Here is a 70,523-nt window from a genome sequence, read left to right as displayed (position 1 = left end):
GCGTTTAGAAAATCTTGGTAGCTCTGCCGTGCCATATGATTTTCAACGGTTTTATTTCGGTCTGATAACAAAGATAACTACAAATTAATCAAGGCAGATGGCGGAATGATGCCCCCAATCATGGTGTGTGATGAACAAGCTAGTCATCGAATTCTTCATGTCACGAAACATGGCACCGCAGTAGCCTGGCCATCAGTCAGATTGGTGCAATTTGGCCATTAGCCTCCGGTGACGTCAAATACAATTCAAGGGTAATGGCAAGGCTTTCCGAGCACAATTGAAGAGACAAAGCCGCTCAAATGAGCATCTTTCAATAAAAGAGGCCTGAAACAATTGAAATTGAATTGTATGTGTCGCAGCCTCTTCCGCACTAGCCGTGCCGACCGGCTTGAGGCCGTATCACGTCTGCCTGAGGCGCATATACAGACCGTGGTTCGGTGACCCTACAACAATGGTACCGAAAGAGGACGACGTAAATTAACATAAGTTTTGTGCGTCGTGTCATAATGGTTAGTGCTTTCGTCCAGGTGTTAGGTTTTAGGGCTTCCTTTCCTTCGTTTTATGATCTGGAGAATGTTTAAGACGCATTCTTGTACATCAACTACACGCCGCGACGCCGTGCTTTGTTTAGCTCTCACACGGAAGTAGCCGGAGAGGTGACTACGGCACAAGCCAGTGTCACGGGTTTAAGAACACAGCTCACCTGACATCGTCTCCAACTATGAGTGATTGACTGTTTAAGGAAAGAATAACATGTAGTGTTTGGTCGCCCATCGACTGTACCACCACCACCACTGGGGTGCTGGTCTTTATCACATTCTCAGCATGCCGAAACAACTTCCATGGCAAACTTTGTTCAGAAACAAAGTTTTTATGTGCCACCGGCAGGCAGACTTAGCATTCTGCCCACAGCTGTTCACGGTAACAGCTGACTGAGTTCACAGACGAATGATGTGGCTTTGTTGGACAAGTCGCCGCGCGTGTAACATAATATCAGCCGACTTTGAACAGTCCACTGCCCGGTGCGCGCCGTCTCTGTCGCCTGAGTAGGTCATCTTTGTCACGGAGCCGTCCTCGGCGTCGTGTGACCCCGTGACCTTTGTTGACCTTCGGAAGACCTCACGAGCTACGGCAGCTGTTAGTTAACGGTGACCTGGCGGGGATCTGATCCCTGCTGCGTTTCCCAGAATGGATCTCACGTGCCCAATTGTGCGTTAGCAGGCCGTCGACGAATGAACGATTGATGTTAACTGGAAACCGACGAGGCGTTATCCATAGCGTTAGACAAGAAATCCATAGTGTTAGCTCGCGTTTGTGTTTAAAATAATAAGTGCACACCAAGGTTTTAGCTCAAAATAAAAATTTTAGACTTGGATAAGCGCGTTTAATCCCCCTCCCCGGCCGCGGTCAGTATGAGACATGGCTACACTTGTGGCCACACGGCGGCTCCATGCGCCGCATAGACAAACAAACGTTCGGAGAAGGACCAGCTAACCCTACAGAAGGCGTTGACATTGCAGCCACTTCGCCGGTCGTGATTCAGCGCCATCCCTCCAGGAGTCTTTCCAAGTCCCGCCTGTCGGCGTGTCATCAGCGAACACCACCTCTCTTCCATCTCACCGCAGGAAACTCCGACCGCAGAGCAGTGCATCTCATCAGGTCGGCCCACCGACATTGCATCACCCTACGGAGCGGACTAACCCGGGGCCTCGCAGGCCGGGCCGGGGTGCGCCGCGACCTCGGGGTCATGACCTGTCGCTGGCGCCCCCTGCCCCGCGGGCACCGCGCCCCGGAGCACCGGACGTGCCTCTGGAAGAGCCGTCGGACGTGTGGGGTTTCCTCTCCCGCACGGCACCCATCCCTTACGCGTCAAGCCGGCTCGAGCACTGTCGGAGGTCCTCGAACGGTTCTGGCGGTGGCAGACAGGCCGCTTCTGCGGCGAGTATTGGAAGTCGGTGGTGCCAAACAACGCGGACGGTGGTAACAATGACATGGCGGCCACAATCAGAGCTGGCAGGATGCGAATCTGGAAAACAATGTTGCATTGAACAACGGGAGCTTTTCCTGGCTTCCAGTCAACAACGCGAAGTTTGCGTTGCTTCCAGTCGTTTTGGGTGAAGTTGTTTCGTATGCAAATGTGCTACATAAAACACAGGACGTGAGCGACGGTCGCACGACAGCAGCGACCCCTCCGGTCGGTAGCCAGGGTCACACCAGGGACGACACCCCCGGGCGGTAGTTCATCGCGCAGTGTCTAAATAACTCACGAGAGTGTCATCGTACGACCATTACAACGGACATCGGGCGTGAGACACACCCAGTCAATCATAATAGAAGCCCGGCAGTTTGGAATGTTAGTGTTGATGACCCGCCTCTCGATGGGCAGGACGAAATAACCGCGTTTAATATTTCATTCGGGCTCAGTCTGACTTCGCATTTGTTATGGAAAGCAGCGCGAGGCACGGCTGCTGTCGATTAGGCCGGCCTATTCTAGCGAATAGGCCGGCCACTGTACGGCTGCGAGCATGGATGCCGCTTCCCGTGCGGTACGCAGCGGGATGCCGCTTGCAATTCAGAGCTGCCGCCGGCGGTGGAGCGCTGGAGCGTCATCTGGCCTGAGGTCGAGCACCAATCACCACGCCGCACCACTGAGACGCGTTCCTTATGGAGCGATATCCATCTGGCGGTCGAGCAGGGCAGCACCTGTTGAGCAGCGTGTGACGTCTGCTTTCCTGCTCGGATATGTCGTCTGTAAGGTTGTCACAGAGCTGTCAGAGGATGCTTGCGATCTTGGCTGGTGTGTGATGTTATGCATGTAAGATTGTACGGTGGACAAATTTATTTCTTCGCATTGCACTAAACAAAAATGTGGGTCTGCTAACGTGCAACTTCTTTGTAGCTTCGAGACCGCATTCTGGCCTGGTCTCTGGTTTCTCTTCAACTGCTTTCGTGTACCACGTTTTCGTGCGAAAATGGATGCAGTAAAAGGACAATAATTTGTAACTTTATATCAGTCAATATTGTTTCCAGGCAGTGTCATATTCACGCCCAATTCACCTTCTTGACAGTATTCGCTCGCCGAGAGTGACATTTAGCGTTGACTCCACATTATGATAAAGCGAAAATAATTGATTGCTGACAAAACAAAAAGAGGACAAGAAAACTTCAACACTCTCCATGCCGATTTTTTCGTTGAAGGTATCTCAGAAGGGCCGCGCAGTCTCAAAAATATACTTTTACTTCACGCGTAATCATTGATAGCAGGATGGGTCATGAAGCCAAACGCTCAGCATCGTCCTCTCTCGTGTTGTTTTAAATCAACTGGCCACATACAAAAAGGCGCAACGCCCATTTACTGATCATTGTGATATGAAGTCACTATTGTTGCTCAAAATAAAAACGAGGAAGAACAAAAATGCTCTCGGCACGGACAATCGCGGCTCACGCTCGCTCAATTTACGAATTACGCGCAGCGCAGATAGCACGCAACGTTGTAAAGCAAAGCCTCAAACCTCAAAGCGGCCTTAACGAATGCACAACACATGTCGCAGTCAAGTGTTTTGTCGACGATAAAGGTGTTCGGAAGATGCACTTGAGGTACTCATGGCGGTGCGATCATACTTTCCACACATCACGTGACCTCCGGGACCATCACGTGACCTTCGTCTGCTCCGAAGCGGGCGGCCGTCACTAGCACCTCCAATCCACACATGATCACCTCACTGACGCGTTGCGTCCTGTTTCTGCATGCAGAGACATCTTCCGTGGTCCGGTGCCTACGCTCGGGCACATTTTGTTCCATTCACCCGACCAGTTCCATCTCCCGGCCAGTCAGCAGCCTCCTGCTACGAATGCGTGAATGAAGCGCCGCATCCTTCGCGTCCGATACTCACGCGGGCTGGCGCTTCCAACCGCGCCAGCCGGCAGGACGCGCGCGCTGCGCGGCGATAATGCGCAGGCGGGACGCACCTCGGCGCCCGCGCGTGACCCTGGTGACGTCACGGGCCGGCTGGCGGACCTCGAAGGGGACAGACGTGGAAGTGCAGGCTCCTGGCTGCTTTACGTGTGGGGGTGGGGCGGTGGGCCGGATCAGAGGTGAAGGGGCAGCGCGAGATGCCGGGTCCCAGCGACGGCTCGCAGACCTACAGCCACCACCGACAGCGGATTCATGAACTAAATCACTGGGGAGGAAATGCATCCAAATACTGGACATGCTTAAGACAGAAAGGTAAAGAAAGCGTTTGCTCTCGTGGTGGTTCTTAGGTCCTATTTGGTGCAGTGGAGGAGCGGTAGGTAATTACGTCACAGTGGAGTGGTGGAGGAGTAGGTTAAAAATTGCCAGCACCAGTGAGGCGTGATGGAGGCGCTTCTTGGACCTCCAGAGCCGATATAAAAAGCATTCTAACGTTCGGAAACGGTACCCCGTCTGGTTTTTCGAAGGCGGCTTCTTATACCAACTGACTGCATTGGTTGTGACTGGCCATGAAGGCCATGAACAATTAACTCACCCGACCGTACAGCAGAAACAGTTTCTTTGAAAATAGCATGCATTGTAACGGAGCCGATGTCATATCTGAGGCGCCGCTGCCCGTTATGACGAGTTCACAGGCCATTAGCTGGGGAACGTCTGACTCTGGACGCGTCGCAGGCGAATCCGTCCGAAGCACGCATGCACGGAGCCGGGCTATGTCTTCGCCTAGCGATGCGGCGCTTTTTCCGCGACCGTACAGGGTCGCCGCATTGGTAATCAAACTGACGTCCATTGCTTTGCATTTATCGGCATAGAGGTTGAGTGGCGATAAGTGGTGCCTTAGTGCACAGAGTCACGAGATTGCTACCACTTTTCGATGGCGGGGAGTCAGACAGCATCACGTTTGTGAATTCGGACGATGGCTTTGTTCTGATATTTACCGTATAACTGCTGAATGTGGTTCAGGTATGCGAATGCACAGCAAATAACTCCTTGTATGGCTAAATGGTGTTGAGTACGTTACAGTGGACTCTTATGAATGGAGTTTGTTTACATTGTGATGCATGCGCTTAAGGACTTAAACGTCCTTCAACATAAGAGTATGTAATACATGCAGCTTCATAACTTAAGAACTAAAGACGTGATTCAAACAAAGTTAACACCCCGTGCCCGTGAGCCTACCGTCAATAAAGCCACATTACCTGCTCACACCCCTTCATAAGCCAAAGAAGTCTTTGGCCTCTCGTTTAAAGCAGCCCGCGTCGCGTCGCGTAAACCTAATGGAAGATGGCTGTACAGATGTACAACACGATGTAAAAAGTGCCACCCAACAGCTTCGGTCGTTGTGCGCAGCAGGGCTGACCCGGTGTTCTGACCAGCGTCCCAACAGCGGGGCTCGGAGTAAGCCTGCAGATGACACGCGAGAGCCAGTGATTTTCCAAATGCTGGATGTTGGGGAAGGGGTTGGGCGAGTGTGGATAATATGACTGGCGAGTCATGGATCAGCCAAGGTCAGCCCGCGAATCTGCTGTAGGATCAAATTTGCGTCTTCTGGAAATGATGCGTGGAGCAAAGCTTAAACATTTCGGGAGACGCCGCATGTTGTTCTCAGACCGATTGCCAGGAGACTCAAAGGGCGGTGAACGGGCGAGTCGACCGAGGCGGTCAGGGGTGGCAAGAGCGTGTGCGGGGAGTCTGACGTCCGTGGAGGCTTCTGAAGCCTTTTCCTCGCGAGATCGAATTCATAACGGGCTGTGAAAGACACTTTCGGTGGAAGAAACAAAGTAACCAATCCATTTTGTTCGTGTTCACTGAAGAATTCGAGGAATTTGAAATCGAGCCAGATGTGCAATGGTACAAATATGTTCCTAGCCAGCAATGAAGTATGGTGGAACCTTTTTACCAGAGACCAGAACTGAATCGTTAGCGACAGTGCCTGATAACACTCAAGCTTCGAGAGAGAGGAGGTTGTGGTTGTATTGTCGCCCCTAAAGTAAGAGGAAAACCAGATTGGTTGCATAGACGTTGTATACATTGAGTTCGGAAAGGAGTTCTGCTCGGCCAATCATATTGAAGCATGGGTATGGAACAAAGGCAGAAAAATTAGGCGCCCGCCAGTGAAAGAGAGCGTGTAATGCAACGTAGTTCTCAGGTTGAATAACAAGACCGCAACGCATAACAGGCGTTATACGTGTGACGAAGCGGTAACAAGTGTAATACAAATGATATGCTGTGTAGTTATAATAAATGTAAGTATGACACCCTTGAAATAGAGTGCAAAACATTTTCCAGAAATCCCCATATTTAAGTAATGTTTTTATATTTGCGATCATTGACCAGCGTTATCGCACATCGAGAGCGAAACCTTGTGGTGCCGTGGTGCCTGTGCAAACAAAGTCCCGATACTTACCAGTTCGCACTAAATACCACTATGCACGGACCACTGGTTTTCAGACTACATTAGGTCTGCAACGTCCCTTTCAGTCCAATTCAACATATACTACCTCAATGTCACCATACGTCCATGTCTGCATACAATTGAGAGGGCATCCCAGTTTGTCGGACTAAAAGCTTCCCCTTACATGCACAGCAGACGTTTTAAGTGCTACATTGTCATGCAGCTCTGACTGCACCTCCCCTGCCTTCCAGAGGTCAGCAGGTGGTAGCGGTCCGATCTATATCTTGTACATCAGCATCCTGCACAGGCGGAGGTGCTGACCGCTCCGCGGTCACGTGCCTCCTCGCCTGAACCCCATGCCCCGCGCCGGTCAGTCACGTGACCTCACCCGGCTGGGCCAGGGCCAAGGTCAGGTCAAGGTATAGTTGGATGCTATGCGGATGCTGTTGTCTTTTGGCGTCTGCAGGACGGCGTGGGAGACGGGGAGTGGGCTGTTGACGCCACCGTGTGAGGCCAGAGCCACCTCAGAGGGAACCTGGAACAGGGGCGTTGTTTCGCAGAGCGAGTTGGGGGGAGGGGGGGGGCTGAACAGTTAAAAATAACGATACCTACCCATAAAATACCTTAAAAAGGATTTTTTCACGGATTCGGCTCAATTTCTCCGCAGTGTGGGAACTGAAACCCATCCCTCACCCACCACGGCTCAGAGCTGTGTAGGAAACTGCATTCCTGGTCCGGAATATAACCAGGCGGAATATACAACAAGTCGTAATTGTCAGCGAGTGAGGAGTCGCATTAAGTGTGCAAACACACTGACAACGGAGCTAGGATAACTGGCTCATTGGAAGCTAAACCAGAACAACTGGCCCAGTGAAATCCGTTTTTACTAGTTCAGTTTGAGCCAGTAAAAAAGTTTTTACCGATTCAGTTTGAACCAGTAAACACTGAGCCAGCGATAAATGAATCAGGGACAACCGAACGAGGATCAACTGAACAAGGAGCAACTGAACCAGGGGCAACTGAACCAGTGGCTACTGAATCAGTGGCAACTGCAACCGGGACAGCTGAACCGGGGTCAACTGAATCGTTGGCAACTGAACGGTGGTTAATTGAACGAAAGACAACTGAACCTTATCCTCATGACATCAGTATCATCTTCATAACACCACCATAGCGTCATCTGCAAAGTGCCATTTGCAGATCGCATCATGCAACATCTCTCTAGCTCCGCCATCGTCACTCCAATTATGGCGTTCATATGAGCATGTTCAAACGTTGCTACCGTGCGTATAATTATCTTGCATTAAGACGCCCACCAGTCCTGGGGTAAGCATTCTTCCAGTAGGCACCTAACCGTGTAGCAATCTGATGCGGAGGCTCGGACATTAGAATATTAATAAATTACGTATCTTTAGATGCCTACGAACTGTTGTATTTCTATGTTAATTACAGTTAGTTAATCTTGCAGCGGTGTGAAACCATCATTTGAACATTCGTAAGCTTATTTTGCTTCGTATTATTGCAAATTTCTTGGCAAATTGCGTGATGAGTTCTTTTGAGCGGTGTTTTCAAGTGTCGTAGTCCCGTGTCGATGATCCAAGAAATTGGTCGTAATTAGCGGGCGATGGAGCAAACTTTGACGCACCACGCATAGAAACGCTATCTGCAGCAGTTCTGAGATCAATAGCATCTGGCATAGCCTCGTCATTTGTTACCATGACATTTGTAATGGGCTGTTCAGCTCAGTCGCAGAGACACGGGTGGCACTTCAGGGGCGTAAACACCTCACCCCTCCCCGTTGGGCCGAATACTACGACTTCAGTCGTGTTAGGTGCTCGCCGATACAGAGCGACACCCGTGAAAACATTAGCCGTCACAGCACGGAACTCGTGCCTAGCCTTGTTTGCCGACGCTTGCGATGCGGTGCCTATGGATAGCAAAAAGCCTAAATGGAGTCTCTGGTTCAGCTAACTCTGCCTTGGAGTCATTAGTTTAGCTGGCTCTGGTTCACTTTGCTCGCGCCGGTTATCCGCTCAGCTGCCCCTGCTTACATGTATTTAAATCGGTTGTCCTGGCTGGCTGGCTCACTTGTAACCGGCTGAGTTTGTCCCAAGCTCGGCTTTTATCAGAACAATCGCCGCCGGCTCAGTTATCATCCGCTCAGTTGTCACTGATTAGCTATCACTGGCTCAGTTGCCATTGGTTCATATGTCACACTGCTTTAGCTGTCACGACCCCGTTGGCGCCAGGTTGATCAACCCACAACAGTTGCGATCTTTACTGGGTGGTGTCGTTGAGTTTGCGGTGAATTATTGATGAATTTGTAAAAGACTTGCTCAGAGAGCTGTGGATAGCATTCCCTTCTACTGATTCGGTGTGACGTCACGTATAAATTCCTTAATATTTTGATCCTTCGTTAGATTCTTCAATTATCACAAGCGCATGTTTCACTCGACGAGAAAGGTATCAGAGCGACGCTTGTTGGTATGTGGTGCTGAGCCATTCGTCTACTCAACTTGACCTTCCCTGTCTCTGAGCTGCATGACGAAGCTCGTTTATCGTTGCGCGGCAGAGAGTTCGTCCATAGCCGCATGGCAGAGTTCGTTCATCACTACATGGCAGAGAGTTCGTTCATCGCCGCGTGGCAGAGAGTTCGCTCATCGCTGCATGGCAGAGAGTTCGTTCATCGCTGCGTGGCACTTCGGCCATCGCTGCGTGTCAGAGTTCGTTCATCGTTACATGGCAGAAAGCTCGTTCATCGCTGCGTGGCAGAGAGTTCGTTCGTCGCTGCATGGCTTAACAGTTCGGTTATCGACCCGCAAGCGCATTGACGAGACAGTGCCTGGGCAAAAAGGAGCCCACGCGACCAGAGGTATTAATGGAGCTACTTAGCGGGCTCATGAGTGGATGCCCCCGGGGCTTCGCGACATCTGGGGTGCATGACCGGGCTGGGTTCAGCTGACAGACCGATGACAGACCGGTGACAGATCGGTGACAGACCGGTGACAGGCCGGTGACATGACAGACCGGTGACAGACCGGTGATAGACCGGTGACAGGCCGGTGACAGACCGGGTGGGTTCAGCTGACAGACCGATGACAGACCGGTGACAGACCGGTGACATGACAGACCGGTGACAGAGGGGTGATAGACCGGTGACAGACCGGTGACAGATCGGTGACATGATAGACCGGTGACAGAGCGGTGATAGACCGGTGACAGACCGGTGACAGACCGGCAACAGACCGGTGAGAGACCGCTCACAGTCCGTCAGAGGACACCGACGGTCAGAGACGCCTCAGAAAACCCCGGCGTCGCCGCAGGCCTCCCCACGTCACAGCACCGGATCCTGACCGCGTTGTAACGGACCGCATGACCGCACGCGAGCTGAACATTGCGGTCCTGCCACCAGAGCAATGTATATAACGTGCCCGCCCAGAGACGCCTCAAGGAACAACCCGACAGGCAACGCCAGCCGCATTTACATAACGCCTCGATGCCTTGGCATCACCGCCGAAGCTGAGGTTATTTAGTGACCAATGAACCCGTGCACAGTCAGGTATGCATGATGTTGTTCCCCCATGAGTTATCTGTTTGGGGCACCTTTATGTCTAGATTTAAATTTGCATGAAGAGCTCGTTGTAAATTGCCGGATAAAAGCCGACAAAGCTACTTCTATGGCGGTGTAGTCATTGTGTACAGGTGGCATGATGCAAACGCTAATGCTAACAACAGAGCAAAGAACAACATATGTGCGGAATAACGTGAAGTTGTAAACAAGGCGGTTGATTGTTTGCACACATGCACAGCTCAAGACACAAATGCATGAATTCGGTTGGGTAGACGAAGGCTCGTGAATACTACTAAGACCACTGGTTTCATATAAGGTGCCTTAAAATACAAAAAAAAAAACACCGTGCGGTGTCATTTGAGATAAGTACATCGCTTCGCAGATGCGCCAACCTAGCCATGGTTTATTTCTGTTATGTGTGTCCTTAACACGTTTTTATTGCTCAATATGATTTGAATGTCTATCCACACAGGCCACATTCCCTTGATGCGCACGCTCCAGGGTCATACATACAGGCATGCGCGGTAAAGGAGTGCTACCATTACCAAATTATAGTGTTGCCATTATCACATCGAGATAAACGATGAACGGCAGCCGCGGAATAGCTGATTACCGCGGCAAATACCGCCAAACATGACTGGTATTAAATTACTAACTTATGGTCATGGTTGATGCGTGTTCTATCCAACCACCTGAAGGCAGAGCGGTCCGTGGTAAGTACCGTGCGCTCTTACCAACGTGCTCGTCTACCCGCATACCGGTTTTTTGATCGAGTATTGAAGGTCCTGGGTGACAGCAGGGTTTATGGTGAGTGTTCGATCAATCTCGTTCAATGCATATGCATGTGCCCTCGTGTTACGCAGAGCATCACTGGGATGTCAAGGGCATAAATCACTGACGAGCGGTATGAAACCTGACGCGATAAGTTTACGCGATTATCAAACCGATCAGTAAGCCTAAATCATTATCGGTCTCAAGCTGACTGGTTCAAAACACGTCTGATTTCTTTGACATTGTGAGATGTTTCTCAAAGATGATTACAGCAACAATCACATCATATTATGCGATATATATATATACATATATATATATATACATATATATATATATATATATACATATATATATATATATATATACATATATATATACATATATATATATATATATATATATACATATATACGTACTTCGCACGCTGGCACACCCACAGGTAATCATACGTGTTAATGCGCTCGCAGCCATGGCTGGAATTCAGATGAAGCTTACACTTGCACAAATGTTCCGCATTATTCTCGAAGCTGTGCATCGCCTGACCGAAATGCTAAATCCTGGCAATGCCCACCTGCTCCCATACACGCCGGTCATGCTTTTGGTGAGAGCTCACTTCATGGTTTAGGTTTTGAGGATAAAGCCAAATCCAAACCACTAATCTCAATTTGCACTCTTCCGGTAATGTTTGCTTTCTGGAAGCTGCAAATCCAGTCAAATGCAATACACATTCTTGACATGATCTGTATGCATTTTCATGCAAACTGACTGCAGGTTGGGCAAGGAAAACCGTGGATTAATCAAAAATATCAAATGCGAATACAAACTGAAACTCAGCCTCACTTCTAGCTTGTTGCACCTCCTGCACTTGTAAGCTTGTTGTGCTCGTTCATGAGCACATCAGCGTTTAAATAAGCCATCTTGAGCGCCATCTATAATCAGCTTGACCCGTGTCCATCTGTCATATTGCAGGTCAACACAGCGGTAAAAAAGCGCTCGTGGAAATATCTGCTTCTTTTTTCATTAATACTCAAGCCTGCCATCATAAGTAAGCCACTACCTTTACTTTCTACTTTCTTTACTTTCTTTCAGTGTTGTTTTTTGTTACTTTCAGATCCGACCGAACCCGAGTGCAAGTATTTTCGCGACGGTCAGGTCCAGTCCAGTCCAGCAGTGAACCAAATCATAAGTTTCAAACTGGTCCAATATGTGAATGTTGAAATAAACGAACTTCAGGTACACATCACTAGTGACGCATCCGTTTTGCGATATACATTATTTAGTAGCCTAGATAGGACAGTTGTAATAGCCTCATTCCTAGGAGAAAAACCAGGAGAATGGAGACATAGATGCGTTATCTCCTGGTTGTTCTCCGAGGAATGAGGCTATTGCAACTGCCTTACCTACGTGGATAGTGTTCCCCGCAAATGCATTTAACAACTTACGTTATTTAGTTACCATGACAGGGCCAGACATGCCGAACACCCTGTTTCTTTAGTCATAACAGGCATGCGAGTCCATGCAGCCTCGTGATAAACTCAGTGCACGACTTGAAGCACCATCAGACGTCGAAGTTGATACAGAACACTTAAACCCACCTTTCCAGCAGGCCGCCTGGTGAAGCAGAATTTCTGGCAGAGGTTCGTACTACTGCGTAACTATTTACGGCTTGGCATCCTGTGGGTCACATTTGCTTTTTGATATTTCCGTTCTAACTTGAGGTCATCTTTTTTACTTCTCATGAGGCTGATATGTTTCATTTTGCTATATATGAGCTGTTCTCCGGGAGATTGTATGCAAAATATCTGTGCCTAAGGCTGCTTAATGTGTTCAGAGGTTGTGGCATACCACTTCCATCACAGATGATCCTCGATACTGCAGATGCAACTGCCCAGGCCATTAAAAATTAATAATAAAATTTGCATATCAGGCCTTCCATGGGCTCCGCTTCATGCAGGTCAAATACAGCCAAGCAGCCTAACACAAATAGGCCAGAGAACGCCAACATGCGATTTCTGCTAGCGGAAACCAAATGGTGACAATGGACAACTCCTGACGCAAGCGTCAGACCGTCTTAAGATCACAGCTTACAGCGCGTCATGCCCATCAGCACGTAAACTGCATGCCGAGTACCGCGGTGAACCCCACCTGACTGTAACACGCGCATTCTGCTCGGCTGAAGACGAAAGCCTCTCGACCACGCGTCAGGTCGACGCATCACCACCTGAGCTGACGCACATCTACGTCCCAGTACGCGGTTCATCCACCGTGCCTGTCCCCGCCCCCCCTCCCCCCCCCCCCCCCCCGCTCCGTCTGTCCTCTCCCGGGCCGCGTCAGACCGTCGCCGTCTCTTCTTCCGGGCCGTCTCGAGCGGCAGGCGCGGTCTGGTCCCTACACGCCCGCGCGGCGAGCGTGTCCTGGCGCTCGACCCGCCCCAGCCGGGCTAACGACATGCCTCGGCATTAGCATGATCCCACGGAGAAAAAACAGCGGGCTGCTGATGGCTTGTTTTATTTCGTGACCTCAGAGGAGCGAACGCGGTAGGTGTCAGCGTGGCAGGCTGAGCGATCGAAGCAGAGGTGCATAAGGTATGCCTCAAATGCATAAGTTAGCAGGCATGGAAGCCATGGAGAAAGCAGGGCAAGCATGGCGCCTTCCTATGAACCGAGATTATTTTAGTTTTATTTAGAGAGGCCTTTTGCATGCACTTCGGTAAAAAGGGCATTACGCTTCTGTGGATGTTGAGTTTCCGGAGGCCCTTCGATACGGACGCGGCCAGCGCGTCCGTATCGTATCCAGTATCCGTATTCGTATCCGTATATCCGTACCCAGGACAGCGCGGAGAATGGCGCACGAGAGCCTGGTGATGCCACACCATAGCGATCCCTGCCGGCGCGGACGACACCGCGATGTTCACCCAACCTGTAGCCCTGCTTTCCCACCGCGTGGCGTCGCCGTGTGCTGCCACCGCTCAGGCAGAGCGGCCTGTGCACCGGCAGCCCGCCTCGGCGGCACCGGCGCGCTCACGTCGGAGTGCCCTGGAGTGATCAGAATGCTCTGGAGTAATCGGAGTGCCCTGGAGTGCGATTGTGACCGTCCCAGCTCCACCCTGAGTTGATTTATGCCCACTTGGCGGCTTGCTTACCTGATGTGACAGAGGTCCCACCTGACGGGTCAAAGGTCCCACCTGACGTGACAGAGGTTCTAACTGACGTGACAGAGGTTCTAACTGACGTAACAGAGGTTCTAACTGACGCGACGTAGGTTCTGATATGACAGAGGTCCCACCTGACGTGACAGAGGTCCACCTGACATGAAAGAGGTCCCACCTGACGTGACAGAGGTTCTAACTGACGTGACAGAGGTTCTAACTGACGTAACAGAGGTTCTAACTGACGTGACGGAGGTTCTGATATGACAGAGGTCCCACCTGACGTGACAGAGGTCCACCTGACATGAAAGAGGTCCCACCTGACGTGACAGAGGTTCTTACTGACGTGACGGGGGTTCTGACATGACAGAGGTCCCACCTGACGTGACAGAGGTCCAAGGCCTCCTCCGCCGCTCCAGCGGGCCCGTCCCGTGGCGGCGGCCCGCCGATGAAGCGTGGACTGGCCGTCTGGCGGACTCACGTGAGAGACGCCGTCGCTCCTGGCGGAACTGATGCCCGCCTGTTATTGATGCCTGTCGGTAATGATGGCTGATCGTTAGTGTGGCGCCTCTGGTGTGGGCAGCCTACCGCGCTGTAGCGGGGAGTCGTGGGTTCTCGGTGTGTAGGGCACATCGAGGTGCTGACGAGGAACTGTGGGCGAGAGCTGTCGACTGAAACAAATGTGGAGAGCCCACACGCACACATATGGTAACATCAATGCTGAATTTGGCTATGCGCGCTTGCAAAGTTAGCAAGTAGAAAATTAAACAAATCGGCGGCACTGTTGTACAATTCTTGTATGATACCTACACAATCAGATTTTTCTTTATTTTCGACATTTGTTCTGAGCGATTTGCTTGCATGTATTGGTGATTCACGGTGTCAGCAAACTACCTTTCCCACTCCACTCTCATGTGAGAAATACCCGAATGATTACGTTTTATCTTATAGATAAAGAAACGACCAACGAGACTGCATCTTCAACATGACATCAACAAAAAAGAAGGTATTTGCCCGTGGTGAGGTCAGTTCGCCGCCACGCGTATCAAGCCCAGGTGAGTGCCAAAGATTGCACACCGCACTTGGTCACCCGACGAAGACCTGGTGTCTGGGAACAACTAAGCACAGGCAACACAACGGCTGCCATTGATCATGTGATCGTCACTGATAGTGATGCAAAGACTTGGCAACCGTACCGCGTTGCTTGGTTCGAAAGCTGTGCTATAACTTATCTCCCGGGGTACTAATGAAGTGCACTTGCAAGTATGCATGACTCCATGTACATTGCGAGATAATGATTATTTGCTATTTGCATCCTGCGATGCCTTTTAAAGATTGTGACCCAGCTTTGTAACATCTAAAAGAGAATCCCACAAAATTTTCTTCAAGTGTAACGTCGAGCTATAGCTTAGTGAAGCTTCAGAGCAAGTCATCAGTTGGAACAAAGCTTGGTGAAGAAGTGCCGCACAAAAACACCTAATAACTCGTAAAACTTTTTTCTCAGGAAAATGACACTGGGTGGAGGGAGCTGCAACCAGTGTCATTTTCTCTGCGCTGGAGTGTCAACTCTACGCTGACACTCCAGCGCTATCATACCGGTGGGTGGCCCTATGGGAGATCACATCAGCGATAAAGCCACGTGACCGCCGATGCGGTGAGAAGCTCAACTGGCAGCAGATATGGCTCTCATGAATAAATTACGGAGGGGGAGGGTAGTATACGGAGCAGTGCCGAGTCTCGTAACTAGTTGGTAAAACCGGAGTTGTAAAAAAGATCCGCATAAGAAACAGCTGAGTTGTAGAGTACAAAAGCCACACTGTAGTGCGACACGACATCCTCTGTACTCCCACACACTGACCGGCTTAAATGACTCGTGGAAGGATTGTCTGTTAAACTTGAGCTTCTTCGAGTGTGTTACCAATGCACATGGGTTGGTACCGGTGCAGGCGACAGGTTCTGCTCTAGGCACGTACTCTGAGTTCAAAGGTGTCCGTGTAGCCCATTCTGAGTGACTTCTCGAAGAAGCATTTCCGGCAGGGCACGGCACGGCAAACTTCATCTCCGCGATCAAACACAGCGACGTCACGCCGTCCAAAAGATGACCTCACGCCGGGACAACGTTCTCCTCGACGCCTATCAGCGTCCGGCGTACAAGCCCGTGCCACCGCCCCCCCCCCCCCCCCCCCCCCCCGGACGTGCGTCACGCCGGGCATGCACACATGCCGGGCAGAGCTGAGCTGAGATGGGCCATCCCAGCGCTCCCGTGCTGCCCTCCCCCGCCCTCTACCTCCGGCTCATCCGGTGACTGGCCCGAGTGGCTCAATGTCAACTTGAACCAGCTCAAACTACATTGAAAACGGAGTGGTGACCCGTTTCCCCGTCAGAACAAACCGCCAGAGTTGCTTCCGCACACGAAATCACGCTCTGGTCTCAATTCAGCGGCGCCTCCATTCAGTTTGTCCCAACAATGCCATGGTGGCGCTGCTGACCGAGCAGAAACTGAAGGGGCTCTGAGCCCGGCCACTGACGACCCGTTCCTCAGACTGCGCCCCACCTGAGGTCACCGGACAAGAAAAGAAGCGTTCGAGCGCAGAAAGCAACAAGCCGGATTCGTGAAGGCCTTCCCTGAATAAGACAAAACCTCGGCGCAACACTGTCTCCATGTCTGACGCAGTTTTTGTGGTATGCGGCTCAAACAGAGCGTCACGGTGCTTCGCCGTCGGCCGGGCCGATAATGAGCTCCGGCATCGCGGGCGACCGTCTGACGCAACAGGGGTATTGAGGACCGGCAGGAGACGGTGCCCTGACAATGGCACAAGCCCTGATCGCCGTCGTGAGAGGCTGCCGATGCCTGACCTCTCGCTGCCACCCCCGACAGACCGTTAAAAAATGGGACCGACGAGGTCGATCCACCGGCTGCCTATTGGCTGCAGGCCGAGTGACGTCACACGTGGGTGACGTCAGAGGGGCAGCGCCGCCGGCGACAGAGCCTCCAGAGGTCATCGACTCTTTGCCCGTGCTGAGCCGCTAAATTGGAGCTAGGTATGCGCTGAGCGCCTTTCTGGGGTTTCGGCGTTTTTATATATAGGGCGCGGTCGATTTGAGATCATTCGTTCGGTGGCGCTCCGGGCGGAAGGAGCGAAGTCACGCTGTCTTCGAAGCTGCCGTACTGAACAGGTGAGCACCCGGTCGAGCACTGGCCCTCTCCGTCAGGCGTCCTTCTTCGTAAGGGGACATAACGTTTACTTTGGTCATCGAAGCGAAGTGCTTCGCACTTGGCGCGGCGCGAGCTATTGCTGACATCTCTGCAGTCTCCTCGCCATCCCGTCCTGTACTTAAACAGCGTTTAAATTTTATTTCTTGGTGTACCTTGAAAATCACTTGAGCAGTACGCGGCTGTGCAATTAAGTGCGAAGGCAATCGGCAGGCACGAGAATTATCGATGAAATCAAATTTCTTATTTCGTACTAAATGCATATGGAACACATCCAACAAAACTTGTAAACATTTAGTGATGCTTTTGTTCAATCGCACTTATTCCCAACAGTTTTTAGCCAGCTGAATTTAGCAGCATTGGCAAATACTAAATGGCATTGCAATATTACGTTTGTTTGGCGTCACAAACAGACAAGGAGGCAGACACGCAAGGTTTGAACGTTCTTCTGTAGTGTGTGTGCAGGAAGCGACACACCAGTCTGCCAACACAGGCTCTATGGGCTGCCAGCGTGCAGATCACCTAATGGAGTCCCATCGCTACCTGGCAAGTGTTTATCCAGTCCGTCACATTTGCTCCCTTGGCTACAACCGTCTCGTTGTGAGAGTTTTTTTTCGGTACGAGTCCAGCCCATCAGATCAGGCCAAGTGCCTTCTGTTCGTCATTGCGTTGTGCATGACGAACAGACGTCTTGATGCAAGCAAGACCGGTCTTCATCTCCTGGTTTTCTGGCATTACGAGTGTAGAGCTCTTATGCTGAGTTATTAACCTCAGTTTACCAGGAAATGTTGGTTTAACCACATTATAGAGCGAGCATTAGTTATAATGGCAGTGCTCAATGCTGAGAGCTGTCAAAACAATCAATGTTTTCTTGACAACGTCACTTCGCCATCAACTCCTGGTGTATTGAACTCAACAGAGCTCTAACCATAGCGTGCATATATCTCGTGACTGGTTTGATCAGATAGCGTACGGTGGCATCCGTATGTAGCCGGATGAATAGCATCGTGGACTTGATGGGTTTTCAAGTGTCCGTTTATGATAATTGTTGGCACCTCTGAACATTATATCCAGACTGTATGTTTCCAGTCGATCAGGCTCATTTCGCTTTTCGTTTATTAACACAGGCGAAGAAAACTGATGGCCTATTGGTCACATTATCTCCAATCGAGATGCATGTCTGATACCTGATCAGATGCGAAAGAGGAAGTGTGCTGATTGTGTTTAGCTGCTGGACCGCCCCCTGGCCCAAATTAAATGCTTGCTTTGTGGACAAAAAGTGGCAATAAAGACAGAATCATTGGTGCATTGTCCGAAGACTGGGCGAGCGAGGCCACAATAGATCCTATCGTTCTCCTTAGTCTTCTCCACACTCAAACTGTAATAGCTTGTCGCAAGTTCGAATCCTGCAAATGCGCCAATATTCAAGGCCTGGTGCTGAACTGGTAGGATTTTCCCGTTGAAGCCATGTCTTCGCAAGACTCCACGCCCGTATCAATGCCTCTCCACTCTTCACAGTCCGCTACATCCGTGAATGCTGTCGCGAGATGAGCCCTTTTAGCTTCTCCGCAGATGGTTCCCAGCTCATTGCACGGCTATTAGAGCCCTGGTTATCCAGATGGTGTTGCCGTTACACCGCTCTAAGCGGTGTGACCGCGTCCGGTCCCACGGAGGTCCGGCGCCAGATGACCTGCAAGTCACGGGAGGAACGAGGCAGCACGGAAGACATTCCGGCCGTTATCGCTGGCAGACATATTGGTCTCAGTCTCGCTGACGCGGAAGGGTCATCCGACGGTGAATGACACTTGAATACGAGCCCCGCCGGTGGTGGTCGCACGGTTCCAGCTAGATCGCTCATGGGTTTGATGCCTCAGCAGCCCACGAGGCGCCCACACACACAGACAGACACACCGGCTATGATTACCGCTGATTTCAGGCCGATTTTCATCGCGGCCAGCGTGCGGCGCCGGCGCCATGGCCGGCTCGTCCGAAGCCATTTGTCCGTCGAGCGTGTAACCTCTGACCCCCGCTGCCAGCAGTCAGCTGATAGATTTCTGAACCGTGGCGGACTCCGGCGGTGGTCAACTGAAGCTATGGCCGCCCGTGCCAGAGGCGGCACCGCCAGGCGGGAGATTCCGATCAGTAATTAAAGAGCATGCCCGCTGAAGATTCGAGAAGGTGCAAAAAGTCAAAGGAATTGAAATACTGTTTCGAAAGCTAGCTGCTTTTCCACATGTTTGGAACTGAAACTGATTTTAGATGGCAAATCTCTCGACAAGGACGTCAATGAAAATTAATGTTCGTACATGTAGAATTGATTGCCTACATCCCATAAGGCTAATCTTCTACAGACCACTAAATTCCGTTGATTTACATATTGCTTCAGAAGAAACCGGTGTTACCATTATCACAACCCCGACGCCACACTTCCAGCGCAGGGAACTGAGCTCGGCGGCAAGGCAGAGAACGTATGTAAGTGCTGTACAGACCATCTCCTTTTCACGCACGAACGTTCCCAAGGCGACACATATAAATAGCAGTGGCACCATATATCAAGCGTTCATGCGCACACTTGTCTTCGTGCACCGCGTCGATATCGCGTCGCAGGGTCGTTGTCCGAAGGCATGACTCCTCGCGCCAAAAATAGCCCACCTCCCGGCCGCCCGGCAGTAATCCACGCTCGGCGCGCCTCCCTCCTGCCAATCCATAATGGTCCATGCCGGTGTGTTCTCATGGGTTGTTAATGGGTCGACCGTAGTCCACTTTATGAACCGTTCGTTCCATTGTGTGACAAACCAGGCGCGGGACGTCATTCCGGTGGACGGCGCGCTTTGTTGGTGTTGTGTGGTGCGCTGCGCTGCAGTCTTCGGTGCGCTCTTGTGAGATATTGTAGTCACCGGGCGAACCACATCGGTGAGTGTAGTTTCCGTCTTCATTTCCGTTGATGGTGATACTGTGACTGGACTTTAAACACGCCCTGATGGTAGTCATCAGCACTGAGATTAAGCAGATCACTTGAACAGGATTAATGCAGAGCAGCGCTGCCGTTGCAGGTGCCTGGAGTAGCCGCCAGTAAGATAACAACCACCGGGAACGTAATCACGCAATGATGAAATGTTTATATCACTTTTATTGGTCATTCGGTACTAATGGAATAGCGCGGGCGTTTTAATCTCAGTAAATCAAACCAAACTCTCTTGATGAGAAAACCCTGACGCCCTTCACCTATCGGCTAGGACCGTCTGAAGTCAATGACCTCGTGATGACACCAACCTTCCCTGCAAGGTCATTGACACGTCACACCGCTCCTTGATCGGCTACCGGGCTGAGCGAACACTACCAACAGGACCGCTTCGAAGATGGCCTTCTGTTCTATGCGTCTAGTGTGGGTTTTATGTGGGCACTTCGGTAATCTATTACCTGGCACCGCGTGATCGCTTCCATCTGTTCAATAATGTGGTGGTCATTCGTGCTTTACGACGTGCTCAGCAGCTGAGACTATACGAAGTCGCCTGTCTCTCACCCTGGCGGTGAGGATGGGCACCCCAGGAAATAGAGCCCCGGAAGCGTGATAGAGTCGTGGAAACGTGGAAGCGCGCAGGGAAGCCACTGCGCCACCGTCATCCTCAGACGGCAGGCCCTACAAGACAGAATAAGACTTTCAGGAAGGTGGCAGCACACCTGCTTGGAGCTGACAGAAAAAGCGGCTGCTGTGGCTCGCTTTTTGCGCCCTGTGGCGGGCTTCAAAGTGGCCGGTGACAGTTTTTATCATGGCTTAGAGCAGCCCCTGATGGATTTCTGTGTCCAAGAACCTGTAACAGTTATTACCATAACACAAAACGTCACGCGAATCAAATCTTGCGTGACACAGCAAGTGTTCTGTTCATCAGCGCGCATCAATGTTGACACTAACATTGCAGCAGTCGGTGGTGACACAACCGGTTGATGATTAAGAGAAAGGACTGGTGGATGGCCGAGGAGGCTGGTGGGTCTTAGATGCATTACTTGCATGCAACGCTATAGAAGTAGCGTAAAATTTCACAGTCTCGAGACAAACACTTCCGCCCCTCCCCTCCCCGCACACACACACGCACATTCACACATACACTGGCGCCGGCGATGTATCCTGCTGCTTAGCACCTCCTTTATCATTACAAAAAAACTAACACACTGGCAAACTATAAGTGAGTAATTACTTTATGCTAACAAGTTCAGTCCAGGAAGGGATTCGGCTTAATGCGCTCATCACGTAAAGTGGTAGCATTTCTGAATGTTTTAGGCAACAAGGTACATTACAAAATCGTCTTAAAATATCACACGGACATATATATATTTAACAACTATCGGCATTCTATATGCTGCTTGATCTGCATTTGATCACGTGACATCATTTGACCACATGCCATAAGCTGAACTCTGAGCAAGGTTGGGTACGACTACGATTATTGTCAGGACAATGTTGTTTGATGTGATACTGTTGCTTGGAACCAAGCTTGCGTCTCTCGCTAACGTGACCGTTTCCCCATACATTCCCGTGACCTCCGACCTGGATCCTCCGCTCTGACCGGGCTGAATGGCATATTTAGTTCAGACGCCGCCGACTGGCCAGCTCTGAGTCGGCGATGGAACAGAGCGTTACCCTGCACCAACGCGTCCACTGATGCAGTCGCGTCCATTGACATTACAGGATCGCCACAACGGATAGGTGTCCCTCCCCTCCTCAGTGGCAAAACTGGTCGCGTGGTTTTAGCACGCTACAGCAGCCCACCTACGGGCAGGAGCTGGACTGCTTTCCCGCTACTAAGTTGCGAATAACGTACTCGGGTCTGGATTACGGCTCCTTTGCCCCCCTCCCCCACCCTTCCCAAGTCCCCCCACTGGCGGCGGGTCTGCTCACCGCAGAGGGGACCCCGTCGGTGGGCCCGTCCTGCAGAGGGTGCCAGCGCCGCGGGGGCCCGAACAAAGGACTCGGGTGGAGCCCCGTTCGCCGCGCGGAGCCTCGAGCTACGGCGGCGGAACATCGGGGCGATTATGCTTTGACACGGAGGGATTGCAAGTTGCAACAGGGGCAGTCGCAGGGCTGCTCGCATACCAGCGTGATGCAACCCTTCCAAACGATCCCTCGCTGCAAGGGGAGTCCAGGATTTACGGATGGGGAGGCGCCGATAGCACTTAACGCCAGATGCAGCTCATCCACATGCAATTTCAACAAACCAGGTTCATTCCCACGGACGCGCAGTTTGTTATCTTCTTCCCTCCCGTCCCCCCCCCCCTTGCGGTGCCCTGAGCTGTCATCTCCGAATGCATGTGGTGGACGTATTATGGTTTGTTAGTTGAGTTAGAGGCGCTCGCTGTCCAGTTTGAGGTGAGGGGTCATCTGGGGTCGGTTTTTTACGACAGCTCGAGAAACAGCCTGCAGTCTTGGCGTCTGCATCGTAACTTGTCCCCAGAGCACGTCGGACTTCGTGCAAAAAGGGGGTCATGTGGTGACCTTGCGAACCAAATACCCCTAAAAACAGATGTTTACTGCCTCGCTGTGCATTGTCGATGAGGCACGCAGGTATCGTTTACTGCACGTAGGTATTGCGATTACCTAAGTAGTTAACTACTAGAATTCACAACTGAAAATTGGGTTATTTTATCGTTATTCTCTTACCCACATTCCTTTTAAACTATTGCGCGGATCAAGTTAGAATGTAACGCAATTCTCAAAGTGAAATATTCGAGATACTGCATGTCAAGAAACCACAGCCGCCGAACATGAACCGATGTGCTCGCCAAACAAGGTCACCAGTCAGTTCAGTGTCGCAGCGAAATTCCCATCGCGGCTTTTGCCGCATACTTTTATGCAAATTTCTTGCCAAATGAGGGTTCGGAGCACTATTATCGAATAGTCACGCTTCTTGTTGGTCTTCAGTAGATAGCCGCGCTCTGTCAAGTGGCTATGGGCCGTAGCCTGAAAATGTTTCTGCCCGCTCCTGCCGAGGTTCAGTCTCCCGAGGTTCAGTCTCTCGAGGTTCAGTCTCCTGAGACTCAGTCTCCCGAGGTTCAGTATCTCGAGGCATAGTCCCTCGAGATTCAGTCTCTCGAGATTCAGTCTCTCGAGATTCAGTCTCTCGAGGTTCAGTCTCGGACGGGAACATCATCAAGAGCCCGCCTACCGGCAGCGACTCAGCGACACCTGAGGTCATCTGAGGTCACCGACCGGTCATCACGGCCTTGCCAGCGGCAGACAATTTCGTCCAGGTCACTGAAACGGCACTTCCAGCACAGTAGCACGCTCTCAATGATCCTGTTGTTATTTCGATGCGTACTTTGCAGAACGCTCAGCGACATGAGCTTCCGAACAGTAAAGGCTGCGATTCATGAAAAGCATGCACGACGCAGCGTGCAAATAATTATCAATGGCGAGGCAGCGAGGGCCTTCCCAGAGCGATCCCTTCGAATTTTTCGTGATCGATGCTCGATTATCTGTCATGTGATGCGACAGTAAACAACAAAAGTCTTTGTTCTCCTTTTAAAGAGCGCGGTTGGATGGAGCCTTCGAGATCTTTTGACCTGTCCAAGCAGGCAGTTTTAGCACCCGAAGCTGCTGTGATTCACGATAACATTATTGTTATGCGGCAGATAATTGAACAGGCGCAGTTCTGGCAAGGCCGACGCTGGATGACAATGCCGTAAACTAGCGTTTGTGCGTAACTGGGGCGTTCTGCACCACCGACTCTAGCGCTGGTGCATTTTACGCTGCATGTTACTGTGCTGCGACTGCTCTGTTCTCCAAACTGTTCAATGACAGAAAACAAGCTGTCCCGTTACTTTCACCTGCATCCCTCCTTCCACCATTCATCTGCTTGGCCTTTTCACAACGTTCCCAACCTCTATTCACATTCAGTCATCTCAACAGGTGCTTCGTTAGGCGCCAAGATGCGTGGATGTGTTCCCATACCATCTAAAGACCACTAACCTAGGGTACCAGAGTCGCACTGTTGCGCGCCAATCCAAGTAGAGTCCAAATGGACTGGAGTTGCAACTGGAGAGTCCAAAACGCATCCGGTAGCCATAATCCACAAACGCGAGGCTGTCCGTCAAGCACAGCAGTTCCTTCAACCAGCATCCCACGTGCGCGCCTCACCGAGCCTGGGGCGCCAGAGCGGAGGGAGCCTCCGATCGGTTCGCCACGGGTCAGAAGCCGACCTCCGCTGCCCCAGCTCGGAAGCGCCTCGCCAGACAGTCGCATCACACGCGGGGGGCGGGGCGCCACCCATTTACCGTGCCGATGACCAACGGACACTGCCCGATTACGTATGCTGATTACATGCGGCGCAAACGCCTCGTCTCGGCGTTATGCAGTGTGATGACGGCGCGTCGTGCAGACGGCGGCGGCGCGCCCCGGCTCCGGCACGTGCTTGGAACGCCGACGCTGCATAATGAAGAGCCCGCCGGCGGTTTGCGGTCGTTCTGGACGGCCGGCGGGGAATCGACACCTCCGCCGCTGCCGCGGTGAATGTGAGGTGTGCCTTATCGCGATGGCGCGCCACACAGAGGGCAAACAAAACCGGCCTCTTTTGTCGAACGCCCTCCGAGCGCCGCGTCGCTTCCGGTTCGCGCACGAGGCTGCACCCTGGATCGAGGTGTCTACCGAGTCTACGGACACGTCATTGGTCATACGCTTCCTTCATGTAGACTCCACTTGGGCTGAGGTAGCCGAGACGGGTTTCAGATAAACTGTCAAACTGCCATCACTCCGTCTAGTTAAACTCAGTTAACGTAGAAGTAGGCAGGTTCAGGCTGAATCCAGAGCTGGCATTCCTTCGCACCCACTTCCGGTCCCAGCCCAGGCCTCGGACGGACTGTTCAGGGATGTACCCTGAGCTCAGGTCAGCTCTCTGCAGCCCAGCACCGGCCGCTATCGCTCCCGCCGCCAGCACCGGCCGCTGGCGCTCCCGCCGCCAGCACCGGCCGCTGACGCTCCCGCCGCCAGCACCGGCCGCTGACGCTCCCGCCGCCGGCGCGGCCGCTGACGCTCCGTCGGCAGCGCGGCCGCTGTCGCTCCCGCCGCCAGCAGCGCGGCCGCTGTCGCTCCCGCCGCCGGCGCGGCCGCCGACGCTCCGTCAGCAGCGCGGCTGCCCCGGTCGGTCGTCCGCCGGCCGCGCGCCGCCCGTCACCGGACCCGCTCCAGAGCGCGGCACTGGCGGCGCGCTCCCGTGGGAGTGCGGCGGGCGGCGCGCCGGCGCCGACCACACGTGTGACCGCGCCCAGTCAGTGGTGATTGGACACGGCACTGCAGCTCGATAGGGCCGGGGGACGGTCAGTCCGATCGGTCCGATGCCACGGTCAGAACACCGCCGGCGGGAGGCAGCAAGGTGTTAGAATTCAAAATTGGTGAAAAATGACGGTGCTGTAGTTCTGGGCGCCAAATAAGAGGTTAAGGTACTAAGGATTTTGCTGACAAGTACCCTGCAACTCTGATTGTTAAAGATGGGAACGTGTTGCGTGGGACCAATGGACGAACGCGGGCAAAAAGCTGGGAACCCAGGAATGTCGGGATTTAATTTTGTTGTGGGCTTTTAGCACGTGCGAGGCCGACAAGGCATACTGATGCTTTTCCTAAACCACATGGCCAAATCTTCAGAACATGAAGTGAATTTTTGTCGTCTTCACCACCTCAAAATAGTAATTCCCGTTAAACGGCTCATCTTCCCGTAAGGTTTGACATGCCATGTAAAAAGATGAAGAGCTGCCGGTCTTATTTCGGCCTCATGCTCGTAGTCACTCGCCAAACAACCGCCAAGCGTCACTGACGAGTTACATAACCTTGATGTTCGTGGCGTGACCCCATGTGTTCGTCAGAATGTCCAACGTTCGACCAATTGATTTACGCGACTGGCTCTCTCAGGACTCGTTAACCCTTTGACCGAATGTGATCCTCACGTGTTGGCTCGACGGACACTGCGATGATGCCGAAGGAGCATCGTGTCAGTTGCTCGCACACGCAGTAACCCAGCGCGCTTACAAAGCTGCATGAAGTCTCTCTGTCAAGCCTCTTAGGTGACCCCAATTGACTGACAGAGTACCCACGCCATCGGAATTTCGAAGGATGTCGATCGGATGACGAAGGATGATGATCGGAAGAAAATCGGCACCCTTTGCGTCCAACGTCCCCAAAACTCATAGGACTTCAGCAGCACGCTGCGGTCATCAGCCATTGCTCGAACTCACCGCCGTCTCCGCTGGGAGACGAGCGGGCGCCCGCACAGCTCCGGCCTGCGTCTCCTGTGCGGGACAAGGCTGGACATTTCCCGATGTCGGGGATTACCAGGGATAGTTGAACACCGTCCCGCAGTAGCTCTGTTCCAGGAGCCCTGTACCCCTGTACCAGGAGCTCCACGCAGGTTGCTGGCCAAGTACGCTCTGACCCAACCGAACAAAACCCACCGAAAGCCCTGCCCGTCCAGGTCCAACCGTGACGTGACAAATAACGGAGCTCTGGTGTGTTCTAGGATCTCCCAAGCTCGGTGGTCATGGCACTGGGCCGGCAGCTACTGCTCTGCGCAGCGGCCATTATTCCAGGTGAGTCCAGACATTCCGACATGGCCAGACAGCCGTGAAACATTTCACGCGATTTGTTGGGGCTATAGATATTCTCGCGTATGCCTTCTCTCAGTATCAGTCTTTTCGTAAATGCAGTCGTTGCCAAAAATGTTCCGGAACTTTGACGTGTCTTACAATGCCACGCTCGCAATGTCAGAACATGACCGTCCGGTAGTAAAGCTCCCCCCCCCCCTTCGCCGGGAATCTGCGATGCCTGGGGTGTGATCCGAAACCACCTGCTGTTGTGAATCGCCCTCATCGCGTCTACCATTGGCAGCGGGCCTATGCCACTGCCCAAGCCACTCCGCCATCGGGGCGGTAAGCGCAGAGCGCCTATCTTGTGACGTTACAAGATAGGCGTCTTGTCGAATGTGATCTGGAGTTTGCTTGAATGTCAGGCGGAAACACGCTGATGGATGGATGCACTTGTGATCCATTCACCTCATCCCGCCCTTTTTCAGTTGTACTATGTGACCAAGCCCGGCACTTCCCTCCCAACTGGGAGCAGAACAACAGCTGGGAACAGAGTAACAACGGCCAGCAGGGCAACAACTGGGAACAGAGCAACAACTGGCAGCAGGGCAACAACTGGCAGCAGGGCAACAACTGGCAGCAGGGCAACCACTGGCAACAGGGCAACAATTGGCAACAGGGCAGCGGCTGGGAAACCGGCCAGAACGGACAGCAGGGCAGTGGGCAGGGGGAAGGCGTAGTGGAAGAAGGGTCCGGCGGAGGTGACGGCAGCCAGCTGCCCTGCTCTGAGGCCGGGTACTTCCCCTACCCGGGGAACTGCGCCAGGTGAGAGCACGAGTGCGGCCGCCAGCGCCATCTCATGACGCCCTCTGAATCATCCTTGCACAGCAGAAACATGTAAGCTGTTATACTGGTCATGTCTGTGCCGACACCATCTTGGTGGACGTCTAGGCATGTACCTTGATTATTTGTTAGTATTTGACTTAATTGATCACGCTAAAGGATAGAACAGCAGAATTATGGCCCACATTAACACGCGCTCGGGTGGAGGTCAAATTGACTCCACTCAAAGGTTTTTTTCTGGAACGGTTTCCGAACGGGGCGGCGCGGCCACGCCCAATTTTGCATAACTGTAGACAATTGAATAGCGGATCGTCTGACATCAACAATTTACATGCACCTTGAAAAGTCGCTGACATATGGCAGGCAAAATGCAGGCCATGGTTTCAGCGAAGGCAATTTCTAGGAAATCGTTCAATCTGATCAAACAACATACTTTCTTAGGTAATACAACAATTGAATGAACAAATTTCATTGGCCTAGGGTCAGGTATGAAGGTCAGACCAAGGTCAAGACCAACCTGTTTTACCATTTTAGAGCCCGCTGTATGGGGTAGTTTCTGGCGCCCAATTAAATTTATTGATAACAAGAACCGCATTATACACCTGTGGATTTCTTACAGGTCAGAATAGGTCACTAACTTAAAATGACCCAGGTTAACATTTTGTTTTTAGAAGCATACTGCCTAGCGTAATCCTTGCCGCTTATTCAAATGCAAAACTCAAAGCAGTCCCGTATGATTTTGGTCAAAATGCCATTTGAAGTCAAACAAGGTCACTGACCTTAATGAGCACGTGACCTTTTGCTTAGAACAGTTATCTAGGTTCTAGGGACCCTTTAGAGACCAATCTGGAATTTGACCTTGTTTTACCTTATTTGATCCGAAGGTCATGACCTAGGAGCCTCAAACTTTGACCTGACTGAGTTCATGTATAGGTCAACACACCCTGTGAATTTGATGTTTCTGACTCTCTTGTTTTCTGAGATCTCAGCGGGGGGTCAGGGTGTCAAATCGACTCCCTCACCCGAGCGAAGGTTATCCAACCGGCCACCCGGGCGCGTGTTAAGTGCCCAAATTCCACTGACCACCAGCACGTAGCACATCGCCAGAGGCTGTAAGTGCATGTTAATGGTCGTCTCGCATATTTGTTTCGGTCGAAAGCCGTTCAGCAGTGCCGTTCCGCCGCCTGTCCGCCGGATGTTCCCGGCCAGCCGCATGGCACCTGACCAAGGGTGTGGCCAACGTGAGGGGTGGGGTCATGTGCCTGTTGGGCCATGTACCCACTATTTACTCACCAGGGCCATGTGCGCGGTGGGGCCATGCACCCGTTAGGACCATGTACCCGCCAGGACCACGACACCTCATCACACAGCGGCGATCCTACAGCACCCGTGCCAAGGTTGCTGCCCAGTGACTCCGCGGAAATGACCCGCACGCTGACCTGTGACCCCGCGAACATGACCCTCACGCTGACCTGTGACCCCGCGCTGCTCCGACAGGTTCTACCGCTGCGTAGACTGGATGGGTGACGGCTCCTGGTTCTCGGCGTACGAGTTCGACTGCCCGGCGGGCACTCTCTTCGATGACACATTGGACATCTGTAACCACCCCGACTGGATCGAGCCCCCACCCGACTGCCTGGGCGGAGCTGAGGGGGGCGCCGGCGGATCTGGAGGTTCCGGTGGATCGGGCGGTTCTGGTGGATCGAGTGGCTCAAGTGGATCAGGTGGATCTGGTGGGTCTGGTGGCTCTACCGGATCCGCTGGATCAGGTGGTTCAGGTGGATCCGGTGGATCAAGTGGATCAGGCGGCTCCGGCGGCTCTGGCGGATCAGGTGGATCTTGGGGTTCCGGTGGATCTGGTGGATCAAGTGGCTCAAGTGGATCAGGTGGATCTAGTGGATCGGGTGGCTCTGCCGGATCTGGTGGTTCAGGTGGTTCAGGTGGATCCGGTGGATCCGGTGGATCAAGTGGATCAGGCGGCTCCAGTGGCTCTGGCGGATCAGGCGGATCTTGGGGTTCCGGTGGATCTGGTGGATCAAGTGGCTCCGGTGGATCAGGCGGATCAAGCGGGTCAGGTGGATCCGGTGGATCAGGTGGATTAGGCGGATCAAGTGGATCAGGCGGTTCTGGTGGTTCTGGTGGTTCCGCTGGATCAAATGGATCAGGTGGTGCTGGTGGATCGGGTGGATCAAGTGGAGCAGGTGGTTCCAGTGGATCTAGCGGCTCCGGCGGATCTGGTAGCTCTGGTGGATCGAGTGAATCAGGTGGTGCTGGTGGATCGAGCGAATCTGGTGGTTCTAGCGAATCTGGTGGCTCCGGCGAATCTGGTGGCTCTGGGGGATCAAATGGATCAGGTGGTATTAGCGGATCGGGTGGATCAAATGAATCTGGTGGCTCCAGCGCATCAGGTGGCTCTTGGGAATCAGGTGTATCGGGAGGATCAAGTGGATCTGGTGGTTCCAGTGGTTCAAGTGGGACTGAAGGATCAAGCGTTGGTGGCTCGAGTGGGTCGGGAGGTACTGGTGGGTCACAAGGATCCGGTGGATCTGGTTCGGAAGGGGGCTCTGGTGGATCAGGAAGCTCTGGTTCTGAGGGTGCATCTGGTGGATCAGGGGGAAGCGGCGCTGAGGGGGGAGCTGGTTCTGGAGGAGGATCTGAAGGATCTGGAGGCTCCGGCTCAGAAGGAGGATCTTGGGGATCAGGTGGAGCGGGAGGTTCTGGGTCCCAGGGAGGTTCTAGTTCTCAGGGAGGCTCGGGTTCTGAGGGCGGGTCCAGTTCTGAGGGAGGATCTGGGGGATCAGGGGGCTCTGGCTCTGAAGGAGGATCCGGGGGCACTGGTGGGTCAGGGGGCTCTGGTGGATTAGGAGGCTCTGGCGGATCAGGAAACATAGATTCTATGGGGGGATCTGGTGGGTCAGAGGGCTCCGGCTCTGAAGGAGGATCCGGTGGGTCAGGAAGCTCTGGTTCCCAGGGAGGTGCTGGTGGATCAGGAGGATCAGGCTCTGAGGGAGGATCTGGCGGATCAGGAAGTTCTGGATCCCAGGAAGGATCTGGTGGTTCATGGGGCTCTGGCGGATCAGGAGGTTCTAATGGGTCGGGAGGATCTGGCGGGACAGGAGGCTCTGGAGGATCATGGGGCTCTGGTGGATCAGGAGGCTCTAGCGGATCATGGGGCTCCGGTGGATCAGGAGGATCTAGTGGGTCGGGAGGCTCTGGCGGATCATGGGGCTCTGGTGGATCGGGAGGCTCTGGCGGGTCGGAAGTCTCTGGAGGGTCAGGAAGCTCTGGCGGATCATGGGGCTCTAGTGGATCAGGAGGCTCTGGAGGATCAGAAGGTTCTGGAGAATCAGGAGGCTCTGGAGGATCAGGAGGCTCTGGAGGATCAGGAGGCTCCGGTGGATCAGGAGGCTCTAGTGGGTCAGGAGGCTCTGGCGGATCATGGGGCTCTGGTGGATCAGGGGGATCTGAAGGATCAGGAGGTTCTGGCGGATCATGGGGCTCTGGTGGATCAGAAGGCTCTAGTGGATCGGGAGGCTCTGGCGGGTCAGGAGGCTCGGGAGGATCATGGGGCTCTGGTGGATCAGGAGGCTCTAGTGGATCGGGAGGCTCCAGCGGGTCAGGAGGCTCTGGCGGATCATGGGGCTCTGGTGGATCAGGAGGCTCTGGTGGATCAGCAGGCTCTGGAGGATCAGGAGGTTCTGGCGGATCATGGGGCTCTGGTGGATCAGGAGGTTCTAGTGGGTCGGGAGGCTCCGGCGGGTCAGGAGGCTCTGGCGGATCATGGGGCTCTGGTGGATCAGGAGGCTCTGGAGGATCGGGAGGCTCTTCGTCTTCACACACTGAGTTTGGTCTGATATGCGGGCGAGAAGGCTATCTACGGCACCCCATTTTCTGCAACCAATTCTACCAGTGCGTGTGGAACGGCAAGTTCTGGACGTTCCTCGTGGCCTCCTGCGCGCCAGGCTTTGTCTACAGCGAGCAGCTGCAGCTGTGCCAGCCGAGAGGTGAGCCGAACAAACTATCCGCTATATACAATATCTTTATGGGTGTATGATCGGTATATGATCAGGGCCACTGGAATGATCAGACTTCAAGTTAAGGGATTGTTATTGCTCTGCGGAACCTAGGCTGTTTTCGAGCGATTCTCACAGAAAAGTGAAGTTGTAAGGCATGTGGCCTCATCCCTCCACGTTGTTCCGCGTTTAAAGCATCGTTGGTGTGCAAACTACTAACACGGCTTTTGATAAGTGTTCTCGATTGTTACCGTATTCCCGTAAGCTGTCCTTCATTTTTTTACCGCCACAGGGGCAGTGAGTCGGATTTGCCCTGGCCCGAATGCCGCTCGCCTTCTGCCATCCCTTACCTGTGCATCGATCTCACCAACAGGCGACGGCGAAGCGTGCAGAGACGGCGCGGCCCTGGGAACGCCGCTGGTGCCATCTATCGGCGACGGCAGCGGGCTGCCATCTGGGATGACGGTTGAGAGCGATGACACAGAAGTAATCAGCGGCTCCGGTGACCAAGTGGTAGGTGATGGTACCCATACCCTGCTCCCTGACGTCCACATCCGGTTATGGACAGACGTTGGACTGCTATTTCTCCAAAGGCAAAGAGGCTGCCAACATCTGACACGGATATTGACATCGCTTATCAACATCACCAAGCCTGGGGCGAAATGCGAAAATGTGACGATGTGGCACAAATTCGTGACAAGACTCGGCGAAAATCGGCCAGATGCTGCACTGATACTAGGCTAGCCTCTCCTCTCATTTCGTTTTTGCTTTCGTACCTTTAAAACACAGTGGGTGCGCGATGCGCTTCCGTACCGTGGGTTTTCTTTACCCGTTTCCATCGGCACGAATGCCTTAACACATTTCGGGGTGCCTTAGATACATACAAGGTATTTGACTCAGTAAATGTAGAAATAGCTATGCAAAATCCATCATGAAAATTACAGTGATTAAGAGAGGCATCAAAATGGGCACCTCTTCTTTACACAATACAGTTTCCGTTGCACGGCTGGCGGCACATTGCCAGCCAATGTACCTAGAGGTCGCGAATTAAGCCAAGAAATCGAATGTTGCGACAATGTGGAGTGAATTCGCTACCCGACTTAGCTCAGCTGGCGCATTTACGATATCCAGCAAGTAGTGATTCAGGTGCCGCTATATCCATTCGATTTGTGTGTGTGTGTGTACACACAGCATACCTAAAGTCCGGTCTCGCCTAGCTTGGCAGGCATCGTCCGGCCTCGTGTAGACACGGTATACCTAAAGTCCGGTCCCGCCTAGTTCAGTAGGCACTGTCCGGCCTCGTGTACACACGGTATACGTAAAGTCCGGTCTCGCCTGGTTCAGTAGACACTGTCCGGTCTCGTGTACATACGGCATACCTAAAGGCCGGTCTTGCCTGGTTCAGTAGGCACTGTCCGGCCTCGTGTACAACGGCATACCTAACGTCCGGTCTCGCCTGACTTGGTGGGCATTCTTACATCGCATGGTGGAATGAGGCTCCCCTACCATCTCTATATCAATTGCATGAGTTTCCCCACCACGACTCCTACGTAATTGCCCATAAACTTAAATAACGACGCAAACTAGGCCTAATCAGATCCGTCAGCTGGGTGCGGGACGTAACACATCACCGCGCGCCGCACGTGGGATTTTCTCAAGCGCGTCTGAAATAGCACCCGTGCTTCCGTGCCTTTCAACACTCATTTGGCTGCTGCACGGCTGTGCAGCTCGCGTGGGCGGTGTTCGCCGCTTCAAATGACCGGCTTCGACGCATTTTTCCCAGGTAACGGTGGGCGAGCAGTTCCAGTGCCAAGCTCCCGGATTCTACGAGTTCGAGGCCGACTGCATCCACTTCTACCGCTGCGTCTTCCTCGACTCCGGCGAACTGACCAGTGAGTGCGGCGGACAAGCGAGGGGGGGGGCGGGCAGGAAGGGGGGGGGGGGGGGTGCGGAGCGGGTGCGTGCCGTACATTGGCCTGGTGCACAGGTCGGCGCAGTTAGCACCCGTGCGCAGAAGCAGCCGGTGTAAACCGGCGCGGCAGGTAAGAGGAAGTGGCGATAAGCACATGAACATCGTCCCGATACCTATTACAATAATGCCTATCACCAACTGCCAGGGCCATTTCGAGACGGGACGCTTCTATAAGGCACCATGTGGGATATGACATGGCAGTGGCGTCGGAGGGACTCCCAGAACCAACGGGTTCAGAGCCAACCGGCCTGACCACCATACCACCGCCGCCCGCACAGGCCGGGATGCGTCGTTACGTACGTTGTTTCGACACCAAAGCGCTTGCACGCGTTAACCAAAACGCGTCCGCTTCATTATCACAAGAGCCGGGTCTAACACACCTGTCCTGACGCGTCCCTTGTATCCCTGGCGGTCATCGGACCTCAACGTACCCCCGCTGTGTTGGGGCGCAGCCCATGACAGCGAATAAAGTTCAACTGAGCCGTCAGCGATGTAACCCCAGCACGGTTATCACTCTATAGGCCTTATGTAGCAGTAGTAACGTGCAGACCCCATCCCGCGTCCCACTTCGCCAGCCGATTGTTACAAGCTCTGTTAACTTCTGTTTTTGTACACCGCGCCGCTGTTTGTGCTTTTAACTCCACGCCCCTAAATGACCCCACTTCTGCAGCGTTGCTTTATCACTGATAACCATTAAGCCGAGATGCGTTACGCGTAAGCACGTTTGCTCGGCCGATAACCGTCCAAGCCTGACTAGTACCTCGTCACGCAGCGCTGCTGATAACCTCCCACACCTGACTAGTACCTCGTTCCACAGCGCTGCTGTACCGCTGATAACCGTCCACACCTGACCAGTACCTCGTCACGCAGCGCTGCTGATAACCGCCCACACCTGACCAGTACCTCGTCACGCAGCGCTGCTGTAACGCTGATAACCGTCCACACCTGACCAGTACCTCGTCACGCAGCGCTGCTGATAACCGCCCACACCTGACCAGTACCTCGTCACGCAGCGCTGCTGTACCGCTGATAACCGTCCACACCTGACCAGTGCCTCGTTACGCAGCGCTGCTGACAACCGCCCACTCCTGACCGGTACCTCGTTCCACAGCGCTGCTGTACCGCTGCCCGGAGCGCTACGTGTACAGTCCGGAGCGCGAGCGGTGCGCGCCGGCCGCGCAGGCTCAGTCCTGCGCCAAGGACGCCACGACGCTGCTCAGTCTGCGCGCGCCGCCCAGCCCCGAGGACGTGCGCGTCCTCTCGGAGGACGACCTGGACTGGTTCTTCGCCCAGGGGGAGAAGCAGGTGTACAGGTTCAGGCCGGGCGTGGCTGCCGGCAGGCCACACCTCCGCGCCACCGGCGGATACCGGGAGATGAACGGGTACCGCCGGGCGCGTGGCCTGTTCTAGAGCCGGCTTCCGACTGGCGGCGCTAGTGCTGCCATCTCTGGGCCGCCTCGGCGAACAGCTGAGACCGGCCTGGTTGACAGCACCGGACGACCCATACGCGGTCGTGTTATTTGTTAGCGCGGCGCCGACGAGCGCGAGGGCATTGTCTGCCCCGCGGGGCCACAAACGTTAGGGCATAGTGGTCGAGGCATTCGACTTTCTTATCAATGTACCCAGACTGGTGCCAACTGTTTTAGTGTATGTGCGTGTGCGCGCGTGTCCCCGACTTGGCCACGCCCTGGCCATCGCCATGTTCTTTATGGGCTGTTGCTCACGCAACAGCAGCCAATCAACATCGCTCCAGGGTGCCGCGGTGCGCACAGGCTACACGCGAGCGATCAACGCCCCACTGGAAGACCCCGTTCGGAAAGGCAACACGCACAAGGGCGTTGGCCGTACCGGTGCGTGTAACGCTACCCCCTGGCTTACTAGCGGTGTGAGCGACGCGTGCGCACCGAGCGGACTGGAGAACGCCCGGTGATTTGTTGAATCCGAGGCGCCTTTGCACGTGACCTTCCACGCTCGCGGCCAACGATTCTGTGATAGATCGTAGCATTGCTCGTGTACCGCCGGTTTTTAAATAGCTTCACCATTACGACGTGATGCACTGCATGGGAAAGTTGTCAATAGCAGCCAACGGACAAATAAAGTTATCACGCGGACCTGACGGGTCTATCCATGTACCAACGCGAACAGCGTGCCTCAACCTCGACTGTCCTGACTGGTGAAAATGTGGCTGCATTCACACCGCGCCACTTCTCCGTCCCCATACGCGTTCAAGATAAGCCAGCTCTGCATCGCTAAATCTCTCACGTATCCCGCAAAAGTACCTTTCGGTGCTTACGCTCCCATCATACTTCGTAACTACCAGAAGTTAAGAAAAAACCATGGTCATAAAACGTAATATCACAATAATATTTAGCACCACGGATGCAGCAGTCGCCGCAATTCAAACAACAACACTCGGCCAGCGATTTTGCACGGGACCTTTACGTCGAGACCAGGAGCGGAGCACCCCATCCCTTCCGCTGGAAAACAGACCCGTCCACGCTGGTGCTGACGAACCATCAGCGGCTCAGGTGGCAGAGATGGGCGAGCACCAGGGCGGGACTGCCGCGGGGGCGCCGCGGGCGGCCCGCACCGGACGCCACACAGACCAGCCCGCCGCGGAGACCGGCGCGGACCGCCGGCCGCCACAGACCAGACCACCCAGAGCCGGCGGACCACGCCACGGCCCGCCGCCGGGGCGTGGGGCATCACGGCGGACCACACACGGACCACCACGCACGGCACACGGCGGCAAACCCCACACGGACGCCGCGACAGGGACCTGACCTCGGGGCGAACGCAGGGCCGACGCGCGCTCGCGTCGATTTGGCGACGCGACGCTGCCCCCGGCGCCACAGACGGGCGGAGAGACGCGGCGGTGGCCGGCGGCAGCTCGCACAGACGCGGGCACGAAGCGGAGCAGCGCAGACCGAGACGGGACGGGACGGGACGGACGGACAGATGGACGGCCGCCGGCGCCGCTACGTGACGCAGAACCTCCAGTTGGCCTGGTACAGGTCACTCCGTATGCGGTCAGCGTCCAGCTCCCTGCGGCACGAGCGCGCCGCCTTTGTGACGGCTGCCGGGCTGTTTATCAGCAGGCGAAGCCACCGTCACCACCGTCGGAACACCATGGCGCAGGCCGGCTTCGGTCAGCGAGGTCTCGTGAGGCGAGAACTGAACTCAGCCCTCCCAAGCATCCGCCCCACGCCTCGAACACCCGACGGCTTACGGTCCCGACCACGTGATCAGGCGTACAGCGGGCACAGTGAACACGGCTCCCGGATCGACAGACAGGATACACTGTGATAGCCCGTTCGTCACAGCACATCGTCACAGGATATACTGTGACGGGCTCGCCCGGGCTGTCCAGCAGTGTGGCCACTCACACAGACTGTCCATGGCCCAGCAGTCCACAGGGGCAGGGCGCACGGTGCCGACTATTGACGCGCTCAGCTGACGCACACGGTCACGTCAACAACCCTCCACGCAGCGACGACAGCGCCGGCAGAAGCCAGTAGCCCCCAGCGATCCCCCCCCCCCCCTGGGATGGAAAAAGCAGTCAAGAAACAGACGGGACCAGCGACGACGTCACTGCAGCATCGGAGCAAACCGAGCCAGTTCACCCCCACCAGCCGCTGACCGACCTGTACTGCGGCTGCCAACTGTTGACGATCTTGTCGTTGAGGCTGCGCACGTCCGACTCCATGTAGTCGCGGAACTCGCGGCGGATCCTGTCCGCCAGCTTGGTCTGCTCCTTCTCCGAGATCTGCAGTTCGGTCTTCTCGCGCGCCAGCAGCTGCGACAGGTCCCGGAAGTTGGCCTCGTAGAACTGGTGCACGCGGTTCAGCTGGCTCGTGTAGCCGTCCTCGCCGTAGAACTCCTTGATGGCGCGCTTTTCGAGGCTGCGGACCGTGCGCAGCCGGCGCCGCTGGATCTCCAGCATCTCCTCGAACACGGCCTTCAGCAGCTGGCGACGGACGATCGGAGTCAGTCTTGGGGGCGCTGCTATGCATCACAATAGAGCAATACAGTACATTGTAATCTCGAACAAATGCATACAAATGCATATATATATATATATATATATATATATATATATATATATATATATATATATATATATACGGGCCCGTTAGACCAGTTTCTTTCTTAGTTGTACACAAATTGGCTGCATAATTGTCACCAGCGGACACGACTTCAACCTACACAATCTTCAACAGCAATACTCATAAACAGAGGCGGTAATTTAAATCCCGACAATGATCTGTGACTGCAAAATACGAACGTAACGGAACTGAATAAACGAACCAATGTGAATCACCATACCAGGGTGAAACCCATCGCATTAGCTGGAGAACACGGGAGAAGACCGAAACCCCAATAGTCGTAATGGTCTGGGGACGACGATGACGATGTGGGGTTTTCAGACCCATCGACGGCGAAACGTCACGCGGCGCCTCATCTGGGGGTGGGGCGAAACGGACCCCAGAAGCAGCCGCGGGCAGCCGGGATAAAAAAAAAGAACCGGCGACTGCCGAGTAAGTGCAGACCACTCAGAATAGCACATCACCAGCAAAAATGTTATCTTAAGGCGCGCTCAATTCGGTCCGCCATTTGCCGCCAAGTGTGCCGACGAACGCACTAGCGGACCGGGCCCTCACCAGCTCCTCCCTGCTCTTGTTGAGCGCCATCCGAGACTGGAACTGCTGCTTGAACGAGTCGACGTACTTCTGGGCGCGCAGGCACGAGATCTTATCGTCACGCGGTTTATTCCTGTCGGTCAGGACGACAGTCATACGGCGGCAGCGGGCGGCGGCCGGCCGGCCACGGCAGCACGGACGGGCGGCGGCGCCGGTCACAGCAGGCCCCGCCAGCTGGCGTGAGCGGTACAGCCTGCCGCGCGGGGCCGTACGAGCCTGTGCTGGGCGCACCGTCGGTCTCTCTCCCTCCCCCCGCCCTCCCCCTCCATCTCGTCTGGCGCCCGGCCTCACCACCGGCCGCGCAGTCGACCCTGCACCGGAGCAGCGCGCCGCGCCGGGTCCGGCGCCGCCCCCGCTGCTCACCGCTCGCGGATCTCGCGCCGCCTCTCGTCGCAGATCTTCCGGAAGCGCCTCTCGTGCGTCTTATGCTGGTGCATGATGTCAGTCAGCAGCGCCTGCCGCCGCAGCACGTCCTGCCGCTGCAGCCGGTAACAGGACAGGACAGGTCAAGCCAGGTCAGGTCAGGTCAGGTTAGGTTAGGTTAGGTTAGGTTAGGTTAGGTTAGGTTAGGTTAGGTTGGGTTAGGTTAGGTTAGATTAGGTTAGGTTAGGTTAGGTTGGGTCAGGTCAGGACAGGGCAGGACAGGACAGGACAGGACAGGTCAAACCAGGTCCGGTCCGGTCCGGTCAGGTCAGGTCAGGTCAGGTCAGGTCAGGTCAGGTCAGGTCAGGACAGGACAGGACAGGACAGGACGGGACAGGACAGGACAGGACAGGACAGGACAGGACAGGACAGGACAGGACAGGACAGGACAGGACAGGGCAGACAGGACAGGACAGGACAGGACAGGACAGGACAGGACAGGACAGGACAGGACAGGACAGGACAGGACAGGACAGGACAGGACAAAACAGGTCAGGACAGGACCGGGCCAGGGCGAGACGGGGAAAGACGAGCGGAACAGGACGGGATACACGATCAGGATATGGCGGTCCACGACACCAAACGAAAATAAAGTCTCCAGCGTTAAAAATTAAAAGCGATGGTAAAACGGTCGCAATGTTCATGCACATCAGAGGCAAAATATCAATGATGCCCATCCACACGGAACATACGGGAAGGGAACATACGGGAACATACGGAACATACTAGCCCAGCCCAGGCCAGGTCAAACTCGCCTGACACAGGTCCGGCGAGGGCACTAAAGGTCAGGGGTATACCAGCACACGTCAGACAGACACACCGCAAGACGGGTCAGCTTTGGCGACATCTCACGATGTAAGACCTCCGGTCGGCCAGGACCGGCCGGGCCAAGTCAGGTCAGGTCAGGTCAGGGTACGGCCGAATCGCTTAGGAATTGTTCTGCAGGGTGCCAGATGCTTCCAATGCCGTTATTGACGGCTGATCGCATGAGAGGTGAATGCTCGGCCCCCATTCGGCCCAGCTGGCCCGCACCCCTGGCGGCAGGACAGACGGGGCGCAGTCCGATGCTCGTCTCGATGTCTGGCACAGACAGGGCAGACGCCGGCGGTCGACAGCTTGAGCCGGTGCCGCGTTGCCGGAGGTAATTACACGTCTGGAAACCCTGAACTGCCACAGATAACGCGGACAAATGAGACTGGATGTTGTTGAGCTTTATGGTTCAAGTTCCGGCCAGCACCGACCGGAAACCGGACTTCTTCACCGTGCTTCCGCGAGCCCCACTCTGTTCCCACCATCCCAAGGCCTACTAGATCGCCCCACTGAGCCGACAGGTTCCCAGGACAGGATAGAGCAGTTGGCGAGCTCACCCGGATCTTGTACTTCCTCGTCTCCATGGGCTCCACCATGCTCATGATGTACTTCATCTGGCGGCGGTACTCCGTCAGCAGCTTCCGCTTGGTCTCCTCCGAAACGTGCACGTACGGGAACTCGCGGCGCAGAAACTCGAACACGTCCGCCTCTGCCAGCAGGGTGGGTACGGCTCGTATCAGCTGACAGTGTCAGTCTGTCAGCAGGGCTGACAAAGAACCGCATGTTAGCAGCACGCCGCCTCTGACAGCACCTTAGAATAAATATACTTTCAGTGACGTTTCCATGATGAACATTGGGAACACATCAACACCAAGCGTCACCCTTCAGCATATGAGACACAACATCCGACCTATTTCGCCGCCAGGCGGCGCCAGCAGGCGGGCCGGCCGGCAGGCGAGGGCGGCTGCAGCCTCTCACCTTGCCCCTGCACCTGGACTTGGGAGTCGTCTGCCTGGGACTCGAGCCACTGCAGCACGCCGTCACTGCACACCGAGCGGCGAGACGAAGCCTTGCTGTATGACACTGAAACAGGGGAACGGGCGTGGCTGCTGGACCAGGACACGCGCCCGGACACACCAACGGACATGGCTGCTGAACCAGGACACGCGCCCGGACACATCGACGGTCATGGCTGCTGAACCAGGACACGTGTCCGGACACACCAACGGACATGGCTGCTGAACACACGTCCGGGCACATCGGCAGACAAGGCTGTTGAACCGGGACACACGCCCGGATACCGACAGAGAACACACAGCCAGCCACTGAAACGCGCCAGTCACTGAAACAGAGCACACATTCAGCCCCTGAAGCGTCCAGCCTCCGCTGCACGACACTGAAACAGCGCAAGCAATAACAAAACAGTCAGCAGTAATACGGCCTGCGTTCGTTTCATCGACATAGTCGCCCTGCACAACACTTCTCTACAACCACCTATGTCCCCACGCTTACCCATCACATGCGCGATCCCATCCAAGGCCACTATCACCATCTCTATAACGACACACCATGGCACATCTACGCAGGCACCACGCGCCTCGACCGCGCCCGGCGGCGGCGACGACGGCGGCAGAGGCCGGCCCACCACACCCCACACTCACTGCGGCGGCTGGGCTGGGGCGCGCTGCGCACCTTCCTGCGCACCTCGCGCTGCACCGTCTCCTTGCAGAGCTCCTCCCCGGCCTGCTCCCGGGTGGTGCGCGTCACCGCCCGCTCGCCGCCAGACTCGTGTATCTGCCGGCACGCAGCCGACGTCACACGGGCAGACAGGAGTAACTCGCACATCTGCCGAGACGGCGGCGGCGAGACGAGCACTCGCGGATAGCGGAGAGCTGGAACCGACGCTCACGGACCTCAGGGCACGAGGCGAACGTCATGTGGGGGACGGGCGCGACGCGACAGATCCCGGACCTCGGCTCGCGGGGCCTGACCCCGCTTTGAGCGACACCAGTGATTCGTGTGTGCCGCCGCCCTGCAGCAGCCACTTGTATCTACTCCACTGTCCGTTTACACCAGCCGCCAACGCTCGGCTCCAAGTCCATCCCCGTGCAGCCATCTCTCTACTCCCAGGTCATCCACGCAGCCTGTTCCGTCCCCCCCCCCCCTTCTCCACGATGGCTCTGACCTCTGACCTCTGACCTCGAACTCTGGCCACTGACCTCGGCGATGGTCTCGATGTTCCTGGTCAGCAGGCGGCGGCAGAGCGGGCGCCGGTTGACGCCCGGGTCGCTGGCCGAGCTGCGGTCGCTGGAGCGGCGCCGGCGGTCGCGCGCCTCGGCCGCCGCCTGGCAGGGCGCGCTGCGGCGCGGCCGCGAGTCGGCCCACAGCCGGGCGCAGGGGCCCCGCCGCCGCCGCCGGCCCGTCGTGTCTGTGGTGGTGGTCGGCTCCGGCGCGGAGCTGGTCGGCTCCGACGGCTGTCGGACGCGCCGAGCCGTGATGGCGGACGGAGTGGTGACCGGGACACGTGACCGTGGCACGTGGCGGTGACCATGACACGTGGGTCAGTGACTGTGGCACATGGTAGATGACCAGGGCACGTAATCGGTGACCGGGACATGTGGTCGGTGACAGGGGCACGGGGTCGGTGACAGGGGCACGGGGTCGGTGACAGGGCATGTGGCCGGTGACGGGGGCGTGGTCATTGACCGGGACACGTGGTCGGTGACCAGGGCACGTGGGTCGGTGACCAGGGCACGTGGGTCGATGACCAAGGCATGTGGTCGGTGACCGGGGCATGTGGCCGGTGACCGGGGCACGTGGTCAGTGACCAGGGCACGCGGGTCCGCGACCAAGGCACGTGGATCGGTACCCGGTCGCACCAGCCGGTGCCAACACCACCGGGGGACCGCGCCACACAGACAGACCGGCACAGCCGGCAAATGGCGGCCGTGGGGCACGGGGAGGTGGAGCGGCCGGGCAGTATGAACCGGGCAGCCGGGGAGCCGGCAAGGAGGACCACGGAGGCGCGGGCCTAAACACGGGGCAGTGATGCGACCGATGATGGAATCGCCTCCCCTTCTGCTTTCTCTCCCACATGGTGGGCACACAGCTAGGCGAGGGAACGGACGAGCAGATACGCTGCGGGCTGAGGCGGTACAAGCAACATGACGAGGCGAGGGGCTGTAAAAAAAACTTAAGCTAGTGAAGAGAAGATTGTATCGAGAGAACAGAGACAAAGTGATAATAAAAGACAAACTTGACGTGATCAGGATATATACGTATGAGACGAAGAATCTATCTGCTAAACATCCACTGATATGGACCAAAATAAGTTGTCTGTTAAGTCTAGAATGGGTCGCTGGTCCCAGTAACTTGTCTACGGATCGCCAGAGCATCGCCACCGGCGGCGATCGCGCCGACACTAACAGCTAACTAACAGTGCTGAGAGATCTTACCGCGGCTGGCGGTGGTGGCTTGGGCTTCTCGACAGGCTTGCTCGCCTGAAAAACATAGTTCGTCACGGACCATGCTCTCTAACAACTGAAGCGGATATACCTCACACACCGGAGCACCAGCGGCGTACAATACAATTAACGTCGTCGGCGAAATGAAAGCTATGCTTTATGCTAGTACTCGACTTTCCTAAGACAACCATACTTGCTTCGACGATACTTTAAGCCCACCACCGACACACTAAATCTGGCGACGAGTTATCTACACACGCATGCGACTGTAAAATCACTAGCGACCTCAGATACCAGCCGGACGGCAGCGGCGGCGGTCGGTCGGGCCACCCGACGGCCGGGGGAGGGGCGGGGTGGGGCGGCTGCCGACACCAGGCCGGGTGGCGGGCCTACCTCCTCGGGTTCGGGCTTGGTCTCGCGCATCTGCTGCATCTCCTGGCTGAGCTTGCGGCTGATGTCGCCGGCGGGCGGCGCCGGCTCCTCGGCCTCGGTGGCCTCCACGCTGCTGGTGCCCTCGTCCGCCGACGTCTGGCGGGCCGGCCGGCACACGCGTCATCGGACGCCGGCACGCCACGGCACCGCCAGTCTCACGCTCACACGCCACGGCGCCGCCAGTCTCACGCTCACACGCCACGGCGCCGCCAGTCTCACGCTCATACGCTACGCCATTCACCCCTCACACGTCCCAGACGCGGCAGACCGATTGCCGCGCTACACAATTCGACGGCGGCCACCTGAATCACCCTAGCAAAGTAAACCGGCCGCGCTGTTTGGCTGATTCGTCGCTGGCCCCCGGACCGACCCACCTCCCAAACAGCCCGTGCGGCGGGCGCGGGGGCGGACGACAAAGGGGTTATGAGTGATGGCGATAACCGAGAGTGCTGCTGCGCTGCGAGGACGGCAGAGGGACCCACCTCACAGCGAGTCATCGTCGGCGTCAAAGGCCACGTTTTGGTACTCGTCACCGCCCGCCCGATCGTCCGCCGCCGGCCGCGCCTGACGTCACAATGACGTCACCATTACGTCAGAGCCATCGACCCCGAGAGCCCGGTACGACATAAGCGGATTTTACAAGGAGAAAGATCCACAGGTGTGGTTGGCGACACATCGGTGCTTCAAAAGCGGTGTCCGTGCTTGGTGCTACTTGTCCAATAACAAGGAGTGAAAACGAACGATGTGACCACGCAAGCTGCGACACGAAGATTTCTTGTAACCAATCTTGATAGTCATCGACGCTTATTCGACCTTCAAATATCAAATATATGAGACTGCACAGACACTCCAGTTCGCCTGTACACAAAAGCCCAAAAGCATACAGAACGCAGGGCGTCGCGGCCTTCCGCGCCACCGATCCTAACTCGGACGCAATTCCCAGGACACTGTTTGTTTTCCGCACACAACTAAAACAGCATCCACGTCGCACAGCGACCCCAACAAAAACCAATACGTAGGGCTTGAAACCCATGAACCCTGGGCGGGTCTGTAGCCACAAAGTGTCGGGAAGCTGCATTTCTCGCAACTCCCGGTCTCGGTCTGAGTCGGCCCCGCCTCCCCGCGCGTACCGCCGCCGCCCGCGGCATCTCACCTCCGTGTCCTCGACGAAATCGAAGTGTCGCGGCACGAACGAGCCGCGAGGCATCCTCGGCTCGTCGTCCTCGACGGCCGGTGACTCCTGGCTGGTCGACCCCGAGGACGGGCCGCCCTCCGTCGTCTCGTCGTCAGCGGCGCCGGACTCCTGCTCCCCCGACTCTTGGTCTCCTGACTCCTGCTCTCCTGAAGCCTGCTCTGCCGACTCCTGCTCTCCCGAGACCTGCTCTCCTGACTCCTGCTCCGCCTCCTCCTGCTCCGTCTCCTCCTGCTCCGTCTCCCCCCGCTCCGTCTCTTCCTGCTCCGTCTCCTCCTGTCCCTCCACCTCCGTCAGTGAGCTCTCCTGGTCTTCTGGAGACATTCCCGGGTCCACCAGGGCAGACTCCTGATCCACCGGGTCCGGCTCCTCCTTGACCGGCGCCGCCGCGGCCGTCTTGCTGGCCGGGGCCGCCTTCTCGCCCCAGGCGGTACCGGCGGCGGCCACCACGCCGGAGCGGGGCGGCGACAGCGGCAGCTCCTGCTCCAGCGAGAAGTCGGACTCCGGGACTGCGGTGGGACAGCCGATGGCACGGTGTCAGCCGACCAGCGGAGACACGGCACGGCACGGCACGGTATGGCATAGAGCGCTAGTGGACGGCACAGGTGAGCCACGGTGTAGGGACAGATGGTGTAGGGGCGCATGTTCAGACGGTGTAGGGGGCGCATGGCGGCACGCGGGGGACGCACGGTGCCGAAGCGCAGGGTGTTGGATGGCGGTGATGCGGGCACGCAGTGGTGAGGTCTAATGTGAGTACGGTGTAGTGTGGGGTGGTGAGCGTTTCCCCAGCAGCCGTGCTGAACGTTGGTCGTATCATTGTGAGCGCCGTCGCCCAATCGACAGCCACTAACCTTACCGGACCGCAACCGACGCACACAACCCTCTTCTACCCCCACCCCTCCCCCTCCGCCGCCGCCGCACACCGCACACCGCGCGAAGCCGGCACCTGGGACCCACAGCAGGCAGTATCAGTCGACACTCACAGCTGACCCCGGCACTGCCGCTGGTGGTGGCGCTGGCGCTGGTGGTGGCGCTGGCGCTGGCCAGGCTCGCCGTGCACGTGCCGGGCATGCCGCCCGAGCCGGACGCCGACGAGGCGGCCGCCACGGAGGCGGACGAGGTCGGCGCCAGCTCGCCCGAGCGGCCGCGCGTCGGGCTGCCCGTCGCCGAGCCGCGGGAGCCCGTGGCCGGGCCGGCCACCGAGCCGCGGGAGCCGCGGGAGCTGGGGGAGCCAGACGGCGGCAGCGCGCCCGACCCGGACCGACTGGCCGAGCGCGGCGGCGTGCCGGCCGCGCTCGAGACCGACCGGCGAGCCGACGAGCCGCTGCCGGTGGGACGAGCCCCGCCAGTGGACGAGCCGCTGCCGGTGGGACGAGCTCCACCGGCGGACGAGCCACTGCCGGTGGGACGAGCCCCGCTGGTGGACGAGGCGCTGCCGCTGGGACGAGCCCCGCCAGTGGACGAGGCGCTGCCGGTGGGACGAGCCCCACCAGTGGACGAGCCGCTGCCGGTGGGACGTGCCCCGCCAGTGGACGAGCCGCTGCCGGTGGGACGAGCCCCGCCGGTGGACGAGCCGCTGCCGGTGGCACGAGCCCCGCTAGTGGACGAGCCGCTGCCAGTGGCACGAGCCCCGCCAGCGGACGAGCTGCTACCGGTGGCACGAGCCCCGACGGTGGACGAGGAGCGCACCGAAACGGATGCTTTGCTCGACCTATGGAAGGGATGTGGGACGTAATGGCACCTGCAGAAGACCTACAGACCAGATGGGAGGTCTGATGGGACGTGCGTTGACGCCTGCAGGCGTAAGATCCAATGGCACCTCCGGAAAATGCGTAAGACCCCGTGGGATATGAGAAGGGAACGAGGGGACGCGTAGTCCGATGAAATCTGGTGCCACAACGATAAACACCACCAGTCACAGGACACAGTCAAGGCACGAGCACCGCTGTGGAACGACTCCGAACACCCCCGGGAAATCACGTCGGTCAGATCACGAACCGACCCACGACCCCTCGGGAAATCGCGCCTCCCCGACGCGCCCGAGTCCCGAGAGCCCACCGCGAGACGGTCGCCACTCAGTGGCGGCCGCCGCCGACCCGCCCGGCCGGCGCGGGCTGTGGACATCGCGTTACTCACGGCGTTTTGGCCGGCTGGTCGGCCTCGGGCGTGGACGGAGCGGCCTCGGCGGCGGCGGCGGCGGCGTCGCCCTCTGCGGCCGCTGGCGCCGCGTCGGCGCCGGCCTCCTGCGGCGACACGGCCGGCCGTCCCGTACATAGACAGCAGGGTGTGGGCACCCGACAGCGCACAGGACATCCGCTGCCAGTCGTGGCAAACATGCTACCAGGCGTTGATTCACACGGAAGGCTTTAAAGTGAGGGCTCAAATCCACTAGGTCGTCCGTACAAAGAGCAAAAAACACACCTTGCCTCCATTCACCCCTCCCCAAAACGGGAACACCACCCCGTCCCACTCTAGGTTCCCGTCGCTGGGCCCCTCATCGCCCAGCTCCCGGCGGCGGGCGGGCTCACCGGGGCGGCGTCGTCGGCTGGCACCGCGTCCTGCCCGTCCGGGGGCGGCTCCTCCGAGGAGGAGCCCGCGCTGCTCAGCTCCTCCTCCGTTTCCGTCAGACTCTCCTCCAGGTTCCACTTGTCTGCCGGACGGCAGACGCCAGCCGACCCCCAGTGCGTTAAGGCAGGCATCACATTTGCCGCCACCGGTGGATGGCCCGCGGGCATCATCTTACCAATGCAGTGTTAAACCCGCGTAGATTTCACCGCACGATGTAACCACGTGGGCGGCAACAAGGCGTCCTGAGATTACAAGCCTGCTCTTTTAACGCCGTCGAGAATCAGACCAGCCGGTCACCAGCCGGGTGGCTTATAGTCCGCGGCACTCAGCATAACATAAATACAATTCCGGACCGCAGCCAGTGTGTCCGCCCCCCTTATCAGGTCTGACCGCCAGCCGCCGCGGCACCCACCGACGGACGTGGAGCTGAGGTACTTGTGCAGGCCGCAGAAGATCTCCAGCAGGTTGTAGATGGCGCGCGGATCGCCGGCGATGATGTTGGCGCCCGAGATGTGCGAGAGGTCGACGTTAATCAGGTCCAGCGCCAGGTGGTTGATGATGGCCTGTACGTTGGCAGCCTCCTCCTCGTCGCCGACCGGCTCGCGGAGCACGCCTACGGGGAGGGGGCGCGGTCGTCAGGGCCTGCTGGATTCACCGACCCGCGTGTTCTCACGGCGCGGCGGTGAGGAGGGGGAAAGGGGTGCTGGAGCTGCCGCGGTGGATGAGCTCGTGGAGGAGCACATGACGTGGAATGAAAGGTCCAAGTGTGAAAGGTGAAAGCGAGAGTCATCTGTCGCCGCGAGGGTGAGGAGCCGCCGATGACAGAATGACAGACTAGCACGGCGTGAAGCCGCAGTGGTGTCAGCCACTAACACCAGTCCACTATCGCGACACTTCTGGTCAACAAGGGTGGCCATGGCGTCGGTCTCTGGTGGTGGCCTTGGATAACGGCTCAGCAGCGCTAGTCCCAAATACCGAGCCCAAACAAAAACGCTCCATGATGACCCCACAGCGACAGCAAAATTAACACCCGCGCATGAGTGTTGAGTTGACCACTAATCATGGATGTACGTGCTCGACAGTTAACAACATACGGCGATGCATCATGCAAAGCCAGCCACCACCGTTCGTGCTAAAATGCAGCCTTTCCCAGCGGCGCTGGCATCTTTGGAGAACAGCTAAAAGGCTGTGATGTCACCGGTGTGCGGTGGTCACGTATGACATATACCCGTGTATGGTGGTCACGTATGACATGTACCGGTGCACGGTGGTCACGCATGACGTACACCGGTGTATGGTGGTCACGTATGACATATACCCGTGTATGGTGGTCACGTATGACACATACCCGTGTATGGTGGTCACGTATGACATGTACCGGTGTACGGTGGTCACCTATGACGTACACCGGTGTATGGTGGTCACGTATGACATATACCGGTGTATGGTGGTCACGTGCGACGAACACTGGTGTATGGTGGTCGCGTATGATATACACGGTGTATGGTGGTCACGTATGGCATGTACCGGTGTATGGTGGTCACGTGCGACGTACACCGGTGTATGGTGGTCACGTATGACATATACCGGTGTATGGTGGTCACGCATGACATGTACCCGTGCATGGTAGTCACGTATGACATATACCCGTGTATGGTGGTCACGTATGACATATACCGGTGTATGGTGGTCACGTATGACATATACCCGTGTATGGTGGTCACGTATGACATATACCCGTGTATGGTGGTCACGTATGACATATACCCGTGTATGGTGGTCACGTATGACATATACCGGTGTATGGTGGTCACGCGTGACATATACTGGCGTACGGTGGTCACGTATGGCACATACTGGTGTATGGTGGTCACGTGTGACGTACACCGGTGTATGGTGGTCACGTGTGACGTACACCGGTGTATGGTGGTCACGTATGACATGGTGAATGGTGGCAACGTTTAACACCATGCCTGCGTTTGATGTTCGCACATGCTATCGCGCCGGTGCGCGACGGTCACGACCCCGGGACACATCTGGGCATGGCGGCCGCGTGCGTCCCTACACCGTCGCACGACGCGGCTGACCTCCGCGGACATAGCGTGCCCGCCGAAGTTGTTTACGCATCGCATGCCGTCGCCATGGTAACTTGCGCTACAACCTCGCATGCTCGCGCTGCTACAATGATTTCGCGGCAAGCCGAGAACAAATAAAGTTAGCCGTCCCGCACCAAAAAAAATTATCCAAACAAAAACCCGTGTGCATCGAACTGACCGAAATTTCATGATGCTCCCGAACTTCGTTCCACGTGTATATGTGCGCAGGTACAATTCGTATCAAGCTGATGTCCACGTTCTCTTTTTCTCCCAGCTATGGCGGATTTTGTGAAACAGTGTGGATACAATTTTCGTGGAATTCCCCTTCTATCCACATGCTTTAGACTTACACAACCATTGTGCTGTCTCCCAAACTAACAGCATATTTGCATGACCTTAAAAGACAATGGGTTTCATTGACAAGCCCTTACACATGCTAACTTCTTACTAAACCAAACTGCTTTTGACTTTTGCTGCACCTAAGCTTAACTATGCATAGTGGCAGGTAGGGTTACACCACCATACTATTAAAACTGCCGACAGCAGGATTAATCAGCATAGTCTCATCCTTCAAAACACAACAACGGCCATCGCTTTGCAGCTCATGATGAAGCTGCAGTCCTACCTTCTGGAAGCTGACCACACAGGACCTCCAGCAGGCTGGTGAACAGGTTGGACCGGATGTCACTAATGTTGGTGACAGGTGGAACTGACAGCTGGCATCTTTCGATGATCTTGTTTGACAGCCTCACACAGTCTGCAAGCCAAGGTCATCAAACATCACATGTCTCATTGGGCCCTCATTTGCTCAACTCATTCCTATGTTCACTGTTATGTCAATACTTAAATTATTTAGTCTCTCATAATTGTCAATCACCTAAATATATGTGAAAGCAACTGTAACCAATTTTAGCAACGAGCAAACAGTATCTGGCCATCAGCCGTTAAAAAATACTTGCCCTCTATGTTGACATGCACTCTTTTGTTATTTGATGCAGCAGATACCCACAAAAAGAGCCTTTGCAAAAACAATGTTGGCATCACACATTTGCCCCTTTTTAAACTCACAGGGCAGCTATGCTTAGCAAAGGAATGATAAAACATGCAGATTGCACCATACCTTTTTTCCTGATTTTTCTGTCTCCCATCTTGAGTGCCAAATTTTAGAATGCCAGAAAATTAGAAAATCCCTGGAACAAAGAGCAAAACAAAACTGCAAGACATGGTAGGTCATAAGCTTGAAACATATTGCCTGGCATCTATGATCTAACACTTAAATGCCTAAGGGTGTATGCATATCACTAACCACAGTTCTTGATGACCAGGCCCAAACCACACAAATACATCTTGTTACACCTGCAGTGGAGGTAGGGTGAAATTGTTTCATTTATTTTCATTGACAGTGCTCATGTTCAGCACCAGTGCTTCAAATAATTCAGGGATTGAAAAGGCATTTTTAAGCATAAGTACCTTGATTTTTCATATAAAAATAAGTTAAAAACCAATTGCAATTAGTCTGGCCTGAGTATGGCACAAGCAAACACACGGTTCACCACATTGTTGTCGGATGGGCATCCTGGCACAGAAGGCAAAAATTTTTGCAGACCAGACCAGGGTCCCAAAAGGCAAACCATGGCAAGGATGGCAAAAAACATCTGGAACAGACTGAACCTTGCCCTATTTGGGATAGAAACCAATACATTTGGGCAACATGTGCTGGCTTAATGCACCAAAATACACAGTATCTCACTGTGACATGGTGTTTTGGGACCTTGGCCTCCCACACTTGATCCACTGTGGAAGGTTGAGACCTGGGTGACACCCAAATGGTTTTGATGCACTGAAACTACATGAGAGCACCAACACTGTTGAGTCAAATTATTTATGCCAGGCAGGAACACTCATAAATATGTCAAAAACCTCTTGCTCATTATAAAGCCTAACTTTATTACCCAATTAAGTGAGAGGATAGTGCCTGACAGCTTCCGAGTTTACGACTAGATACCTAGACACCTTGACATGTCATACGCCCTGTCATGGTTAAAAAGATCACGATCGTCCTGCACGCGATCAACACAACTTTTTATGTTCCACGTACCTTCTAATCGCACTCCCCACCAGACCCTCCCTTCCCCCAACGAAAACAATGGACAATTTCTCCCCCACCCGCCCCCCAATGCCCCCCTTCCCATGTCACTTTGGACGTAAACAACATGATCGGAATGCTTGGGTGTCGTTTCCAAGACAACGACCAAGCGATACCACGTGGTATTCGACCAATTATCTGCACAGTAGAGTCGGTAGAGCGGTAGACGCCCACGGCGAGAACGGAAAACCTCGACGACAGCGCCGCGGTGCGGCATGTCTGTAATCTCTGTCAGGCGGCGTTCGTTGGCGGCCGGGAAACGCGTCGTGATGGAGACCGAACTGAGAAATACGTCTGTCCTTTTAGCGAAAGGAAACAGTGCTCAGTTTCAGTTTGTGTTCAAATTATACCCTCAAGCATTAGCTCTGAAGTCACAGACAAAGAATAAGAAGCCAGATGAACTGAAGAAGCTCGACCAATGGTAAGAAATCGTGCTAACCTGGCGAGGGCCGAGTCAATGAACCTGCTTTGTGTGCGGCCCGCGAGACTGTGAGGAATGATTGTTTGTGTGTCGGGTTGCGCCCCTTTTTGATCGCAGCGCCACGGGGGCGCACGTCTGGCGGCAGCTCAACCGGCGTGCCGCCAGTATGTTGGTCATCCGAGAGAGGGGTCGACGTCGATTCGCGAGCACGGTGGGACTGCCGCTGTCCGCCTGCGTGTCCGGCAGCGGCGGCCTTGGACGAGATCGCGGAATCAAATTGTAGGACTGTGGCCCGTTGCCGGGGCATGAACATGGTCGCCAGTGAGCATGTTTGATGTGCTCTTTGCTTTACTTTTCCATACTTCGGTTGTCTGTGGATGTGATACTCAGGATCGTGATATCCGACATGGAGTTGGTCGGCGTGGTTGTGAAACAAAATGGAGACAAAGAACCTCGGTTCTTGGGCCGTAGCTCGCGCGCTCTTTTGGTGATTTTTGAGCGCAGCCCTGTGGGTGGGATGGCCATTGGCAAGCATTTCTATCTGGAAATTTACCGCGTTTGTAGGAATATAGCTTTGACATATGAACAGGGACCTGTGCAGGACCTATTTCTTCAAGATTAGTGCGTGTGCCCCTCATATATTGTTCGTATTTGTGCCATACGCGATTTCTTCATTTCGGACCACGCGTTCACGCAGCCGCAGGTGCGGGGCAGAAATAGCGAGTTAAGACAACTGATGTTCTGAGTAGGTGTTCTGTTCAGGTCCCTGCACATGTTTGCTCGGCGGCTCGGGTTCTGGCTGAGACATACGGTGCATGCCTTTTACGTCAGACTTTTTCGCAAGTTGAATATTTTGGGGAAAACAGAACGGGAGAACGCGACGGAACGGAAAGGAAACAACGCGAACCTAGATAAATTTCTCAGGCAGCACACTCGTCTTAATTTTCGCCTTCTCGTCACGCGGGGTGTCACCCCGGCGGCTGGAATGCTATCGGACGGAGGCTCGTGCCTGTGCCGACAGTCGCCATAGCTATCTGGATAACTGATGACGCTGTAGGGCGCTGTCTTCGCGCAGAATGGCAGGCGATTCAAACACATTACAGGAGACGATTTGGGTTGCAGGCAGGGTTTTCTCCAATGCGGTCGGGGGGGGGGGGGGCTGGAATGTGAACGTCTGTGCCTCTCCTCGGGAGGCAGTGGTGACTCTTTTGTTTCGACCGCGTTGTTAGTAATCGGTGTACCCCCCTTCCCCCCCCCTCATAGAACCTGCGTATTCCCCTCCAGGAAATCGTTTGAACTCCGGTTGCCAATTATTTTGACCCCTGCCCAATCCGTGCCCCCTGGGTGCTGGATGTGGACAGGCTGGAAGGTATCGGATTGGTGGGGCACGCCCCCAATTTTTTGAAACTCGCACCGGTCGAAAACGGCGCTCTCACAGCGGCCAGTTGTACAGCGCCTCCCTCTGAGCGTCGTTTCGTGTGGTGGGTCGGAAGACACCCCGCCTGCGCCCGACCCCGACCCGGCAGGCGACGATCAGTCGGCTGGGGCACGCTTCCGTCCCAGACCGGCCGGTCGGTATGGTCGGGACAAGTGGCAGCTTTTGAGCGCCGCCCGGCCTTTCCCTGTTTACATTTTTGGTGGAATTCGCGCTGCTGCCACCGTGTTGGCGACACTGGCGCGCGCTCGCTCGCGCGTGGAGATTATTGTGATTGGCTGAGCCACCGGCCGGCTGGCCGCCGTTTTTCAGGGATGGTCGCGACGAGCGGGACGTGCGGGCGGTCTGAGCTGTCGTCGAGTCGGGTTTGTGTGGATGTCGTGGTGCCGCTAATGCCAGTGACCCGGTCGTGCGCCACTGAGCCACTGGTGTAGTAGTGTGGCCGCTGCGCCAAGTCAAGTTTTCTGCAGTGCCAGCTCCTTTTATTCTACATTTCGTATGTTCTAGTGCCATGCACTCATTGTAGCGAGTGCTTATTGGGGTTGTTTGGGGAACTACCTGTGTGCATGCGTCATTTGCTGAAAAACGCCGGTGGATAAGCCGAACAAAGCCGTAACATTGACGCCTCTGCCTTCATTTTGTGCCTTCCCACTTGTGCTGCATGCTACATTTGTCCACGTATTTTTGGCAGTGTTTTGGCGTTTCCCGCACATCATCCAGTTATTATGTTTGACATCCGTCGTTATATCAAACGTGTTTCGGTCACCATGTCACGCACGCTTTCTTTTAAAGGCCTGGAATGACGTTCTTATTTATTCGTTTTCCAAACTGCCTCTCTCTGTGATGAAGAGATGTTCGCGAAGCGAATAAGACGAGACCAAGCGTGACGATCTGGCTATACTGATCAACGTCTGGTGCAACATTCTGATGACCTGACGTTCCGCTTGGCGGGATTGTCCAGAGACGGTGCTCTGCGGCGCTCAGTAAGACCGCTGGGCATGGACGTCACCGGGCCGGCATGGCGCTTGGAGGAAGGGAGGGGGGGGGGGAGTAACCGATGACCGCGGTCCAAGACGGTGCTCTGGATGGAGCGGGTGGCACAAACGCGTGCGCTGCAGCGGGACGGACGGTCGGAACAATGGGCTGGCCGCTGCTCGCCCAAGGCCTCCGCGGAGCCACGGGGATCTGGGCATTTTTGGCGGACTTCCTTCTCCCCCTCCCTCCCCCCCGCCGGTTACGTTCGTGCTGGCTGGACTGCGGGGCACTTGTGTTCTGCGGGAAAACTTTCCGTTGACAATTCTCCTGACGCAGCTGTTTCGGTACCCTGAACCCGTCTCGCAACGGCCGCCAGTAACTGGGCGATTACTGGCGATCCGTGGCCGGGAAGACGCCCCGGCAGCGGCAGTAACTGGTCGATTACTGGCGATCCGTGGCCGGGAAGACGCCCCGGCAGCGGCAGTAACCTGGGCGTCCCCTAGCGTCGCGGACACCACCATGCAGTGGGCGCAAAATGACCTCGCAAATCGGCGTGCTCTTAAACCCTATTCGTCATCATCATATCATTCATATCATCGTCACTCAAATCATCATCACGCCATCATGCGGGTGTGACACGCCGCCGGTAACTGGACAACGGCAGGTGGATGACGCCGCCGTGCGGTGCACCCCCGCTGCGGGAAGTCGGCTCCATGTTTTCCTGCACACTGTCGAGTCCGCCAGAGGCCTTTTCTGCCTGCTTTGCAACGAACAAGGACGTCAACTGAACGCAGGGGGGCCGCGGAGGATCGCCCACGGCGCGGCGCCGGCGCGTTTTCGCGGCCGCGGCCGGCCAGTTGCTGTCGGCTGAGTTGGCGGACGCTCTCCGCGTTCGGTGATATTATCGGCGGCACCTGCAGCCGATGCTCGCTGCGGAGTGTGGGAGCGTCCCGCGCGGTCCGGGCGTTGCGCGCTGCCAGTGCTGGCGGACTTCATGGCGGTGCGTCCCGAGCTCGCCGAGATGGAGGGCTCGTGCATCAAAGTGGGTCGCTTGGATTATAGGTGGCGGGAAGTATGGGAACGGTAACGAAAAGGAGTGATTCTGGTGGGAGTCCACGTTGTTGTGTTTTGTCGCGTTGCAATGAGCTTGAGTGCATTGTCGTTGTCTTCTGATCCTGCAGCCTGCAAGCGTTGTGTCCATGGGCGTTGTCAGTGGGGAGGGAAGGGAGGTCTTGTGTGACTCCCTGGAACCAACACCGATGCCACTGCTTCAGTGATTTTATCATCCCGCAATATCTGTTTGCTGGCTCCATAACAGCAGCTGGATCCCCATAGACCAGGCGTCGCACTGGCGCCATGACTTGTAGCGTTCCTGCTGTGTAACGTGAATCAAGCCGCGTGATGCAGTCATCACTACCCCTTCCCTCCATCCCACTCCTCCCACTCCTCCATATGGGCGCTGCATGACCTTCAGCAGTTGATGCGCCCTAAAACCCCAAATCATCATCATCATCCCACTCCTCCATCCCACTCCACCATTTGTACACGCATCATGGACGTATGCCCCCTTGCCTCTGTGGCCTCCCAGATAACGTCAGCGTTTCACGGCCGTTACTGGCGCGGACGAGAACGGCGACATGCCGGCGCAAGTGTCTGCATAGCAAACGGTCGGCTGAGGCCTGCAGCCGGACCCGCGCCGTCCGCCGGCCAGCCGTGTCGACCCGACACCGGGCCCGAGAACACGTGGCGATGATGCTTGGAGCGTCGTGTTACCCACGTCGCCGGTGTTGGGGCGTGCAGGCCGGCTGTCAGCAGGCCCTGCTGGCGAACCGCTCGAGACGTCAGTGTTAATCTCGCGATTGGTCCGTTTGATGCTGGTTTGGGGTGTTGCCTGGCTACACGGCGAGTCCGTTTGCTGCTGGTTTGGGGTGTTACCTGGCCACACTGCTAGTCCGTTTGATGCTGGTTTGGGGTGTTACATGGTTATGCGGTTAGTCCGTTTGAGACTTGGTTTGGGGTGTTACCTGGTTATACGGCACCAACTTCCGACCAATTCTGACATGTATTCTGATGTCAGTTGACGGCTTGCGCTGGGGAGGTGTAAACGGTCGCTCCAGTGATGGTTGCATAAATTGACAGTTGCAAACCAGTTATGTAAGTGAGCCCGACAGCTGTTGCGAATAAAAACAGTGTTACGTTGCAGTTAAAGCTCCCAGTGTCGGTAACCTGTTACATAGTTAATATTGTTGGAAAGAAAATAGAGTTCGCTGGGCACCACCAGGGAAGCCAATATTTGGTTAGGACAAACGCTGTACTCACTCTGCTCATTAGCACTGCACAGTATATACTTCGCGCGTTCTTAGACTGCAAATAGGACGAAGTTGGGCGCTAGGTCGTTGTACCACTCCGACAGACTGACCATAGCTTGGGTTCACCAAAATGTGTGAAGAAAAAGAGGCCGTCCATTCTATTCGTGCTACCGAAATCAATACTTATTCGTAAAAAGAACCAGAGGTGCTGGATGTTACTCTTAGCAACGCTATTTACAAACACGCGAACGTTTCGACTGTTTCTGCTCGTATCTTCTGGAGTGGAGTGCATTATGATCCAGTTTGTGACGTCATGTAGCGTTAATGCCGTGCGGCCCTTGTGCATCATGTGTGTGCCACCAGCGGCACCCGTTAGGCCTCATGTGTCACCAGCGGCACCCGTTGGCCCCCACCGACAGGATCGCTTTGAGCTAACCATTACGTTGCAATATGACGGCCCAATCCATTATCTTGCGAAGTTAATGGGATGGCAGGGAAATGATGTTCATGCCCGACAATCGGAGGTGCAGATACTTTGTATCAGTGATTTTTACAGTCTTCGTTAGGAAAAGAAAACTGGCGGTGCGAAGAGGGGATGATAGGATGCCAGCCCGACTCCAGAAACAAAAATCAGCGTTAAACTCACGCCGTCGTATGTAAACTCACGCCGTTGTATGGAAGGGAGCGAAGGCGAGATGGCGCTGACGTCCGCCCTGTACCGAGTCCCCGCCATTTCCGAGGAGCCGCCGGGGCGGGGCGGCAGCCGGCTCCGTTGGCCAGAGCTGCACGCGACGATCGCCGGGAGCCGAGCTCGGCTGACGTCACAGAGTTGCGATGAGTTCGGCGTGCATGGCGGCCGGCGCTTTCGACGGAAAGCCGGCGGCGCTCCTCGCCGCGGGTGGCCGTCCTGCGTGGCGGCGCCGCGGCGCCGGCCGGTTCCGGCAGACTGCGCCCGCGCCGCCAGTCGGCTTTCGCGTGCGGCGCCGCTGAGCAGGGCGCCACCGCAGGCCGGCGCCGCTGGCGGCGGGGAAACTCGATGCCGGTGCCGGCAGCGCCGGTGAGCAGGCCCCACCGCCGGCCGGCGCCGCTGGTGGCGGCGAGAGGCGGTGCCACTGCCGGCCGGCCCGGTGCCGAAGCCCGTGGCGGAGCGGCGCCGGCGTCACCGCGGCGGTTCCAGGTACCGTCCCCGTGCCGCGTGCTGAGTCACGCCGCTGCAGCGGCGCGGAATCTGACGCCGGCCGCTGTGTGGGTCAGTAGGGGGGACGCTCGCTCATCAGGGGCGCGGGAGCGGAGCGAACGGAGGACCGAGACTGTGCTCGGCCCCGTCGGTGCCCGGCAGCCCCCGTGGCGTGTAGCGGCGGCGTCGGCCGGGTCATCCTCAGTTCTGGGGAGGCCGTGAACCGGCTCTGTTCCGCTGCCCAGTCGAGGGAATGCCCGGCTTTGCAGCATCTGGCTGTGAGATGCAAGTCATGTGGACGGCTGGTGCACGGAAGTGGGACTGGTGTATGGAGATTCTAGGGAGTCGTAAAATGGGTTCGTGATTTTCGCACAATAAATCCTGAGCCCTATATGCAAGTAGCCCTGTATATATATATATATATATATATATATATATATATATATATATATCGCTGAGCCTAGCCTTATGGAGCCTGAGTCCCATTCGGCGGGAATCGTGGAGTTAAGTCGCTGCGCCCACTTATTCGCTGTCTGTCCTTCGCTGGTGCGTGGAAAATTCCATGCATATGTTGTCTCGAATTCCCCCAATCTTCTGTTTCCGCACGGTTAACATTGGGCCCATTGGCGTTTTTGGGAGCAGATTGACTTGAGATCCAGCTGTGTCCCCGGGCGATTTAGAAGACGTTCGGCCTCCGCCGGCGCCGAAGCGTCGGCCGGCGGACGTCTGGCGCGCCGGCCTCTCGGGCCGGCCTGAGTCAGCCGGCGTGACGTCACAGCGCCGCCGGCCGGGATTCCACGCGCCGCCGCCGCCGCCGCCGCCGCCGGGCCCGCGGCGCGGCGGGACGGACCCCGGCCGGGCGGCCCGGGAATTCAGCCCGCTGGTGGCCGGTCCGAGTTCGAATCCCGGTCGCGTCGTGACGCCTGAGCGCTGTGCTGACCTCGGCCACCGCGCTCGCTGACGGTCCGTGGAAGACGCGGCGCCGTGCGTCACGTTCCCGGTAGGAAAAGAGAGCGTGGCGCTCCGGGAACGACGCCGGCTCGGCGGGCGGGCGGCGCCGGCGGCGGTGGCCATGTTTTGCGCGCGCTCGCCGGGCCCGGCTGGGATCTGTCTGGGCGGCAGGCAGCCGTCTAGCCGGCGTAGATCGCTGTCGCCGTGTTGGCGCTCTCGAGGGCAGTGTTGGCCCGGCGCCCGGCCTCGGCCGGCGAGCGGGACACTCGGACCGCGGGCTCCGCACTGAAACCGCCAGAAAAGCCCGCTGTACGGCGACCTCCGCGCCAGTGGGCTGGAAGAACTGCGGCCTGTCGCACAATCGGTGAGCGCCGCCATGCGTCAGAAGCATGAGGGAGAACCCGGAACCGGACGCCGGCATTATTTTGTTTTGCTTACCTGGGCTTTACGCCAGCCATGAGAGCCATTTAAAGCACCGGACAGGTGAGATCGGCGCATGCTGGCGAGGCCTGCGGGGGCGCGGCTCGGACTGCCCTGCACGCGCAGAGCGCGGCGCTGCACGGCGGCCGCCAGCCGGCCACGCCGCGCCGCGCCGTTGTTTACTCTGCAGCAGCAGACGGCGGCGGCCGGCAGCGCCGCTGGCGGCCGCCGGTCAGCTGAGCGGCGCCCGCGCCGCCGCGACTGGTCGGATCAGCTGATCGGCGCCGGCGGCGGGGAACCACCGGCCGGCCGTGGCCGTTCGCCTGACGTCACGCTCTGTGACGTCAGCGCGGCCGGCCGCCGTCGACCGCGGGGCCGGGTCAGGCCAGCTGCGCACGTGGGCGTCTCGGCGGCTCCCGCGGCGGCTTTGTTTGACGTGCGGGCTTGTCCGCACACGGCGGCCGCCGCCGGCGCGGCCGCAGTACTGCGAGATGCAAGTCAGAGAACGGAGCCACGTATCGTGGCGCTGTGTTGGTGATGGGCCTGTCGTGCACTCGACTTTCACAGCCGCTGCCGAGTGTTTGGAGTCGGTAGTGGGTGTTCACTCCTACTGATCATGTCTTAGTTAAATACCTGTCTGGGATCAATGTCCCAGCCCGCGCCATATCGCCGATCTGATGTCGGATATCCGTGCGCACTCTGCGGACAGCCAGAGCGTATTAAACGCTGCTGTGTGTGCACCCCGGAGGTCCACGGAGTCGTCCCCGCGGACGCCAGTGATCTACGTCGCCGCAGGGCGCGGGCGCCTCCGTGGATGTCACGCGCTACCTGTCAGAACCCTGAAGATGAGGAGGCCCGGGGGCGGGGGGGGGGGCGGACGGCCCGGCCCGGCTGACCCGGTCCGACCCAGCGACTGACGGCCGGTGCCGGTGCCGGTGGCCGCGGCAGGCGGCGCAGCAGCGCGCGTCGCTGGGCGTCGGCGCCGCGAACGGTCCTCCAGGTACGCGCCCGACAGTAGATCCCGGCACCAACAGTAGATCCCGACAGCCAACAGAAGATCCCGACACCGGGTCTTGTAGTCCGTCGGGACTTGAGACACGCCGCCAGACAGTGGTCCACAGTCTTGGTCATGGTTGGGGTGGCCGGGACTGGTTTTCATGCCGCTTCGGTTCCACAGGTCACGCAGTAAAGCTCTCCTATGTATGCATTGTTGTCGGTGGGGCGCGCCAGTGAACAAGCCAGAGTCAGCCGGTGTCTTCGGCGCCAGCGCCGATCGTAGCAGGCTGACTGACCGGGCGGTCCTACGCCCGTACCCGCTCACGCAGCTACGCAGCACCAGCTTCGGCGAGCGTGTCCGGCCGTCTGACTCACGAGGGCGCGCGCTGCCGGCGGGGAAGCTTTGTAGCTCCTTGTAGGGGCCCCGGCCACCACCGCAGTTTGTCTGCCCGCTCAATTTTCGATCCAAACACCTGTAGGAAATAAAAAGAAGGCTCCATGTGTTGGGAATTGTGCGTTCTTGTGTTGGCACAATCCCCGCCAATTGGTATATAGTCTCAAGTCATTGTATATATATATATATATATATATATATATATATGTCCCTTTTGTCTTTGCGCGTGCATTCCTAGAAGTAATACGAGTGTCAAACTGCCTTTGGTAACACCAGTACATGCACGACCTCCTGACGCAGACGTGCCTGCGGCCGCTGTGTCATCCCGGCCGATTATGTGTGGTCACGGCCTGGCCGCCGGTCCATGGGTACACATCGGACGTCAGCCGACCCGGCAGGGGAGGGGGGAGGAGGACGGGCAGAGGTTGAGCCGCCGGTCCATGGGTACACATCGGACGTCAGCCGACCCGGCAGGGGAGGGGGGAGGAGGACGGGCAGAGGTTGAGCCTCCGGTCCATGGGTACACATCGGACGTCAGCCGACCCGACAGGGGAGGGGGGGAGGAAGACGGGCAGAGGTTGAGCCGCCGGTCCATGGGTACACGTCGGACGTCAGCCGACCCGGCAGGGGAGGGGGGGAGGAAGACGGGTAGAGGTTGAGCCGCCGGTCCATGGGTACACGTCGGACGCCGGCCGACCCGGCAGGGGAGGGGGGGGAGGAAGACGGGCAGAGGTTGAGCCGCCGGTCCATGGGTACACGTCGGACGCCGGCCGACCCGGGAGGGGAGGGGGGAGAGTGGGGAGAGGCTTAGACGTCGGTCCATGGGCACGCGTCGGACGCCGGCCGAGCCTGGCGGGCGGGGAGAGGCTGAGCCGCGCGGTCTCAGCCCGGCGGCGGCTATGACCCAGGGGGGCGGTACGTCGCTGGCTCCGTCGGTCCTGCCACGCCCGCCGTCTGGCGATATGCGGTACTGTCTGGCGGAAGCCGATCGAGCCTGAGATGCAGAAGCCATGTCTGCTAACTGGTGCGGAACGGGTCACTGTCGACTCATGCGCACCGCCGGAGCCGAGGAGGCTCCGCAGTTGGACATGTCCGCATCAGGTCACCGTCTCGGCTCTACCCGTTATTTTTGCAAGGACGTGCTTGCCAAAGACGGCCGAGGCTGCATATTGCCCGTTCTCAGCACGTGCGGTCGTGGTTGCTTCGCCTTAGCACCTTGCAAATGAATACCCCCATGCTATGTTGGCGGAGGCTGCGAGGCTCTGGTAGAACCTCCCTCCGATTTACTGGCTCGAGCCTCCTGTCGATATTTCCAGGCTACGATATGAGGCGTATGAGCGTTGTCGGCTCATTGGGCCCGTGTTTGGCACGGAGCCCGTGAAGCGTTGTGAAACACGGCTGTAGCCATGACGTGCCCCCCTCCAGCTCACCGATTTTGGAAACGGTCCCGGCTAGGCCGCGCGGCCGCCGCCGCGCCGCCCGGGCCGCGCTCCGGCCGCCGGCGAGCGTGACGCGCGCCCCCCGATCGCGGCCGCCGACCAATGGCGGCCGGCCGGCGGCGTGACGTCACGGGCGCGCGCGCCCGGCCCGCCGCGCCGCGCCGGCCGGCAGCTGGCGGGCCAGGTGCGGCCGCCCGGCGGCGCGCGTTGTGACGTCACGGCGGCGCGCCGGCGCCGGTCCCCTGGCGGGCGGACGCGCTGCCTTTGATCAGCGTCCCTCGCTACTCGGGGAATTGTTGTGTTCGTGCTGGTATGGATTGGCGAAGCGAGGCGTGGCAGCCACGGGTTTCTGATTCTTGGAAAACGTATTTTATGCTTCAGAAAACATGGTAGATCCAACAGAGTTTCGCCGTTTCGTACGTAGACTTGAACTTCGGACCTCGGCCGGCATACACTGTCGCCGTTTTCAACTCCGCGCAGCCAGGTGTGCGTGTGCGGCGGCCGCGTGCTCTGTCTTGCTGCGGTGGCGTGACGGCGTCACGTGCAGTCACGCTGTCCGAGCCTCGGTGGCCATCCGCCTCTGATGGCCCCCTGCGGCGGGACTGCCGCGCCCTCGAGCGTCGTCACGTCCGTGACGTGACGTCCAGAGGCAGACGGGTCGGGTCGGGTCCGGCACCGGAAGCGGCAGTGACGGGGTACCGAATATAGTGATGATGAAACGGTAATGATATGTGATGGGGTGTAATATGATGGTTGTCCTGTTCACATCATATAGTAATGATGTATGATGTGGTGAGGACAACCATCCGCACAGAATGAGCTGTACGGCATGCAGCAGTGCGATATGGTGGCTAGTCCTCTCCAAATTCACAACGCGGTTTGCGCGATCATCGCGGGGGTGTGCTGCACAGCCGTGATTGCCAGGCCCGCCTCCTCTCTGCACTGTGCACTTATTCGCACAGCCCAGGCCCTACGAGTGTCCGGTGCTGGTAGGCCGGCGCCCAGTGTTAGATCGCTCACCGGTCCCCCCACCCCCGCTTCAGTGCCAGTCAATCAGCACGTGTCCGTCAGCGGGCTGCCCCTCTCTGTGGAGGCCGGTGAGTGTGCCTTCCGCGGGCGTCTGGGTCTTGAATCTACTTCACCGTGTTGAGGGCGAGGAGTGAGGGCGTTTCGGCGGCCGTTAGAGTAATCTTACGACACCGACCATATGGGCGTCAGCCAATTTGTACGAACGACTTTAAATGGCGCTGACGTTCACTTTTATCTCGGACCTTTTGGGCTCAATGTAGCCCCATATTTCGGCGCTCCCTTAACCCAATCACAATGACACTGAAGCTCTGGGGAAGACTTTCAAGTAAGCCCAATAAGATAAGCCTGCACTGTCCAGGGTCAGGACTGCTGAACGCATGTCCGGCGTTCTCCACTCCCCCCGTCCGGTGTATTCTATTCAGCCGAATGTCCGGTTGGCCAGAGCGCGAACCCGCCTGCGGCCGCCCGCGGTCGCCCGCGGTCGGCGGCGGCGGCCGGCCGTGCGTCGCTGGGCGGAAGTGGCCGCGTGCTCCGTCGCCTCGGCGGGCGGGCGTCGATACCGACGGGCGCCGGGGGGCGACGGTGGCGTCACCGTCGGCCGCGCGGCGAACCATCTGCCCGCCGACGATCGTCGGCGCCGCGGGAGCGTCGCGGAACTACCGCGCGTGTCCTGCCTTCACGGCCGGCCGGTGATTTCGTGTCGGAGTGGGGTCCGACAAGTTGCAGACGTCGCTTCCGGCAGCTTTGCTCCGCGCAGGGTGTCAGTGGAGATGCGGACCAGACTTCGCACTTTGTATAAGAAAGACGCCCTTGAGCTGCTGGTTTCGCGGCATTATAAGTCGGGAGGACGGATGCCAGAAATAAGCTGTCTTCGCGATACCGGAAGGCACTGGTTATTGGTCAAACGCTAAACATTTGGCTAAACATTGCTGGTAACCATTACGCTAACGCGACACACACACGGCTGTGCCAGAGTGTGTGCAGCAGCAGGAATTATGGTCAGGATTTTTCGAACTGGCGCCTGCGTGCTAGGCTTACGCTGTGCATGTGTTGCTATTGCCGAAGCTCATCTGCAGTTATAATAACAGATATTTATTAATACTATTACATTATTTGTTAACACAGCAGTGAAACACCCCACAGCAGGTTTGTTGCTTGGCACAGCTTGGTGTGCCTGTCCGGTTTATGGAGGCGTAGTGCGCTGCCTGCGCCTGTTAAACGGAAGGAATGTGTACTACGCTTAACAGTGCCGCCGTGCCGTGAGCAAGACGTGGGCGTGCTGGAGACAGGAAAGCATGTCTTCGAGCTTCGGACATCCGTGTGCTGCTGCAGGAGTGGTTGTGTTTTGTTCGCTTTTCGCGAGATATTTCGCGTGGGTCCGGAAAGCACGTGGCGCTATTCAAGCGGGATCCTCCAAGACCAAACCTCCGAAACGGCCACGTAACTGGCGGGCGGTAATGGGGATGCTGATGAGGACGGGCGGCGCCAGTACTTGGTTATCTGATGGAGCCGGGCGTGCCGGCAAGCGGGTCCTACCCGGCTGAGGACGCTCGGTCGAGCTGATAGCCGTCTAGAACCGTGATGTGATGATGGGTGCGGCTGCGCTTGGTCGGGCACCCCGCCAGCGGTCGTGGGGTGGCCGTCAATATGTCCAGTAGTACGACGGTAGCACGTGCATGCGTAGCAGAGGCAGCATTGGACAGGTACAGGCCCGACGGCAGCTGTGCCGGACAGACAGCGGCGCATCCGCGGTGGTGTGGGGCAGAGACCGCGTTGCCCGCCGCCCGCTGCCCGCTGCCCGCCGCCCGCCGCCCGCCGCCCGGCTGCCGCCCGCCCCACAGACGTGACCGCCACGCCTCCTCCGCCCGGCAGGTACCACGATGAGCTGCCAAAGAAGATCCTGTCACGCGCCAAAGAGGGTGGCTACCTGACCCACGAGGAGCTGGTGCAGACTATCAAATGGAAACTGGCCGTGAGTAGCCCGCGCCCGGCCGTCTCTCAGCGGCCAGTGTCAGCAAAACGGACCGTTAGCTGAATTAGCACTAAAAGCTTGTGATGCCGGCGTTTGCAGCCGGGGTGGTGCTGACAGCAGGCTCGTTTGTCGTGAAATAGCGGCGAGCGGCAACCGCTGCCAAATGGCTAACAGACGGCAGATTGGCAGCGTGGTCGAGATCGGAGTCGTATCAGCTTGCGCCCAGTTTGGAGATAGTTTGGTTTCGTTGTCTAGGCGAAGGCGTGTTGGTCTCGGGGTGTGTTGACCTCACCTTTGCCTCGCACCAGCTGTGTCGCCGTTGGATTCCCGTATCCGACGCGCCGCTCTCGTCTGTCTGTCCTGCGCCCTGACCTGACCTCGCCTGACCCCCGCAGCGCGGCAAATGGCGTCCGAGACTGCGGGAGCTGGTGACGATGAACACGCCGCGGCTGGTCCAGCTGAGACCAAGAAGGCGATCCGCCAGCTGCTGAAGAAGGACGACCTCAACGCCGCCATCCAGGCCATGTGCAACCTGAAGGGTGTCGGGCCGGCCATGGCGTCAGGTGAGCCGCGACGTCCCGCCGCCTGTCCAGCCATTGTTGGCCGATTTGTTCGACCGGGTTGCGAGCAATGTGATAAGCGGCCCAATGTGTTCTGTTGGAGTGTGAGTCCCCGTACAGGCTTTGGTCTGACTGACAATTTAGTGTGGGGCGTCTGGACCGCGCCGATAGGCTGCGTGGTGTCTGAACCGCATGGACAGGCTGCCTGGTGTCTGGATCACGTGGATGCGTGGCTGAATGGTGTCTGGACCGCATGGACAGGCTGCCTGGTGTCTGGACCACGTGGGTGCGTGGCTGAATGGTGTCTGGACCGCATGGATAGGCTGTCTGGTGTCTGGGCCACGTGTATGCGTGGCTGAATGGTGTCTGGACCACGCGGATGCCTGGCTGAATGGTGTCTGGACCGCGTGGATAGGCTGCCTGGTGTCTGGACCACGCGGATGCCTGGCTGCTTGGTGTCTGGACCACGCGGATGCCTGGCTGCCTGGTGTCTGGACCGCGTGGATAGGCTGGCGGCGGGGCAGACTCGGACAACTTCATAGTGCGACTGCAGACGGGCAAACAGCGGTGTTTGGCACGAACTCCAGGTTGATCCGACCACACAATCCGATGACCACAAATCCGAAATGGAGCGGTTCGTGTTTCCGTTCATAGCGTGTTCCCTGGTCTCCGGAGCAGGCGCCGAGACCGAACCGTGCCGTGCCGTTCCCCGTCCCTGTCCCACCCCTCCCCCCCCCCTGGGGCTTTCGGCCCCGCCGGACGACCTCTGTCGGTGCTGAAGACCGAGTCGAGTCAGAGTCGGTGCTGAAGATCGAGTCAGAGTCAGAGTCGGTGCGAAGACCGAGTCATATCCCCAGCCCCCCGGGGCTCCTGGCCTCTTCGCACCGGCCTCTGTCGATGCCAGAGCCGAGCCGTGCTGCGTCGCCCCCCCCCTCTCCCTCCCGGGGCTCCTGGCCTCTTCGCACCGGCCTCTGTCGATGCCAGAGCCGAGCCGTGCTGCGTCGCCCCCCCCCCCCCCGCCCTCCCGGGTCTCTCGGCCCCTCGGACCGGCCTCTCTCGGCACCGGCCGCTACGCCGCACTCCCCCCGTTCACACGGTGACCGCTGTGTCTGCGCCGCGGCCCGCGCCGCCGCCCCCCCGCTGACCGCCGTCGCCCTGTGCGCCGCAGCCGTGCTGTCGGTGGCGCAGCCGGACAAGATCCCGTTCATGTCCGACGAGTGCATGCTGCCATACCGGACTCGAGGGCTCCATCGACTACACCAACAGGAGTACCTTCGCATGGTGGCGCACGTGCAGACCGCCTGCCAGTCGGCTGCTCAGAACGGTAGCGGCGGCCGCGGCGAGGCCGCGCGTTTGCAGGCGCCCCGCCGTCTGGCGGCAGGACCGCAATCGCCAGCGGGCCGGCTGGCTGGAGGACTGTAGGAGCAAACGCGGCAGCTGGCTGCTGACCATCTGCGGCGCGCGCATGACGAGGGATGCGGCCCTCGTGTGGATCAGTGACTGGGCAATGACTGGGTATTGCGCCGGGATTTGATTGTCCGGATCGTTTGTTGGGGCCACCGATGTTGGAGAGCGCGGTGACTCACGTCTGCGCCTTTGCTAGGATTTCAGTGTTGTGTTGGGTTGTGAGGTACGCCAGGAGTGGACATCTTCTGGCGCTTGGGATGTTGATCACAGCTTATCTTGTCTAGCGCGGTGTCCGCTGCCCCGCGGGCGCAGCCCGTGCGCTGGACTCGCTCCGCTAACGCACTGCCATCTGTCGTCGCGCCGCGCAGGTAACAGTGATGGACGCCCCACAAGATCGAGCAGGTGGTTTCGCGCACCACGTGATTGCCAACAACAAGCCGGAGCTGGCTGGACGGCAGCCGGGCTTCACATCTAACGGAGACGCCAACGGCGGGGGGCGACACAGCGAGGTGAGCTTCTGCTGTGGCGACGGTTGGCTGAGCGGGTGGTGTGTGTCATGGCGACGGTAGCTGAGGGGGGGTGGCGTTGTGGAGGGAATAAGAGTGAGGTGAGCCAGCCGCCGTGGCGACGGTAGTGAGGGGCTGGTGTGTGTCGGGGGGGGGGGGTGGAGTAAGGGCCGGATGGTCGGTGCCTGGAATTCCACGTGGGGGAGGGGGATCCGGGCTCGAATCCTGGTAGGAACACGGCTCCTGAGTGCTACATGGTCAATACAGCTTGCTGTTGCTTCTGAAAAGAGGATGACGACGTCCGTTGCGTTCCCTTAAAAAGGCCTATGTTGGACCAGGGATGCAAGTGGGTTCAGTGCCGGCTTGAGGAAACTTTCACTGGTCCGCACTGGCACCACAGTTGGGCACCCTATTGCCATTGGCGGTTTCACGTGCCCCTGAACACCGGCGGTGGCGGGATGGGCCATTGCGCAAAGCTTGGAGGCGGTTGCCTGGGGGTCATTGTTCCAGGGGAGGCCTGACGCCGTAGCGACGCGTGTGTGCCATTAGCGGCTCCCGGTATAGCTGGGGAACTCGTCTGTGAGCCAGTGCAGGACTAGTGACGATGTTGGCGCGGGATGGGTGCGTCCCTCGTCCGTACTGTGTTCCCGTTGGGATAGCCGCCGACGGAGGCCCGGAATGTTGCTTCTACACGGCCGCGGAACTGCGACTAGTGGCATTTGCCCCTGAAGCTACTGCGGCGTGTTCAGTGTGTCGTGTTCGCTCGGACGCGTAGGGCGAGTGCTTTGCCACACAGTTCCGTGTGAGCCAGCCGGCACGTGCGGGCGGGTCCCTCTGTGTCATCCTCTGTGAAGGCCACTGGCTGTTTCTGGGCACGGGCACCCCGGTCTGACTGTGCTGTCCTCTCGCACCACAGAACGGCGCCGCCGTGGAAGCTGAAGCAGGTGGACACGGAGGCCAAGGTGAGCTGGCGCCCCGCGCAGGCCGGGACGAGCGGCGGCGGTTGAGATGGTCCGATACACGGACTGGGATCGTGCGCTGGACGTATTTGATAGACGGTCGTGCGCTTGACGTATTTGATCGGCAGTCGTGCGTATGGCGTGTCTGATCGACGGTCGTGCGCTTGACATATTTGATCGACAGTCGTGCGTATGGCGTGTTTGATCGACGGTCGTGCGCTTGACATATTTGATCGACAGTCGTGCGTATGGCGTATTTGATCGACAGACGTGCGTACGGCGTATTTGATCGACAGTCGTGCGTATGACGTATTTGATCGACAGTCGTGCGTATGACGTATTTGATCGACAGTCGTGCGCTTGACGTATTTGATCGACAGTCGTGCGTATGACGTATTTGATCGACAGTCGCGCGTATGACGTATTTGATCCACTTTGGATGAAACAATAGGCGCTTCGTGAAGCCAGTGAATCAGTACTGCTGCCCAGCCCAGTCCGGCCCAGCCCAGAGTCGTCTCCGCACCATTCGTCGGTGCTCCCGTTTGTGTTCTGTCCCGTGAGAGGTCGCTGTGGGCTGTGATCGGGTGTTGGAGCGCATGCCGGACTCCGTGTGTGTGTCTGTTGCTGTGGCTGTCTCTTCCCCCGCCTCCTGTCTGCTGTGGCAGCGTTGGCCCGGTGGGCGTCTGTGCCTCTGAGATGTACCGCGTCTGCGTGACCGCCGCCGTCTGCGTATCCCTGGCGTCCCCCGTGTTGAGCTGGCCTCGGTCTGATGGGTGGTTACGTGTGGCGGCGTCTGCCTCTCTCCGTGCCGGCGTCCCCCGTGTTGAGCTGACCTCAGTCTGATGGGCGGTCACTTGTGGCGGCGTCTGCCTCTCTCCGTGCCGGCGTCCCCCTGGCGCTGGGCTGTGACCTCAGTCTGATGGGCGGTCACGTGTGGCGGCGTCTGCCTCTCCCCGGCGTCCCCCGTGATGAGCTGGGCTCGGTCTGATGGGCGGTCACGTGCCGGCAGGCCAACGGCGACCAGAGCTACTACCGGGCGAGCCCGGCGGCTCGACGGAAAACAGCTGCGATGGCGCCGCCTCCACCTCGGCCGCCGAATTGGACGACTGCACCAACGACTCGGTGCGTGTCCGCCGGCCTCTGTCGCCCGGCTTCGCCCGCTTTCTGCCGGCCATCCACGGTCTCCGTCCTTCCTCTTTTCTTCTGAACTGTTGGACGACAGCAAACGTTTGCCAAAGTTTGGGTTGTTTGTATGTCAGCGTAGCGGAGGCTAGCGTGTATGGAATGTGTCATCGTGAATTCTGTTACGTCATCTGTTCATGTTGCATATATTGTGCACAAGCTTGCGTCGTGCTTTGCTTGCGCGGTGCACAGACCGTCTATTGGTTTGGTACGCTATGAGACCCCCTCCTCCACCGCGATGCCACCCGTCCGATGTGCGCTATGATCCCCGGAGTTGTGCGGCTGCACCAGCGCCCGTATCCGTCCCCCTCACTCGTCAGTCGGTCCAGTGACGGCGCCGATGCCGCCGAGCTCGTCCCGGTACGCCGGCGGCGGTGCGACGGCCGTGACGAACCTCTGCTTGCAGATTCCGTCAACAGAGGCCTCTTCGGGCATCGCCCCGTTCGAAGACTCCAACATGGGCGACGAGTCGAACTTTGAAGACATCTCAAACACCGGCGATGAATCAAACACGGCGGAGGACGGCATTCTGGTGAGCGGTCGTCGAGGGTGCGGCTGGCGGCTGGGCCTGCTCAGCGCAGGACGGCAGAGGCCGCCGAGCACGTGCATTGTTTGTCAGCAGCTGAAATGTTGTCATTTGGTGTGTGAGCAGCTTTAGTGCAGTTTGCTGTGGCATTTAGAAAGGTCCGGTCATGACGACGCTTACAATCAATGTTTGTGGTTCTAGACGCTGAATGTAGGATGGCCAAAATGAGATGGCGTCATGTCAGGTTTATTTAAAGATCTTGTTCGACACGCGATGTAGGCGGTACGTGGTCTCTGGCTGCTGCGTGCTGAAGTTGTTTGTGCATGCCACAAGTGTGCAAGCATCTTATGCGCTCGATTTTGCCGTGTGCCCACCACTGTACATGTGTCCGTTGTCTCGTCGCTGCCCTGTTCCCCGGGTGGGCGTGCTCGGCCCCGCTCCCCCGACCCGTGTGCTTCGCCGACCCCCTCGCGGCTAACCCGCGCTCCGGCCGCCGGCAGTCGGCCGCCGACGACTCGGTCTCGATGCCGCCGCCGGCCGCGCCCGCCGCCGACGAGCCGGCCGACG

General features: G+C 57.0%; 3 protein-coding genes across 3 annotated transcripts; 1 reads left to right on the top strand and 2 right to left on the bottom strand.

The window, feature by feature from the left end:
- Positions 1–31,894: 31,894 nt before the first annotated feature.
- On the top strand, positions 31,895–35,578 carry LOC119113994 (uncharacterized). The gene is made up of 3 exons (XM_037238230.1): positions 31,895–32,008; positions 33,279–33,387; positions 34,579–35,578. Exons 1-3 carry the CDS (start codon positions 31,955–31,957, stop codon positions 34,875–34,877), a joined length of 462 nt encoding a protein of 153 aa, XP_037094125.1. The 5' UTR covers positions 31,895–31,954; the 3' UTR covers positions 34,878–35,578.
- Positions 35,579–35,827: 249 nt separating this feature from the next.
- On the bottom strand, positions 35,828–41,746 carry LOC119113890 (centrosomal protein of 95 kDa). Its single transcript, XM_037238123.1, has 8 exons — positions 41,620–41,746; positions 41,062–41,194; positions 40,379–40,483; positions 39,958–40,109; positions 38,531–38,646; positions 38,129–38,240; positions 37,112–37,434; positions 35,828–36,512 (listed from the first exon to the last, which is right to left on the bottom strand). Coding segments are annotated over exons 2-8 (876 nt in total). The 5' UTR covers positions 41,063–41,194; positions 41,620–41,746; the 3' UTR covers positions 35,828–36,445.
- A 1,082-nt stretch (positions 41,747–42,828) lies between these two features.
- LOC119114104 (sperm acrosomal protein FSA-ACR.1) lies at positions 42,829–44,812 on the bottom strand. Its single transcript, XM_037238321.1, has 3 exons — positions 44,450–44,812; positions 43,258–43,392; positions 42,829–42,900 (listed from the first exon to the last, which is right to left on the bottom strand). Exons 1-3 carry the CDS (start codon positions 44,810–44,812, stop codon positions 42,829–42,831), a joined length of 570 nt encoding a protein of 189 aa, XP_037094216.1.
- Between the last annotated feature and the right edge of the window lie 25,711 nt (positions 44,813–70,523).

The sequence above is a fragment of the Pollicipes pollicipes genome, unplaced genomic scaffold, assembly GCF_011947565.3.
Source record: "Pollicipes pollicipes isolate AB1234 unplaced genomic scaffold, Ppol_2.1 Scaffold_7262;HRSCAF=8765_pilon_pilon_pilon, whole genome shotgun sequence".
NCBI lineage: Eukaryota > Metazoa > Arthropoda > Thecostraca > Pollicipedomorpha > Pollicipedidae > Pollicipes > Pollicipes pollicipes.
This window is presented reverse-complemented; position numbering and strand designations above follow the sequence as displayed.

Bases quoted from the DNA above. Each gene is read 5' to 3' on its own strand.
- LOC119113994 (XM_037238230.1), top strand. From the start codon at position 31,955: ATGACGGTTGAGAGCGATGACACAGAAGTAATCAGCGGCTCCGGTGAC. The intron at 32,009-33,278 runs GTAGGTGATGGT...CATTTTTCCCAG, and splicing joins GCGGCTCCGGTGACCAAGTG to GTAACGGTGGGCGAGCAGTT. The intron at 33,388-34,578 runs GTGAGTGCGGCG...CTCGTTCCACAG, and splicing joins CGACTCCGGCGAACTGACCA to CGCTGCTGTACCGCTGCCCG.
- LOC119113890 (XM_037238123.1), bottom strand. The intron at 38,647-39,957 runs GTGAGCTCGCCA...TACCGGCTGCAG, and splicing joins CGAGGAAGTACAAGATCCGG to CGGCAGGACGTGCTGCGGCG. The intron at 36,513-37,111 runs GTCGGTCAGCGG...CTCGTGCCGCAG, and splicing joins AGTTGGCAGCCGCAGTACAG to GGAGCTGGACGCTGACCGCA.
- LOC119114104 (XM_037238321.1), bottom strand. From the start codon at position 44,812: ATGTCTCCAGAAGACCAGGAGAGCTCACTGACGGAGGTGGAGGGACAG. The intron at 43,393-44,449 runs GTGAGATGCCGC...CCGGCCCGCCAG, and splicing joins ATTTCGTCGAGGACACGGAG to ACGTCGGCGGACGAGGGCAC. The intron at 42,901-43,257 runs GTAGGCCCGCCA...TATGTTTTTCAG, and splicing joins CCAAGCCCGAACCCGAGGAG to GCGAGCAAGCCTGTCGAGAA.